The 70,744-nt window shown below is 50.5% G+C and overlaps 1 protein-coding gene across 1 annotated transcript; it reads left to right on the forward strand.

The window, feature by feature from the left end:
* Nucleotides 1-16,807: 16,807 nt before the first annotated feature.
* On the forward strand, nucleotides 16,808-24,227 carry PAX1 (paired box 1). Its single transcript, XM_037404998.1, has 5 exons — nucleotides 16,808-17,026; nucleotides 18,820-19,449; nucleotides 20,479-20,621; nucleotides 20,895-21,114; nucleotides 23,591-24,227. The coding sequence occupies exons 1-5, from the start codon at nucleotides 17,023-17,025 to the stop codon at nucleotides 23,680-23,682; spliced, it is 1,089 nt and encodes a 362-aa protein (XP_037260895.1). The 5' UTR covers nucleotides 16,808-17,022; the 3' UTR covers nucleotides 23,683-24,227.
* The last annotated feature ends 46,517 nt before the right edge of the window (nucleotides 24,228-70,744 follow it).

The raw sequence follows: 70,744 nt of genomic DNA on the forward strand, positions 1-70,744 counted from the left end.
ACCCTGGTCTCAAGGGCTCATGCTTTAGTATCTGACACCATCCCTTCCTCCAAAACGATAGCCTTGGTGGCGGTAAAATTCTCCCTTGCAGGGGACATTGATGGGACCAAAGATGTTGCGTGCAGAGCAGATCAAAGCCGCTTGTTTTGATTTGGTTTGTGTCTTGTAAATCAGCAGAGCTGCTTTTTTTCCGGTGCAGATGCTGGTTGCAGTTCATTTTGACTGTGCACATGAACCCTTCTTATTTCAGTTCCTCTTTGCAAGTGAACTGAATCAAATTACCTGGGCAAATATTTGATACGTAGTACTTCTGTGTGTGTTGTCAAGTACACAGGTATATAATAAGGTATGTATCCCGGGGCTTGAACCTCTGATTTCCTATGGATTTTAACACTTTCTTGGAACCGCCACAGAAAGATCACAGCAGGGACTATGTGATGGACAAGAGGCAAGCTGCCGGTCGCTTCTCGGGGTTGCCAGGTTAAACCACAGCATGGGACATCTGATCTTCTTGCAAGCAGATTAATGAAACGGTGTTTTGAGGGATGGAGCAGGTCACCAGCCAGGGATAGCAATTGCGCCTGCACATGCCTTGGGTGAGCTCTGCTTATTCTCCACCCGAAAGAAGTTTTTTCCTGGTCCGAGATACCAGACCAGAGCATCCCTGATACCCAGCGCCCGGCCGGCACCGCCTGGGGCGCGGCACTAGAGGGAGCCGGGTCGGGTGCCCACCGCTTCCCCCGCCTCGGCTCTCCGGGCTCCTTCCCCCCTCAGCAGCTTCCCGGGGGCGTCTGACAACCGGCTGGTGCTCCCTGACCTGTTCCGGGGGAATGTGCTCAGAGGTGACCCGGCTTGCAGAGCTGGTAACCTTCCCAAGGACCCTCCCCCAAACAAAAAAAAGGTGCCCAAGCTCTTTTCCATATGAGAAATTATTTTTTGAGAAAAGTTACTTTTTCCTGTATATTTTAAAAATGTAAAGCTTTGCTGAAAATGCACATGCTGGGGGTAGTGCTGACAATCTGTAAATGTTTCTAGTTTTTACCAATGAAACCCTGCTGAACTTTATCTCCATTTTCAAATTTCAGACCTTGAAGTTTCTAAAAACGATGGCTGATAAGATAAAGGTACCTCCTTCATCTCTGCTTTTCCATTTCCCCTTAAATCCAATAACATTGCCAAAAAGAAAAAACCTTTAATGTAAACTATATATATAGCAACTTTTTGAGTGAGTGAGGGTTTAAAGAAATGAATGTTTTTTCTGCCCATGTGGACTTTTCCGTCGGCATTGCTCCCATCCCTCAAGGGCTCACGTGGTGCTCAGCCACTGTGATCGGTGCGTGCTCTGCCTCTGAGATTACTGTGCCAAAATTCAGGTGGGATGAAAGCAGCACCTGTGGCTCCTTGGAGATGGTTCCTGGGCAATCTTGATGGGAAAACTGGGGTCTGCCAGTTCATAAAATTCTTTCTTGGCTCTGGGCACCAATTTATGGCTAGTTCACTCTGAGCTTGCCATTAGGAGGTCTGCAAGGTTTCCCCTGGACTAAATAGGCTGGGGTCCAGCAGAGACACACACTTTGCTGGACAAAAGCCTTTCCCTGTGGGTGTGTGGCCGCGATGTGCACTGGCTGTGCAAGACTTCAGACGTGCAGCATGTAACTGCTGTCAGCCATGGCTTTCCCAAGCTTCTGTCGGGGTTGTGGCTCCCTTAAAACTACCCAGGTCTGTCCAAGGAATGAAGGCGCTGCAGTGTACTGGTATTTTTGTGCCAGAATACTCTCAAGTAGCACATTAGAGCTTGTTTTTTAGTGTACTGCCATGTTCGGTGTACTGAAGGCTGCTCTTCCCTGGATAAGCTTTCTGCTGCCTCCTTCACATAAACACTCTTGAACTTGCTGCTGGCTTTTGCTTTTTGAAATGAAGGCTATGGGGGCTGTCAGTGGGTTGAGCATGGAGGATCCTGCAAAGCACCTCCGGGGCAGCAGGATTTTCAAAGCCATGGGCTTGTTCTGTGCTCTGCTCTATCGAAGCAAAAGGGTGCTTTAAAGGCATTTCATGTTAGAAATACCCTCACGGAGCAGCCCAACACCACCCGCTGCTTCTGAGAGCCTTGGCCACCCTGCACCTAGGCTGGGTGAATCTGAGCATGTATGCAGTGACAAATGCCTGTCCACAAAGCAAACCGCATGCCAGCCCCCAGTATGGGGCTGGGGGCAGGAGGCTGGATTTCCAGACAGACTTCTCTTACAACAGCATTTCTGGTGCAACCGGTTCCTCTTGATATGGAGATGGTATCAAGTTTGAAGTTCAGGCTATATTGACAGAAATTTTGTCAACAAAAAGGTGTTGAAGGACAACGTATTTGTGGAAGAAGTCACAAAGAGGTGAAAGATATCCACTTCAGGAGTCCCTTTCCTACCAAACAGGTATTTGCTTGCTGTTATTTTCCAGGAGAAACTGGAGGTGTGGATGTGGTGGCTCTCGTCTCATCGTACTGCTGCTGCCTGCACCAGCCCAGCTTTGCAAACATCCACCCCAGGAGTGATGATGGTGATGGAGCAGCTGGTGAAGAACAGAAGCCAAAGCCCTCATGCAACTGATCCACCTTGGAAACCGTTCCAGGAAAAAGGGCATTGTGGCTTCACCAAACTGTATTTCAGGACTCAAGCATCCTAAATAAGAGACAGTGGTGTTTGTGCTGTGTAAGGTGGCAGCAGCTGACCATGGAGAAATGAAATGGGCTGGCAGAAAGGGAGTTTTTCCTGTCAGGAGACTTCTGTTCTTTCTGGCTGGTTGTTTGTTTGGTTCGGTTTTTTTGGTCTCCCCCCCTTTGAAATTATCCTGAGACACTCACTCATGATTCAGGGCTTCTGGTTCTCTGCCCGTTTCCTCTCTTTTGCTGGCCAGCTTGCTGGCAACGCTCTTTGGCATGGAGCTGCCTCCTCGGTGGGGCTGCAGAAAGCACCCACCTCAGGATGCTGTCTGAGCCAGGTCTGATGAAAATCGCTGCAGACAGTGTGATAAGAAGCAGTTCTGGGGCCTTTTTCTGTGTGCTTGTGGCTGCTCAGGGGAGTCCCTTCCTTGGGACAGGGGCACAGCTTGGGGTGTCCCCTGGTCCCTGCATCTTGTTGGTAGAAAAATAATATTTTTGAGGCTGCTGTTGATGTTTGTCAGCAAATGGCAAAGGGCGGGGGGGGAGGGGGCACTGAGCAATGTGGGTCAAAAAGATGATGGATGTCCTGTTCTCTTTCCTTTGGAAAGCTAAAAGTGTGGCTCAGGTTCCCAGGGGAGGTGGGGAGGTGATTTCAACCACTGGGTTTTCTGAGGAAAATTAATCTCTTCAAGGTTTATTAGAGGCTGCATTAAAGACGGCATCACCAGTCTTCATCAGGAAAGCAGATTCACTGCAAGGAGGTGCAAAGGACCAGGTCTGTGCCTCCTGTGTTTGCTCATTGCTCTGCTAAAGAACTTGGGAGACTGAAATTAATTTTAAGAGATATTTTTCAGATAGCTGTAATAGAAAGAAAAATGGGGCATGGTGTCTCCTCTTGAGATGATGATCAAAACAGGAGTGTGAGAAACTGAATCCAGGCTGTTCCTGCTTTCATCCCCGCACTGGAGTCAGATAACCTGGCACAAATGCTGTTTTCAGGCTTTTTTTGGTCTCTCCCACCCTTGGGTGGGGTGAGTGGAGGGGCTGTCTGGAACAGTTTTCTCCTTCTTACAGATGACCAGGACACAGGTGTGAATACAAAGCCACCTTTGTGTAAGTAAGAGCAACACTTAACTTTCTTTTTTCCTCTGGCATCACGCATTTTTACCCTATTTTCTGCAAAGCCTCTTACTGGTCTGGGGGGGACCCACAGAGGAGGGAAGGGCACGGGGAGGGCAGCACATGAGCATCCCCTCTTCCTGCGGTTCCTTGTCAAGGCAGGCTGAGTCCCACCATCACCTCCCAGTGATGGTTTCACACCTCCTGGCAGGCTCTGGGCTCCCCTTCATCCAACCACAGCATGTACTGCTTAACCCAGTGTGTTAGTGCTGCATGCTGGTTTGTCTCCTGCGGCAGGGAGGCCAGGCCCTTGTCTCATCTAATCAGGGTCGGGTGAGGAAACAGTAAAAAAAAAAAAATCAACACAGCTTTGGCAGTTGGGAGTAGCTCAGGGTCTGGTCCATGATGTTTGAATTTTCACAAGGATGCACGTCAACTGGATGCAATCCCAACATGCTAAATGCAACTCTCCTCTAATTGCATTGTTTCCGCTGATCTCTGATGAAATTATTTATATGTATAACAAGCATGTTTGGCTGAAATAGTCTTTAAACTTTATATGAATTTTCCATATGCTTGTTTGCTAAAAAGAGACCAAACACTAGCAGGTTTGAGTTATTTTTTTTCCCCTAATTAGTTTTGTTTTCTTCCACTCCCTCACATGTATTTTTACTCTCTCCCTCTTCTCTGGTAGTGCCAACAGCAGAACAGGAAGGGTGGCTGGAAAGAGGCCAAATTTCGCTTCAGATCATTTCTCTTCAACACACACTGGTCTCTGAAAAACCAGATTCTGTTTGTCATTTGCTTTGCTCTCCCAGCATTGTGTCATGGCGATGGTATTGCTGATGGATTTCAAGCTTGCCTCATAGAGCGGTGCACAAGGTTTTCATAAGCACATTAATCTTAAAAGAAAAACTGTCAGAAGCAAACAATACCCCTATGAATGATGTTGTAAAGACACATACTAACTCTAAACATCCATTACCGAAGAATATTAACTTATAGAGGAACTCCATTTCCCTCTTACTTCTTTTTAATAGGTACCTGATACCCAAAGTACTTCCACATTGGAAAATTTGCTCAAAGACGTGAAATTGCCCAAGATAAAGCCCATGAGTGGAACCTTTTTCCAGTGAAGCCCCAGCAGAGCTTGTGCTAGGCCCGAGAGGGGGGTCTGCTGAAGCTGGGGGCTGGCAGCTCTCCTCTGGGGTCTGCTCCCATTTTGGGGTCATCCTGTACCCCCAAACCCATCACCTGGCAGCGGTACAGCCCTTGGCATGGCCAGGTCTGCTTCAGGGGAGAGAGAGTGGTTGTGGCTCCCAAGCCCCATCCCAATGCCCTCCTGCCTGGGAGCTGGTTTTAATGCTGCTGTGTTAGTGGCTTTAGGTACCCCCACCCTGACGTGCACACGTACTTTTTGTTCATAAGCAAGCAGCCTGTGTGGCAGGAATAAAACATCTGAGATCGCTTTAAATGTCACTTGGAGCCAGGCCAGCAGCATAGGCAAGGAAAAGCTGGTAGCTTGTTTTAATTTAATGGTGTTGAAGTGTTCTACTGCAATTAAGCATCTGAAAATTAAACAGAAACAGTCATTAAGTCTGGTGATACAAACCCACTAGACCAGAGAATATAAATTATTTCAAATGGTAAATGCCAAAGCAGTGTTTATGATAGGGAAGTTTCCCCTTATTAGCCATTATCTGTTGTTTTAAATCAGAGGAACTTAATCCTGGGGAGATTAATCGCTGCAGATGTTGAATCTTAGAGCCCGGTGGAGGTCACTCATTCAGCTGCGGGTTGCTAAAATCCAGAGTGAGGGCTTGGGAGAGGGAAAATAAATACATGGCAGAAGTGGAAGAGGTGATGTCCGTCTCTCCAGAGGATTTCCTGCTCTGTGTTCTCTCAGTCCTGCTGTCCCACCTTGTAGCCACCCCAGGGAATCATCCCCTCTCCCTACCTGAGCTGGAGACTAAGTTTTTAACCTGCCAGTGTTATTTGTAAGCAATAATGCACCCGTTCCCTGCAACCCGGTTGGCAGCAGCTTGTACCTAGGGGAGGGATGCCTGTAGCGCTTGCATTTGCTCACGCAGAAATAAATCATGTGCGTGGAGGGGGGAGCAATAACCTGGTCCAGGTTTCCCTGGGGTGGGGCTGAGGCACCTGCTAGGGCTTCCTAGCCCACTCGTCTGCTTTGGAGGAAGGATTGTTGTGGGGGAAGTGATGCTTTTATGCCAGCAAGGAGCGAAGCTGGGACACCCGGGTGTTTGCTGGGGGAGGACAGAGGTGCTTTATCCCTGAAGCAGTGGGAAGGCATGAGCCCACACCCAGCTGTGGCTCAGCAGGGCTTTTTCCCCCACCCCCCCACCCCCCATCATTTTGCAGGGGAAAGTGCACCTATGTGGACAAATAGCCTTTTTCTGATGAAAAAGACACAAACAAACCCCGAAAGCAAGAGAGCAGGGCTGTGGTGGGAGTGCTGAAAATCACCCACTGAGCTCCCCCCGGGGGGGGGCAGTGATGGTGGAGAGGAGAGGGCAGCATCCCCACAAGCCGAGGCCGTGTGCCCAGGGGCTTGCTGCTGGTGTGCAAATCGGCAGCGCTACCCCAGACAGTGCTGGGACCGGAGCCCTGCCTTCGTCTGCGAGAAAGCCGTTCCCTCACGCCGGCCGGATAACGCAGACCGACAACCTGGACCCGTAAAACTTCAAATGTGTGCTATTTCTGTAGCACTTCTTTTACGAGCCTCAGCTTCGCTCTGCTCTGAGCGTGAGCCAAGCTCTGATTCAGGTAAGCACATAAATGCTTGTTTAAATTCCTCATCTTTCAGCAAAAGCATACGCTTACATCTAATGGACTTTAGTGAGACTTAAGCCTGGCTTTAAAGTTAAGCATGTGTTTTAAGTGCATTCCTGGATTGGGGCTCTGAGATCCATTGACGTGAACAGAAAGATTCCCCATTGGCTTTAGTGGGATTTTTCTTGCCTGAAATGGAGCCCAGATCTCATGAAATAAATACCCATGTCTTTGTAGATGTGGAACCACATGGAGACTTATGAATACTTGTTCCCAGAAAAGGATCCAGCTTATTCATATGCCTACATCATGTGTATTAAATTCTCCTGACATCTACCACAATTCTAGCATATAAATGGAAAACAGAATAGATACTGTGCCCTGAAAGCACTCAGCTATTGATGCCTTTGAATTAATAGCAGGAAGCATTGTTTGTGTGCAGCCTTTACAAATTGTACTTCCATTTTCCTCTTACATTGTTTCATTCACATTTTATCCAAATTACTAGCCCAGCTGTCCACGAGGATCTTGCTTCCCCAGTCCTGGGCTGAGGGAGAGTCCCACTCTGCGATGACAGTGCTGTATTTCCCCAGGGTGCAGAGGAGAGGGCAGGATTTGGCACTTGGTGGACGTCGTGGGGGCTGGGGCTGGCTTTGCCCCTCCGAGACAGTGGCTGTCGGTCCTGATGGCGATGGGGGCGGTGAGACTGGGGCACTGCCAACCCCCACTAAATCCTTTCTGGAGAAGGAGGAACAGACAGAGGTGGAGGGAAATAAAGTTTGTACCAGAAGACAGGACTGTACGTACTGCACAAATAAACGTGACATTGAGAGCAGAGCTGCTCAGGTTAGATTCACAACAGCAAACGGCTATACTGCTGTTGCTTCTGGCATTGCATATGTCCGATCACACACGATAACTCAAATAATCTGTACGCTTTCCCTACCAGAGCAGCGTTTGATTTAGAGGGGGAATTCCAGAAAGGAGCCACTGGTTGTTTGCAGTCCGTGGTCCCCATCCTGACAATGGTAGCCAGCGGTGCAGATGTTCTTGTTCCAGCCCTCGCCACTGCTCCAGGAAAACTACCAGGAAGCAGCAGCAGCAGCCGCATACCGTACAACATGTTTCATTTGTTATCTAACGTCTTTGGGAGCTGATACAATGGGAGCGGGTTCAACCGAAAGAAGGAGCTGCCAGATCTGCTCAGGCTCCCTGGTAGGTGCCTGCCTTCCTGCACGATGACATTACTGGGAGTCCCAACCAGCTCCTGGTCAGGTTTGCTTCCACCTCCCAGCTCCCCACTGCCCACCAATGCTCATAGGATTAGACAAATCTACGTAGTTTAAACCCATTGGTGTGTTATGCAAAAAAAAAAAATCAGCAAGTCTCTCTGTCCCAGAGCTTGCTGTAGAACAAGAAAGTGTCTTTTTATGCCTGTTTTGGGGGCAGGGGGCTATGCATCTTTTATCTTGCCGCAACCAGTCTCACACAGCTTCTGCTTTCAAATGGCATCTGTATTAACTATACCCCAACATGCCCCATGAAACCAGGTCTGGCCTGGGTTCTGCCTGGCAGGGACGAACACGGAGGCTGAGCTGAAGATGGGCCGGGAGGAGACAGAATGTCTCAGGGCACGATTGAAAGTGAGGTCCTGAGTTGAAGAAGTGGCTGTGAAAACACTGTCACGCTATTCAGCAGCTCTTCTCCCACTCCATATGCCCTCACAGCTGCAGACTGTGCCATGAATGTATTTTTTACAAGAGCTTACTGCAGAGTGTTGTGCCTGTTTTCAAGGAAAAATATGAAATGAAATATGCTAGGAGGTTTTTTCCCTCTTTGAAAGCAAATTATCAGAGCACCTCCCATCAAACCCAAACCAGAGAGATCAAATGAAATATTTTGTCTTTTCCCTGAAATGAAAAGAAAACTTTTCCAGCCATAAAGGACTGGTCATTTTCTCTTATCTCCTCTGTCAAGACAACACAGTCAGAAAACCATCTTTTGCATCTCAAAACATTTCTATTCAACATCTACACCCCTGGAAAAAAAAACCCAACAAAAAACCCCCCAAAATATTTATTTATTTCTAAAGTGTTTTGTCCTTTGAGCAAAATGGGTCTTATTTTCATCATCTCTTGCCAGCCCTGTAGATTCGGGGAGACAAGGGGAACTGAGCAATCTCTTCCATTGCAAAAGAATTCACATCCAAGCATGACCCCATTTGGTACCAATGCTGAGCAGCACCCATCGCTGTCTGTGGGTGCCTTTATTAAGAGAGCAGGGCGTAAAGCTGATAGCAACCCAGGGCAAACACTAGCTTCAGCAGGAGGGGTGGGAAAGTGTCTGACACAGGATCGTCTTCTAATACTGGGCTCCAGCTGTTGCCAGTGGCGTTTGAAGTAGTTCCCCCACAGCAGCATTTCCACCTGCATCACAGGCCTCCCCTCTTTTCTATGGCAGGGGAAAAGCACCGCGGCTGCACCCCCAGCCCCACCTTTGCCTGGGCAGGACCTGTGATGTGCAGCGTGTCCCTCGGAGCAAAGGGGATGGTCCTTCCTCCTGCCAGAGGGTCTGGGTTTCCCTCCCACCACCTGCAGCTCACCCCTCTGGCTGTGCCATGGTTTTGGTGTTGGAGCTGCACCAAGGGGCCCCATGGAGAGCTCCTGGCTGAGATGAAGCCTTGAGGAAAATCCTGCTGCCCTGGAGAGCTTTGTGCCCAGGTCGTGGTGCATCGCTGTGGCCAGGCAGCCAGGAGGGAGAATGTGGAAAATCAGCTCCAGGAGCTGGCAATATTTAATTAGGGAAGTGTGAAGCAAATACTACAGGGCTGTGAATGCATCAGCCCTGCAGCTCTGTGGGGTGAACTGCAGGGTTTAGTTGCTCTGCCCACAAGAGGAGGAGGAGGAAGAAGAAAGGTTATGCCTTCATGCAAGGCAGGCTGCTGCTCACAACACCCATTCTTCATCCTTGCTCGGTTTCCAGGACAATGAAGGTAAGGTGCATTTTTCTTCCCCCGCATCTTTAATCTTAAGGGCCTTGTGCGAGGAGCATGCTGCCAGTACATGCAGGCAGGAATGAGAGGCAAAGGGAGCATCAGCGGAGCGGTCCCCAGAGAGGTGCTTTGGGGCCGAAGGAGCCAGCTAGAACAGACAAAGCGGCTCTTTACAGCCCTACGTGCTGTAAATCCCATTTTATATCTCCCATGCCACATACAGGGAGAAATAAATAGAGTTTTGCGATGATTATTCAGAGTCTTTATGATGGCTATAATGTTCTCTGCTGCTCACCTCACTCTTGCCTTGCTACTTCAGTGCATTTTCATATTGATACAAGTTTCTGCTGTGAAATGATCCCTGAAAAGAGTTTACCTGCCACTAAATGGCTCTGAACTCTGTGAAACGCTTTGGTGCAATGCTGTGAAGCACAGCTCTTGGCTGGCTGGAACAACACACTGGGCACGTACCTCTTACAGTGCCCTTGTGAAGATCTATGAAGTGTGGCACTAGCTTGTAAAGAGCTGCAGAAGATACATTATAATCATAGCCCAGCACCATAAAATTTAACCTGTTGCATCCTTCACCACCCTTAAGGCCAAGGCAGACCCTGAGCAAAATGCATGAGGCAAACTGATGGGGAAGGTCCCTTCTTTCACCACAGCTGCCAGCCATGGCCTGGCAGGCACGTCTTCGCAGTGGGTGAGACACCAGGCAGGGGCCAGGTTTGCCCCTTGAGGCTGTCCCAGATGGCATTGGCATCAGCTGCCCCTCAGCTGGCAACAGACCCTTGCACTAGGGGGAGAGCCTGGCCTCAGGTGAGGCCTCGTCTTCAGGCTCATGGAGCCCGTGGCTGTCTGAAAGGCAGGGCAGGTTATTCCTTTCTCCCAGATCACTTGGCTTAGGTCACCCCGATATATGTCCCCTCCTTTATCCCCCATCGTCCTTCTCCAGGACTCCCTAGGGATGAGAAGATCCCACACGCAATGGATGCAGGACCATCTCTGAGAGCCGGGGAGTGATGTGCCAGATGGATCCATGCCATCAAGTCCATGCCTGGCTGGCTTAAGCGTAAAGACATTCGAACCTCATCTGAAATATTTTCCAGGAGGAGGAGATTCCCCATTCTTCCCTTGGGGCCGCATGCACGCCGTTCAGCTTGCAGCCGTTCTCTGTATGCGCGATGCCAAATGCAACAAGCTGACCCGATGCTATTTCAGCCTATGCAATGTGTTTTTCCACCAGCACAACTTAACATCCGTTTCTCTGCCAAATGTGCGGCCTTCCCACTTCATTATGGTCATGAGAAAACCATTTCAATAAGAAAACAAAGGAATAGGTTTAGCAGCCCTTCATCCCTTCTGTCGGCAAGCACGTGCGGCATTTGTTTGCGAAGTTGGGCATAAGCTAATAAGCTGATCTTGCAAAGATTTACACTCAGGCAAAGACTTCCATATGGGCTTAACATTAAGCAAGACCTTAATCTAAAGGAAAATATTTGGAGGCTGGGGTTTGGTTTGAGGTTTTTTTTGTTGTTGTTTCTCTTTCAGCACACTGTAGGACCAATGAAATACCAATGTGAACAGAGACAGTTGCTGACTGCAGTGGTCTCAAGGGCAGCTGGCCAGGCAGGAGGCAAGGACGTCATCTGAGAAGGCACCGTCTGTCTCTCAGCACCTACGGCTCCCACCAAAGTCACAAGGACTGTTGGTGCTCTGCAGCGCGTGGAGCTGGGGCTGGGATGAGCACCTGCAGGTGAGGGATGGCTGTTGGTTCTCGCCCTGGGAAGAGTGCAGGGGGCTGCGCGGGCTATGCCTTCAGCACCATAAAGATAGGATGGAAGGAACAGACCTGAATGCAGAAGCTGGGAGGTGCCTTTTTTGCAATGGGCTTGGAAAACTGAGGAAACTGAAAAGCTCAGTGACACCTTTGCTCTTGGTTCCCCCGTGAAGGCTGTAATAACACCAAAGGACGTGGCTGTCTGCCCCTTGGCCTGCAGCCAGCGTGGCTGTGGTGCAAGACCTTGTTTCCTTACGCATGGCAGCAGCACAAGCGCTGCCATGTACCCCAGGGACCCGAACGCACTGCCTGCCAATGGTGTAGCACCTGCAAGAGCCCCTGCGATGATGCTGCACGCCGGACCACGGCTTCCACAGCGATTTGAATCTCAGCCCGAACAAAGCCAGGAAAAGAGATGCTTGGCTGCTGGTCTCGGGGTTTTTTTGCCCCTGTGGGCAGCCGTGTGAGGTGCTGCGTGAGCGTGGGGAGAGCAGTGCTGTTCTGTGCAGAAGTAGGGTTTCATACCTGCTTTTTAAAGGATGCTTGCTTGCTTCCATCCTCCCCAAACTCCTCCGATGCAATGCTGCGATGCAGTGGCATTTCCCCAAGGCTCCTCTCCTCGGAGACCCCCATGGCTGCAGCCCCCGTGCCTGCAGTGAGGAGCTGGGGCACTGCAGCCCCGTCCATCCCCACGCAGCCGAACTGAATTTCAATACCAACCCTGCCGTTTAATGCAGCCGTTCCTGCGAGCCGGCCACCCTCGCATACGCCTGACAGATGTCTTTTAGCAGTACCAAGCCCTTGCAAGGAAAAGGCTTTGGCTCGCCCCCTCCTTCGAGGCACGGCCAGCCGGAGCAGGCAGCCCCCATCCTGCTACAGGCAGTCCGCACAGCCCCCTCCAGCAGGACCTCCGCCTGCCGTTAGCTGTCAGACCTGTTTAATGTTGTTCTCAAATTGCTTTGTATTTTTAAAATTTCAGTACCTGATAAGCTAAGGTGATGGCCTGCAGCCGTGCACCTCTGTAGCTGATGGGAGGCAGGCGGATTCCGACGGTAGCTAAAACACCCTTCCACTGCCTATGTGCTTCTCAGGGCGTTACAAGAGATTTCAAATCCACAGGCAGTGACTTACAAGTGATCTGAAATGGTTTGCGGGCAGAAAAGGAGAAGAAAATAACGATACTGCCAGTAAAAAGAAAGGGTGTATCTGTCCGCTGCTCTGTATTTAAGCAATGGCAATCATTTCAGATCTGCACTGTCCTCAGGCCAGCGGTGTTTTACACAAGAACTAGATGGTGTTTATCAAGGATCCAGGATCCCACTATCATTTTCACATTAAGAATCTGTGATCAAAAATGTAGGGAAAAAAAATCCAAATCTAAAAATCGGCGGTGAGCGGGGTGGAATTGTTTTTGGGTTTTTGGGGGTTTTTTTCTCTCCATGTGGAATTGAGGAGCCTTCTGGCTTGCAGTGGAGTATATTTTATACAACTAAATTGCTTTTGACAAATGAAACCAAGTTATTGTTAATTACTCAACCTGTGGCCTCTACCAGACTGAAATGTATGATTAAACGAAATGGCTCAGACAGCACATTAAGCTTTGAAGAATTATTTTCTTTTTAAGCTCGCAAAGTCTTTTCTTTAGAAAACAGAAAGCATTTTTTGTCATGACAGCAGGATTGCTCAACTCCCCATATTTAGCCAGCGTCTAAACTCTCAAGCAAAAAAAAAAATGTCAGAAATAATTTCGTGATCCTACTGACACAAAAAGCACACGCGCGGGCACCCAGATGACACTGCAGTGCCCTTCGCCAGGGAGCACTGCCAGGCGTCGCACCGTGCCTCCTGTGAGCGGGCACCCGGGCTGAACTCGCTGCAACGGGGTTTGCCAGCTGCGACTGATCGTGGCGGAAAACGAGCTCCGTAACCACGACCGAGCTAAATACCCCTGCGAGGAGCCACAGCGTTTCTGATTCATTAACGAATATGGCATAAATAATGCAGAAACACACGGGAACCCCTACTTTTAATTAGATTAATTGTCAGCTGCTGCAGTAGAGCACTACTCCCGATATCTCTGTTTAAAAGGGAGCTACCTGTTAATACACATTTTTATTCAGCAAAACTAACAATGCAAAATGGTGCGTCTGGCACATGAAGCCCAGTGTAAAAACGCACACGAATGCCCAAGAGCTTCTGCAAATATAGTTAAAATAAGGGTGTTGGGTTTCGGTTTTTTTCCCTTTTCTCAGCTTTCTGTCACAGCTCCGGCAAGAAAAGAAAATGAGGGGGAAAAAAATGTATTTCGCTGTTTCGGAGGCGCGGCGGCAGCGCATCTTCCCGCGCAGGGCGGCGGTCTCCGCTCCGGGGGGGTCCCCGGGGCGGCCGGGGCTCCCCCACCCGCAGCTTTAGCCCCAGCCTGCTGTTTTCCACGCCGGACCATGGGCTGGCGGCGGCCAAGCCCAAGCGGGGCCGGGCGGCAGCGGCGGTAGGGCCGGGAGGGGAGCGGAGAAAGGGCCTGGAAGGGGGCGATGAGCCGGAGCAAACGAACACCGTCCTGGGGGAGGGCGGGGGGGCTCGGCAGCGGGTCTGGGGGTGCCGGGCAGACCCCGGCCGCCCGTGGGAGCTGAGCAGGGCGGAGGGTTCGCAGCGCCGCGTTAACGAGTCCCTGGCGCGGCGGGTGAGTCGGACGGTGCCGTCGGCGGGTGGTGGTGGTGGTGGGCTTCCCGATGGGGGGCTCCCGGCCCTGGGGCTCCTGCCCCGTCCCTCCCGGGGGCTCTGCCGGGGGAGAGGAGGAACCCCCTGCCCGCAGCCCTACCTGCGCCAGCCCGCCGGCTGCCCCCCGCCCTGCCCGCTCCCCGCAGCCTCTGCCCTGCCGCCCCTCGTCTCTTCCTTTCTGCCTTTTCCCTGTTTTTTTCTTTTGGCTTTTTTCTTTATTTTCTTTTTTCCTTTTTTTTTCCTTTTTTTCCCTTTTGTCCTTTTCCTTTTGTCTTTTTTTACCTTTTGTCTGTTTTACCTTTTTTCTTTTTCTTTATTTTTACTTTTTTTTTCCTTTACCTGTTCTTTTCCTTCTAGTTTCCTTTTTATTCTTATTTTCCTCCTCCTTTTCTTTCTTTGTTTTTTTTTATTACTCTTTTCCTTCTTCGTTTTCTCCTTTTCGCTCTTCATTATCTTCTCCTTTTCTTCTTCCTTCCCTTCCCCTTTACCCCCACGCACAGCCGCCTGCAGCCGGGCGGCCCCTCCCGCGACCACATCCCCCGGCCTTTCTCGGGCGCCACTCCCTGTCCTTTCTGGCCCGAGGCCTGCGGAGCCAGAGGCCCCCGGGGCAGCCCCCGGCCCGGCCAGGCCCGCGGGGGGAGCAGGGAAGAGCCCGTGGGGCCGTGGCTGGGAGACGGGGGGCTGCGCAGCGCAGCAGGTGCCCGGTGGAGGGGCTGTCCGCGGAGTGCCTCTCCTGCTCGGTGGGTGGGTGGTTTTTTTTCTTTGAACCCCACGGGGAAGCCTTCCCCGCACCCCGTCCCACGGAGCAGGGCTGCGAGCTGGCTGCGGGCGCGCGTGTGCGCATCACGGTGAGAGCCCCCTCGGGAGGCGAAGGAGCGTGCACAGACGCCGGCCCGCTCGTGCACCGCGGGCGCGTTAACGACCGCGGGCACGTTAATTAATGCCGGCGGCCGCCCGGCCTGGGGCTGTGCCCCGCGGCTTCCCCCGAGCGGTGCCTGCCCGGCGGCCCCGGCCCCTGCCGTTCCCCCCACAGCCGGCGGATTTCTCCGCGCTTCCCAACAGAGGGAGACAGGAGATCGGCGCGGCCGAGGAGGGGCGGGTGGGCTCGGCCGAGGCCGGGCCGGGGGCTCCCCGGCAGCCGCGCCGACCCCCGGGCTGCTGCTGCGGCCGCGCTGCCCGCCGGCCCCGTCGGGCCGCGCCCGGGGGATGCTCCCGCGCCGGGGCCCCTCCGAGAGGCAAGGGGAGGGCCGGGAGTTGGGGGGGCTTCGGCCCGGCTCGGGGCAGCTCTCCCCGGCCCCGGGCGGGCGGCGGCAGCGGGCGAGCCCGGCCGCGGGCTAGGCGCGATCCCCGGGGGAAAAGGCTTTTCCGTGGGTGGGAGGGGACCCCCACTGCCCCTCAGAAATCGTCCCGTTGGATTACCGGGGCAGGGCGAAGGACACCTGGTTTGCTCGGCCGCCTTTCGATTGCCTCCTCCCCGCAGGCTGCCGGCGGCCGCCCCCGCCCCGGCGGCCGAGAACGGCCAATTCACCGCCGCGGGGGCTGTAGCCGGGGAGGGGGGCCGCGGGGGGGGGGCAGACACGGGGCCCCCACCCCTTTGCCGTTCTCCGTTGCTTTTTAATCGATCCGCTCTCTTTTCCCGACGACCAATTTCCAACGCTCAGGCGGCACCGTCTGCCCCGACCCCGCGCGAGGGTTTAATGCCACATTTCAAGTGGGGGGGAGGGGGCGGCTGGGTGGGCACCGCGTGAGGGTTTCTCCCCGTGCCCCCCCCACGGGTGCCATGCCCCCCGCCCCAGATGCCGTTTGTCTCTGCTGCCCGCCGCTGCTCGCGCTGCCGCGGGGGAGGCCGGAGCCCGGGGCGGAGGGGATGCCTGCCCACTGATGCCCGCCGCCGCCGCCCGCCGCGCCCCCCGCCACCCCCAGCCCAAAACCGGAGGAGAGGCGCGTTTTCGATGCGGCCGCAAAGATATGCTCGCGCCTGGTTGCAAGGCGGTTCTCCCCCCCCACCCCCCCGCAATTGCATGAGGGGAAACACTCACGATCGTCCCATCGACCTTTCGGGGAGGCGGGGGAGTGTCGTCCACAGAGATCCCCCAAACACTCTCCCCATCCACGTTTTACCAGGCTGCTTTCAGGCGTTATTACTCGGGTAGGAAAGCGGGGATGTGGATGCCGGGTGGGCGGCAGCAGCTTTCCAGGGGAAGCCGGGCGGGGAAGGTGTCCGGCCCCCGGTCCGCAGCAGCCCCCCGCTGCCGAGCGAGGTCCCCCGCCTCCGGACCGCACCGGTAGCCGGTAACCTCCCCCCCACCCCCGAAGCACCGTTCCCCTCCCGCCACGGAGCCCCTTGGCGATGTCCCCGCCCGTGGGTTCCGTTCCCGCGGCGGCCGTCGGAGCTAGAGGCGGGGCAGGTGCTGCCCTCGGGTGGGAACGCGTCCCGCGTGGGAACGAGCGTGGGGAAGGCGCCGGGGAGGACCTTGCCGCCTCACGGGGGGGGGGTGTGGGGTGCGTGGGGACGCCCACGGCGGACCCCAGCCCTAAAACGGGTGGTGGGCTGAGCGGGGGGGCGTCCCGCGGGGGGCGCTGGTCCCGCGGGGGCGGACGGAGGGTGCCGGCCCCCCCGTGCCCCCGCTCGGCGGCGGGGAGCGGCGGCCGCGGCCATTTAGGAGCGGCGCGGGAGCCAATGGGCGGCCCGCGGCGGGGCCTGCACCGTGACGGCCGGGATTGACGTGCTTCCCACGTCAAATTGATCCGAGTAGCGGCGGGGGCTCCCCGCGAGTGGGGAACCGGCCCGGCGCCGCCAGGACACCCCCGCGCCCCGCCGCCGGCTGCCGCCCCGCCGGCCCGCCCTCCGCCGCTCCCCGGGTGCTCTATGCCGGGCCGGCGGCGGCCGGGGCCGGGGCCGGGGCTGCGGTGCGGCAGGCAGGCGGTGCTCCCCCCCCGGGCGGCGCGGCGCTCCCCCGGCGCCGGGCGATGGGTAAGCGCGGGCGGCCGCGGGGAGGGCTCCGGGACGGTGTCCCTTCGCGGGGATGGATGGTGGGGTGGGGGGAACCCGGGAGCGGAGAGGATGGGGGCCCCGGGCCGGCCCCCCGCCCGCCGGCCCCAGCCCCGTAGCTGCGGCTCGGCCGAGGGGCCTGGCTGCAGCGGGGCTCTCCGGGTCGTCGTGGCGGCGGGCGGGGGTCCGGCACGACGTGCCCGGCTGGGAAGGCTCTCGGCTCCCCCTTCCTCGCCGCTGCCTTCCGGCCCTCTCACACCGCTCGCTTCTTTCGGTTCTTTTGCCCGTTCTCGTTGTTTCTTTTTTCTGTCTTTCCCCCCCTCCTTTTCTCCATCCCCTCCCTCCTTTTCTCTATCTTTTTTATTTCTTCTTTTGTTTTCCTGTCTTTATTTCTCCTTTTTCTCTATTTCTTTCTTCTTTGTTGTCTTTTCCTTTCTCCCTTCCTTTCTTTCTCCCTTTCTGTCTCGTTCTCGGTTTTCTTTCCTCTTCTTATCTTTCCCTCCTTTTCCTTTCCCTTTCCCCCCCCTTTTCCCTTTTCCCCCCCTTTCCCCTTTTTTTCCCCCTTTCCCCTTTTTTCCCCCCTTTCCCCTTTTTTCCCCCCTTTCCCCTTTTTTCCCCCCTTTTCCCTTTTTCCCCCTTTTCCCCCCTTTTCCCTTTCCCCCCTTTTCCCTTTCCCCCCTTTTCCCTTTCCCCCCTTTTTCCCTTTCCCCCCTTTTTCCCTTTCCCCCCTTTTTTCCCTTTCCCCCCCTTTTCCCTTTCCCCCCCTTTTTCCCTTTCCCCCCCTTTTTCCCTTTCCCCCCCTTTTTCCCTTTCCCCCCTTTTTCCCTTTCCCCCCCTTTTTCCCTTTTCCCCCCCTTTTCCCTTTCCCCCCCTTTTCCCTTTCCCCCCCTTTTCCCTTTTCCCTTTTCCCCCCTTTTCCCTCATTCCCCCCCCTTTTCCCTCATTCCCCCCCCTTTTCCCTCATTCCCCCCCCCTTTTCCCTCATTCCCCCCCCCTTTTCCCTCATTCCCCCCCCTTTTCCCTCATTCCCTCCCCTTTCCCTTATTCCCCCCCTTTCCCTTATTCCCCCCCTTCCCCCCCTTTTCCCTTCCCCCCCTTTTCCCTTCCCCCCCCTTTTCCCTTTACCCCCCTTTTCCCTTTCCCCCCCCTTTTCCCTTTCCCCCCCCTTTTTCCCTTCCCCCCCCCCTTTTTCCCTTTCCCCCCCCCTTTTTCCCTTTCCCCCCCCTTTTTCCCTTTCCCCCCCCTTTTTCCCTTCTTCCCCCCCCTTTTCCCTTTTTCCCCCCTTTTTTCCCTTTCCCCCCCCTTTTCCCTTTCCCCCCCTTTTCCCTTTTCCCCCCCTTTTCCCTTCCCCCCCCTTTTCCCTGTCCTTCTCCTTCCCGGCTCTTTTCCTCGTCCTTCCTTCCTTCTTTCCTTCCTTCCTTCCTTCCTTCCTTGCTTGCTTGCTTGCTTGCTTGCTTGCTTCCTTCCTTCCTTCCTTCCTTCTTTCCTTCCCCGCTCTTTTCCTCTTCTTTCCTCTACCTTTTCCTTTTCCTTTCCTCCCCCACTCCTTTCCTCCCCCCCTTTTCCTTCCCCCCCCCATCCCCGTCGCAGCCCCGTCCCCGTCCCACTCTAGACGTGCGCCGGCGGGGCCCGGCCTTGCGCGGCGGCGCGCCCCGGTGCCGGTGCTGGTCCCCGTCTCGGTCCCCCTCCCTCCCTCCGCGCCGGCGTCGCGGGCCGCCCGCCGGTGAGGGGCCCGCCGGTAACGGGCCCGTCGGGGCCGGGGCCGCCCGCCGCAGAGCACACGTACGGGGAGGTGAACCAGCTGGGCGGCGTCTTCGTGAACGGGCGGCCGCTGCCCAACGCCATCCGGCTGCGCATCGTGGAGCTGGCGCAGCTCGGCATCCGGCCCTGCGACATCAGCCGCCAGCTCCGCGTCTCGCACGGCTGCGTCAGCAAGATCCTGGCCCGGTACAACGAGACCGGCTCCATCCTGCCCGGGGCCATCGGCGGCAGCAAGCCGCGGGTCACCACCCCCAACGTGGTCAAGCACATCCGAGACTACAAGCAGGGCGACCCCGGCATCTTCGCCTGGGAGATCCGCGACCGGCTGCTGGCCGACGGCGTCTGCGACAAGTACAACGTCCCCTCGGTCAGCTCCATCAGCAGGATCCTGCGGAATAAGATCGGCAGCCTCTCCCAGCCCGGCCCCTACGACGGCGGCAAGCAGCCGCCGCCCCAGCCCGCCCTGCCCTACAACCACATCTACCAGTACCCCTACCCCAGCCCCATGGCCTCGCCGGCTGCCAAGATGGGGGGGCACCCCGGGGCGCCCGTGGGGGCGGCCCACGTCAGCCTGCCGCGCTCGTGGCCCTCGGCCCACTCCGTCACCAACATCCTGGGCATCCGCACCTTCGTGGAGCAGACGGGTGAGCGGGTCTTTCGCGACACCACCCCCCCCACCCCCCACCCCCCCCGTTTCTTTCTGGGGGTTTTGTTGGCTTTTTTTGATCGCCGCACGCCGCTCCGGCAGGACGGGGCGGCAGGGCCAGATGCGTCGAGGCTCAGACATCTTGAACTTTTTATGAAAAATGTGGAAAATATTTTCGTAGGGATGATAGATTGCCGACCGCAAATTCGGAGCCCTGAATTTCCCTTTGCGAAGGGGAAAAAAGTAATAGTATATAGAAATACGGAAAGGAGGTAAAAAGGGGGAGAAAACAAACCAGGGGAGAGGAAAAAGAGGGAGAAAGAAGGCGGAAAGCCCCCTCGGAAAACAGGCCCTGCGCTGCCCGGGATTCCGCCGAGAAATTGCCCCGGTTTTCCTAAAAGCCGGGAGGAGGATGGGGGAGCGGCGGGGCCGGCGCGGCCGGCGCTGGGCAGCCGCGGGAGGGAGGGGAGCGCCAGCAGCCCCGAGCGCCGGCCCGGGGCGGGGGGGGCGGACACGGGACGTGGCCGGGTGTGTGTGTGGGGGTGCGAGTCCTTTTATCCTTGCAAAAGCCCGAGTAAATCAACCGCATGCGTTTCCCTCCGTGAAATCGTTCATCTTTAAAATTCCGATGTCACTTTTATAAATCACAATCGTCAGAAAAGAAATTGGGCCTCCTAAATTATTGGGAGCATGGAAGTGATGGGGAGGCGCGGAGAACTGGGCGGAGGGACGGGATCTGGGGGGTACGGCAGCCTCTCCCCCCGGGGTGGTACCAAAGCAGGTACCGATCTCGGCCGTCGGGACCGAGCCTTCCCCGGGCCACCCCGGCCCTGCTGGCGGGGGAGCGGGCTGTGCCCGCGGGATGCTGGGGGGACTGGGAGGCCAGGCGGGGCTGTGTGCCCCCCATCGGCTTCATACCAACGGGCACTTAAGCACCCGGGTCTTCCCCCCGTTTCGCCCCAACCCCTGCTCCGGAGGGACGAACGCCGGGGGAGGGGTGCGACGGCTAACGCGCTGTCCTCCCCAGGGGCTCTGGCTGGCACGGAGGGGTCTGCCTACCCCCCCAAAATGGAAGACTGGCCCAGCGTGAACAGGACGGCCTTCCCCCCGGCCCAGGCAGTCAACGGCATCGACAAGGCTGCCGTGGAAGGAGACATCAAGTACCCGCAGGTAACGGCTATGGGGGGCAGAAGGGGGCAAGGCGGGGTGGGAGCAGGAAGGGGCAAGGTGGGGGGGCGATTTCCCGTCATTCCCACTCCCCCTCCGCCCGAGCTCAGCACCGCCGCGGCCCGCCGGCCACCCCCTCCCCGAGGGGGCACCCCCGACAGCCAGCCCCGGGCGGGTTGTTCCGAGCCCCCGCTGTAATTCCGCGGTGCGCCCCCCCCCCCCCCCCCCCCCCCCCGCCCTCGTGTACCCTACCTCTCTCTTTGTGCCTGTCCCCAGCCCGCCCCGGGGCTCTCCTCGGTGGGCGGCTTCCTCCCAGCCTGCGCCTACCCCCCCTCCAACCAGCACGGCGTCTACGGGGGGCCGGCCGGCGGCTACATCCCCCCAGGCCACCCCTGGCAGCCGCAGGGGACCCCCTTGGCCCACCACGGGCCCGGCGTGGCGGTGCACGGCGGCGACCTGGCCACGGCGATGGCGTTCAAGCAGCCCGGGAGGGAAGGTGAGCGGGGGGGGACGGGGACAACGGGGGGCACCCCCGGCGCGGCGCAGGTGCGGGAGGGGAACGGGGCGAGGGGGGGTGAGGGACGCGGGGCGGCCCCCCGACCTGCGAGCAGGGGTCACCTCGCGGAATATTTTAAATATCCGTAATGTTCCCCCCGCCTCCGCCGTGAGGGCTGTCGGGCGGTTCAGCTGGGCTGGCGGCCGCGGCCCCCGGCGTTTGCCTTGGAGCTGCGCACGCCTTGGGCGGCCCCGCTCCTCTCCGTGCCCCTCCGGCGGCTGGGAGCCCCCCGGCGCCCCCCGGCGCAGCATTCGATGTGTCCCCGGGCAGCCCCTTCCCGTCCGGGCTCCGGCCGCGCAGCGCCGGTGTGGACGGGGGTCCCCCGCTTCCTCTCCGTGCCCACTGGTGCGCGCTGGGCAGCGCCGGGGGGTGGGATTCGGGCGCATCCTGTGCTTGTCACCCCCGGCCGGGGGTCGTCGTCCCGGCGGGGTCGGGCAGGACCCGCTGCTCCCCCCGGACCCCCGCCTGGTTGCAGCCGGTGCAATGCGGCACCGGGCAACCCCGCCGCAGCCTGGCCCGGGCTCTACCGGCGCAGCCGCCCCGCCTCGGGCGGTGCGTGGGGGGGTGTCCCCCGAGGCTCCCCTGGATGGGGGTCCGACCCGGAGGCAGATAGCAGGGACGTTTCTCTCACCTCCTGCTAATTATTTCGCTTCATTGACGGAAGCTTTATTTCCTCCATTGGCGGTTTCGTTTTAAAAATCCCAGCCCCTCTGTTCTGCGTATGAAATCCCTGTTGGTGTCTTTCTCCTTTTTCGTGGTATTAACCTTTCTATTCTTTTTCACATTTGCAATTCATTTCCCACTTACTATTCCACTTGTTTATTGCTGGTTTTCTGTGTTTTTAATTTGTTGTTGGTAGTGTGTGTTTGGGTTTTTTGGTTTGGGTTTTTGTTTTGTTGGCTTTTTTTTTCTTTTTTATATATATATATATATATATACACAACCCTTTACCACTTCTAACTACAGCTAACTGCTGCATGTTATACCATCAGCTCTCAGCTAACAGGGACGAGTTATCAATGGTGAAAATAGATAATTGTAAATCAGTTATTTGGGGAAAAAATAGAGAAACAAATTGCGAGAAAGTGAGGGAGAGGATGACAAGGAAAGAGAGAAAAGGAAAGTGAGAAAGAAAGAAAGAAGGAAGGAAAGAAATGAATGAAGGAGGAGGAGAGATTACCTGCGTGCATTTAGTCTATTTTTTGAGGTATTTTAAGTGACTTGGAGGCTGAGTTTTCTGACTTGCTAATTTTCAAGCTGCCTCTGCCGAAAGGCCCACAGACTTTCTTTAAACATTTGTGTTTTTTGGTTTTGTGTTTTGTTGCAGTCTTTTTGTTGCTCTTTTTTTTTTTTCTTTTTTCTTCCCCTTTAAAAGCTTTTTTTCTTTTTAATTTTTTTCGGATTGGTTTTCTGGTTGTGCTCCGTATCTGGGGCAAACCAAATCCCGGATTATTAGGCACAGCGTGGCCCCTGGCCCCGAGCGGGGATGGTGGACGAAGGGCTGCGTGGGTGCAGGGAGCGTGGGTAGCCCTGCTCCGCTCCGGGGGTGGCTGGCCAGGCTCCCACTTTCCACACCTGCTCCCGCACCGGGAGGGCAGAGGGGGAGATGGGCAGTGCGAGAGGAAGGGGGCAGAGAGAGAGAAGACAAGAAAGAAGGAGAGAAGGAAAGAAAGAAAGAGAGAAAGAAAGAAAGAGAGAAAGAAAGAAAGAAAGAGAAGCTAAAGGTAAACTCAGCCAGGCGATTTCCCCCTCTGGTTCAGACCTTTTCTGATTTCACAGCCGTTATTTCCCCAGAAAAACCTCCCTGCTTGCTCGGTGCCCTCAGCAGCCCTGGGATATTTTGCGTCCCCTCCCCGAGGGCTGGTGAGGAGGGACAGATGGCACCTTGGGCCCTGCACCGCGATGCCTCCCGGGGCTGTGCTGTGCCTGGGGTGAGCTGGGGCTGGGGGGAAGCCCAGGAGGAGCTGAGCCGCAGCAGGCATGGTGTGCAGATCCTTCTCCTGGTGGCACAGTCCCCTCCCAGGGCACCCTGGCCACAGACTTTAAGAAAGTGCATCGGATGTGTTCTCTGTGTGGCTAGGATGGGTCTGGGTCACCTCCCCCAGCAGATCCGGACCCCCAGTGATGGCAGAGGGCGTCTGTCACCATCTGTAGTGCTTGGAGGATGCATCCATCCCCCCTTTCCTCTCCAACTCCCTTGGAGAGGTCTGATACATGGAGCCTGGCAGCCCCTTTTGGAAGGGGTGGCTTTCCTGGGGGCAGGCAGGTGGGGGGCCCAGAGCTGCTCCTGGGGGGCTGTCGGAGGGGGTCCATGTGCATGTAAGCATAGGACATGCCCAGCTGCAGCGATGTGCTCGGAGTCCATCAAGCCATGCTGCTGTCGTTTTTATTTTTTCCCCTTCTACCCTTCTTGCAGTCGTGGACAGAAAACCTGCCAGCCCTGTGGGGAAATCTCCAGACCCTCTAAATACCATCCATGGACTCTCTATCCCAGCCTCCTCTTCCTAGAGCTGTGGAGCAGCAGTCTAGAGACAGCAACGCTTGGAATAAGCACCGGCAAACTGTACCTGAAGCCTGAAGTGCCACCAAACTGTACCCAAAGTGCCACCACCTCTGCCAGTTGCCTGTGGGGATGAGGAGACAGCCTGGGCAGTGAGAGGTGGCATCTTCCCACGGCAAATCCCGTGCAGGGGAGCACGGCCAGGACGGGACATTCACTCGTGCTGCCCAGAGGGATGCTTTACCTCCATCGGATCAGAAAGGGATGACAGAAGAGACTCAGTTTTTCTTCTTTATTTTGTCTTTTTTTTCCCCCTCCCACTGTTTTCAGTTTTTCTTTCTCTTTCCCGTGTCCCTGGAGACTGTTGGATGCAGGGCAGTGAATGCGTCCATCCCCAGACATTGCTCAGAGCATCCCCGGCTCTGTCCCAGCCCAAGGGAGCACGTTTCCTCCAGGGAGCAGCTCCGGCTATGCGATGGAGCCCTCTCCGTCCCAGCCTTCCGGTGCCTCTGCCCCGGAGTAGAAATGGACAAACGTGCCACATTTTATGATATATTTTTATAATAACAAACCTTAATAAAAAATGACTACCGTGGGCACATGCCACTGACCTCCTTCGCCTGGGGTCTGGCTGAGCACCATCACTTCTCCCGGTGCCCCCCAGCCTCAGACAGCATCTGCAGGTTGCCAGTGAGTGGCAGAGACCCGGCGGGATCTCCGAGCCCTTGGCTGGGAGGAATCGCTCCATGTCAGCTCTGGATTCATGCACCCGCCCAGCCGAGGGCCCTGCGTTGCTGTGAGTGTATTGCAGCCCTGCTCCCCGTGCCTAACTGCACGTGCAGGTTTGGGGTTCTGCACTGGCGGAGCGGTGGCCCTGCTGGGTGGATGACTCCTGATGCTGTGGGGCTAGAGGCCAGCTCTGGGCACAAGCAGGGAGATGGGTGGCTGTCCCCCAGCCCTGGGGCTGGTACCCACCTGCCTTACCTGGCCACAGGTGAGCGGGGGGACTGGCAGCAGGGCTGCCCCTCATAGCCCACCCACCAGGGTTCATTATCCCCCTCCTGTCCAGCCAGCTGGGGCACATTGAGGATGGGCTCCACTGGGCTTTTGCATTCCCTGGCTCACCAGCCACTGCCATTGGCTTCGGTCCCTTCATTGTCTGGAGCAGGGGAAGGTCCTACAGCAGGGCAGGGAGAAAATATCCTGGCAGGAGAATACACGCCTGGCTTTTTGCAGAGTGTGTCTTTGTGGGAGGGAGGGAAGGAGCGAGGTGGATGCCACCTTTGACATCCCACCTCAAGGAAATGATTTTACCTTCAACCTCAGGGTGGCAAAATTCAGTTTTGCCTCTGCTGCTTCAAGCCACCAGCTGGAGCTGGTCTTTGCAACTGTCTACAGAGCACAGTAGGGAAAGGAGAGAATTTTAAGTAGGCAGGAGTACTGCTGCCCCAGAGCAAGATCTGCCACTAAACTGTCACTGGCTACCTTTTAAAGGATGTGAGGATGGACAGGTCACCTGAGAGGGATGACTAACAGCTGTGGCTAGTCCCCTGCCAGGTTTATCCATTTAAAGCTACAATCAAGTATACGGCAGAGGAGCTTTGCAAAAGGTGACTGACAGCAACACCCTTAAAGCTAGAACACAGCATGGATGGCCTTTCTGTCTACCCTGGGGCTGCAGCAGCTGGGGAAATACAACCCCTCCCAGGAAAGAGGGGAACGTAGGCACAGCCCAAGCCCTGCCTCTCTTGTGACTCTGCTGAGCTGGGAGGTGAGAGGAGCCCTTCACATCCTCAACGCAGAAACCTCACTGCTCGAAAGCCTGAAGAAACTAGTCTATCCTTTGTATAGGACTGCCAAAAAGCCCTCCTGCTGGGGAGCTGGGAGATGCTGGTTATTGGTGCTGAGGTCCTGCGCTGCAGAGGGGGCTGGGTAAGTGGCAATGCCCACCACTGTGGTGGCAGCCCATCGTAAAAAGGCAGAAATAGCCTGAAAATGCTGTGCTGTGTCCCGTAGCCAGCTGTCTGGTGCTGCCAGCCACATCTAGCTCTGCACCACCTTCTAGTTCCTAAAGCCTAGGCCCTTGGGATGCTTCAAGGCTGGAGGCACCCTAATTCCGCGCCCCCCCCCCCCTCCTGCCCCCCAGCACCCTGTGCTCACACCAGTACTTGCTGTCAGCTGGGCTCACAGCACCCTGCTGTGTGGGCAGCCAGCAGTGGCTCCTCATCTCCCCCATCCCATGCAGCATGGGGCAGTGCTCCTGCCCTGTGGAGACGGGACCAGGGGCTCTGATGGATGTCTGGGATGAGTGAGACAACAGTGCTAGGGCTGGACAGAGACATAGCGCAGAGCCTGATCCTTTTAATCAGTGTCCTGCTGGGGTGGTGTGCGAGTGCCTGAGTCATTCCCTTCCAAGACTGTTGCAAACCTGCCAAAACCCCAAACAACAACTCGATGTTTAGCATCTGCCACAGCCCCAAGGCAAAGACATCCCTTCGCGGGGTGCAGGCAGCTGGAGGAGCGCTGCATGTGGGCAAGGCGCCGTGTCCCGAGCCCAGGGACCTGGCCGCAGCTGAGACCATTTGGGCTCTGGTCATGGGGTGATGCATCATGTGGTGGGGTGCATAGTGTGGTGGGGTGCACTGTGTGATGGGACACATCATGTGATGGGATGCGCTGTGTGATGGGATGCATTGTGTGATGGGAGGCATCGTGTGCCTGGTCCTCCAGAGGCTTTTGTGGGAAGCTTGTGCCAGTGGTGCTGCTGGGACATCCTGGGACACCCCCCCCCGCCACAGCAGAGGCTGGGTTCGGTGGGGCCATGAGCCCCTTCATCCCCGCAGCCAGACAGCTGGGGCTGTGCAGCTGTGATCCCCACACAGCCAGCTGGGAGCCAGCTCTGCAGTCCTGCAGCCCCATCCCTGCCTGCGATGTCAGCACACCTCGGGTGGAATTTGCCACCAGAGGGAGACCCTATTGTTCCACAAAGACATAACAGCAGCCCGCTGCAGCCCGCCTTTCCCAGCTGGGAACAGACAGGTCCGAAGAGCATATTCCCAGCCACAGCAGAAACCTGCTCTTCTGCAGGTTATTTAGGGCTGAGGTGTCCCTAAGAGCTGCCGGGCCAGCCCATGGGATGCTGCTCAAAGGCAGGCAGGCGCGAGAAGGGTGAACCACACTGAGTAACAGTAGAGTGGCTTTTGTGCAGTCAAGCTTCTGGTTTCTGCTCTTTTCTGGACTGTTTGACTGTCGGCAGCCTTTATTAAAAATGCAATTTTAACAATTACGATTGGAGAAGGGACTTTCTTATTTAAAAAGAAAACTTTTCTGAGGGTTGTTTCAGCCACTGGGTTTAACTTGGGTCTTTGAAAGCTGGTAGCTGCCTGCCTTTCCCCCCATGCTTTGCTGTGAGAGAGGAGCTTTCACAAGGAAGCTATGGGTCAGTGCCCCGTCCTGACTGATGCTACCACAGAGCCATTGCTGGATGGGCTCTGTTTGGAAGCAGCTGCCTGTGTGCATGCACAGACACATGTGCCGGCAGCTGCTCACCTGGAAGCCTGTGCCCCTGTTTTCCTGCTCGGCAGCATTGCTGGTGCAAGCAGAGACACTGAAGAGCAAAATCCAGCAGCCTGTCCCGAGCAGATCTGCTGTCGCCTGTTGAGGCAGGCTGAGGCCACCACGTCTTGGTGTCCCCAGCGAGGAGGGTTAAGCAGAAACTTTGCTGGATGGGCAAATGTTCTTGGTACCTGTGTCCCACTGGGAGCAAGCCCCACACTCCCTCCTCGTGCTGCCGCAGGAATGGGAGCCTTGGGCACAGGCTGCTCTTGTTGGCTGTATAAACAGCGGCACCCAGCTCAGCCCAGCTGAGGCGGGACCACTGGACTTGGTCTAAGCTGAGGTCTCTGAGTGACCGATGCATTTATGAGAGCAAAAATAGGGGTCCTGGTGCTGGTCGCAGGGCTTTAGGGCCAATGGTCAGGCAGCAAGAGGAGCTACTAAGACATTACCAGGCACTCCCAGTTAGAAATTTAGATGTTTCCAGTTGGAAATGGGCATGGCTCTCTCCATGTGGAAGTCCAGGATGTTTGAAGTTCAGACCTTGGTCTGTACACCCGAACTGAGGAGGGGAAAGCCATCCCTGCCCAGTGCTCAGGCTTTCCTTCTGGTGTGCAGAGGGAAATCCGGCTGATCCAAATGCAAAGGGGAACTTAGAAAGGCTGGGGTGAGGGACAGGGAATTTACAGGGCAGCTGAGGGTCAGAGGGACTGGAAGCTGCTGGGAGGTGGATAATTCACACCTTGACGCCTCCCCAAGGCTAACACAGAATTTTCTTGCCTCTTGCAAGGACTAAGATCTGCTGAAGGTGAGAGGCTGGTGTGTTGCCTTGCTGGCTCCATAAAACCAGAAGGGAATATGACAGCGATTTTGAATGGCAAAGGCGGGCTGTGGCCACTTGCCCGCAGCAGCTCTGCCTGGACACCAGCCTCTGCGCACACGCAGGTCAGTTCTCCAGTGAAAGAGCAACCTCCCAAGTGCCTAATGCATGGTAGACGTGCTGGACTGGTTGCATACAGACCATACACACAGCTTGCCACTGGCTAGCTGCTGCCTGGCTCCCCGAGCCAGCAAAGAAGGGCCATCGCTCAAACTAGGGCAAACTAGCAGAGTCTGGCCATGAGACGGCCGACAGCAAGGCATCGTTCTGCCTTTTGAGAGAGCCCTGCCTTGAGGCCAGCGGCCACCTGGAGAATTCCCAGGGTGACTGGGTGAGCTCAGCATCTGCCCCTCGCACCCCAGCTAATTCATTCCCTAATCACAGGAAAATGCTGGGACCAAAGACCCCAAACAAATTCCTGAAGTAAGGCCAGTCTCTTAAGCAGGGTGACATGAAGTGCTGCTCTGCCTCTCCGCCACCCGGACCCACAGCAAATGCCTCTCTGCGCAGGCAGGCTGATGTAATCCAGAGAAAACTGGACTTGATCAGAGCAGAACTTTTTGAATTTATTGGAACAAAGCGAAAGGGTGGAAACAGTCTGCTCTGACACTCCTTCAGTGATGGCTCTGTCAAAATCGATACCACTCCTTGGAACATGTCAATTTTGACGAAATGGCATTTTCTGGCAGATAAAAAAGAGGTTGAAACTGCTTCCATCAGCTCTACCTGCCCCATATATCTTTAGCACCATTTCTTTTGAGAGTGCGGAGCAGGACGGAGAACGTTACAGACCTCATTCAAAGACCTGCACTTTGTTACTGGAGGCTCACTGGTGGGCCACATATTTATTTTCTTTGTAGCATGTTAAGAATCATAAAGATTTAAAAACATCACTCTGGTTAGAAACAAGCCGTGCTGCAGAAGAGGGCCTTGCTGGTGTTTGGCATAAGTACAGACTATGGCTGCTCTTGCAAGGGCTGCCTCCCTGTCACCCGGTGCTCTGAGCCGCTTGCTGGGGTTCGTTTGTCGGTGTGTGGGGCAGCTCACAACAGGAGCTGGCTGGGGGAGAGGTGGTGCCCTCGGAGATCAAGGGATGCTGATGTCAGCCCGGGGAAGAATACAGCCCCTTCGTCGCACGTAACGCTGGGCGTCCCGGGTCTGGGCTGGTGAGCCTGGCCACCAGCAGCAGTGACAGGCAGATTGCTGCTTGTTGTTGAGAGCCAGGAATCGATGTCCTCAAAGATCCGGCTGCCTCCCTGCTCTGGCTCCAACCGTGGCAGTGGCAGGTGCTTAGGGTAAGTGCGTAAAGTGTATTTATACACATATACATACACATTGATATTTACATATGTGTCTAGATACGTATATATCTGTATACATATACTTAATCGTAGAACCGTTGGGGTTGGAAAGGACCTTTAAGATCCCCAGTTCCAACCATTAGCCCAGCACTGCCAAGGCCACCACTAAAGTGGTGCATCACATCTACATGTTTTTTAAACGCTTCCACGGTTGGTGATTCCACCACCTCCCTGGGCAGCCTGTTCCAGTGCTTATATATGTGTGTGTGTATATATATTTATATACCTACAGATACACATATATACATACATATGCGTACATATATGTGTGTGTGCATATATGCAGATGCACACAGATCCAGTCCTTGCCTGTGCTAGCTTGTGACAATCCCTGCATTTGAGTCCATGCACTTAGGGTCTTCCTATTGCACCAGCAGGAAAAATTGGAAAACTAACCAAAGAAGAGAAACTTTAGAGTGGTGATGTGTATTTGCTAGAACTGTTATTTTCTAGGCTGTAACCTTTTCACCTTAGGAGGGGTTCTGTTAGGCACCTTCCCTGCAGCAGCCTGTTTTTTTGTCTGGCTGTTAATCACTCACCCCAGCTGGCCATGCACACCTGGCTGAGCAGCTTCGTTGGAGATCGCGCTGGCTGAAGACAGGGGTCAGTGTTCAGTAAATGCTAGTTAGATTTGAAAACAGCCTACAGGTACAAAATCGGCTTGGTTCTAATGCTTTGGGTTCTTTGTAACTAAATCCTTGTCCTCCTAGAGGAGCATTTGCAGGCAAGCACACAAGAATACGTGCCCAGCTCTCACTAGTTCTCACCAGAAGCTGCAAACCAAACCATCATTTGTGAATTCATAAACCTTCCCACAACTGCTTAAGTCACTTTTGAAAATGGGAATTTGATTCCCAAATCACTCAGGCACTTGATAACACTTCCTCTTAATAAATAGCCTTTTGGGCACTCAGCTTGCTTGGTTTAGGTGAGGGACTGGACTGGACCCACGTCTCGGCAGTAGGACAGGGCTGTCCTTCGGAGCTTTGCACAGCAGCACCTTATCACCTCTGCTCCTTGGAGTAGCCAAAATCCAGCCTACTCACCTCTCCTGAGTGAGAGAAGAGGCCTCTGTGTGAGAGCCCAGTTGCTTGGGGTGCCAATGGGGATACTGGCATTAGCTTGAGCAAAATCAGTTTTCCCAAGAAATAGATACCGTGGTGCTGCACATCAGCCCACAAGAGCCTGGTGCCTGCTTACTGAGCTCTGCCCTTCCCTGCGGACAGCCTAGGGCAGAAGTCCTTGGAGCCTGCAGCCCTGCTGGTACAGCCCCTATATGGAGAGATGCAGCGCGTTGCCGGACCAGATGTGTTACCCAGAGAGTCCCAAAGGTGACTGCGATAATCTCCACAGTTGTAATTCTGCTTGTGTAAGCCCCGACTAACATCGGCACCTAGTACAGCTGCAATATTTATGTTGCTTTCTTGGTATCCAAGACGTCTGCTCCAACAGTGAGAGGCTGGAGAACAGGCTTTTATTTCCTGGAGGTGCTGAGAGATGTTTATAATCTGAAGCTTTAGAGGGAAAGCAGCTACTAGCATCAAGAGTGGGTCTGTGGTGTGTGGAGGTCAGCAGTCACCTGGGCTTGGACCGAGCTGGCTGCAAATCTACCACGTGCATTAGCCTTTAACTGAATGCTGCGGTTATGGGAGCCGAAAGCTTTTAGAAGTTTCTCTTTCCTTTGCTGCAGGTTCTCTGGGGCTCTGTACAGACCATGCACATGTGCAAGCTCTGTCCACTGCAGACAGCTAAAGAAAACCCCATTTCCTCCCTGGATTTCAGGGTGAAGATGTGAATTGCCTTTTTTTTTATTTTCTCTCTCTCTCTCTTTTTTTACTTTTTTTTTTTTTTTTTTTTTTCCATGACTCCCTCAGCGTATAAGCCTCAGACCTTGCTGCAGCTGTGAGGTGCTCACAGAGGTGACCCAGGGCTGCCTTGCCCTGCCAGCTCTCCCACCAGCACTGGAAACAACTGCAGTGTCTTTCCTGAGTGCAACTTTCCTGAGGATGGAAAGAGCTGCATGGGAACAGCTTCGGGGCTGAGGCAGGATTCCTGCAGGGAGTGAAGTACAACGATTGCGCTCAATGAGAAGGTATTTTCCAGAAAAGTGTTAGATTACAAGTTTGCATTTCATTCCATCTCCTCGAACCCCTCTCCCCAAATAGATCGATGCAGGAACTAAAGGAGAGCAGCAGTGTTAGAGCTTTGACAAAGGCTCCCCTCAATAATTTGTAGAAATCTGGCGACGATAAATTGAAGGAAAAAAATTCCTGAACACAAAGTATAGCGTTACTCAGCCACTGAGGAGCACTGTGGTTTTCGGTCTCCTTTCAGAAGCATCATGTACCGATGGATTTTGGAGTAAGTTGGGGAAGGGGAGATCAGTGGCTTGCACAGGGATGACAAGCCGCCTGTTGCTTAACTTGGTACTACAGATACAAATGTAATATCTCCCTTGGGGAAAGAATACCCCCTCCCTCCTGCCCCCCATCCTGCAGCATAAATGTGAAAGTACTTTTTATCTCAACGCTATATTAACCTGGCAAAGATGACAAAAGCTTTCACTGAAGCTCTCCCCGAGATAGCACTGTTTTGGCATCAGGTTCTCAGAAAGTGATGTCATCCTGAATTTATATGCCAGAGTTTCCCCTTTCTTCTTCAGATTTGTGGCAATGTCAAAGTTCTTCTCTAAAGCAGATCTGGTTTTAATATTTCAATATTTACGTTTTTCATTTCGGGGCTGGCTGAAACGTCTTTTGGTCTCAACCTTGCAGATGCTTACATGCATGTAAAGCCCTAAACTCTTGAGGAGTTTCTTAAAGAACTGAGGGATTAATAGAGTTTCTAAATCTATGTAGGCCTACTTTTTTGTTTTTAAATGTCAAGATTACAGAAATCCATGTAGCTCCACTGGGTCAGTGAGGATGCATCTCTTCTCATGAGCACACAATCTAACGTCAGGTACTTTAACTCTAGGGTAAAGAACGTTTCTGACAAAGGTCTAAGAGATTTCCCTTCACAGCTGGTAGAAGCCAGGTCTTGGGGAAACAGCAAGGAAGTGTTACTTACCAAGTAAAAGTTCATGTAGTCTTGAGGGGAAGATAAAGGTAAGGCTCTGCAGCTGCTGTAAGCTACAAGGCAGGTCTGCTACGAGCCCAAGGGTGGCTTTGTCGGGTCCCCCTGAGCAGCTCTTGCAGGCAAGTGCCCCAGAAGGTTGAAGGAGCACCCCATACCTCAGATTGCTATGCAATGCCTGTAAGAGCTGTGCCACTTCCCTGCCCGCGCTTCCCCCGTCGTGCCAAGGCAGGGCTACATGGCTACGTGCTATTGCCAAGCGCAGCATGCTGCGGCCGAGCCCTGCCTGCCTGGTCCTCAGCCATGCTAATTTGGGCTGCTCTCAGCAGTCCCGTCGGGCAGCTGGTTTTCCTGACAGATGTAGAAACAGAGACCTCTTCGAGACCTGTGGCACGTGGAGCTACCATGGCCAGAAGGCTTTTGCACAAGGAAGAGGAGGTGGGACAGAGTGGTGGGCAGGGTTGGATTTGTCAGCCTTGGGAAGTGGCCTTAAAATAGCTCCTGCTTGTTTCTTAGAAGCTGTAATTGCCTCTGCTCTGACCCAGGCCTGTTTCTGTGCCCCTTCCCACAGAGAAGACCTCCCTTTGCCAAAAAGAAGGTCTGGCCAGCTGATCCCAGCTGTGGTGGCCTTGGCTGGACCTGCCAAACCTCATGCATTTACATAAAGCCCCGGGGCTGCTCCTGGGATGTGCAAGACCTGAGGGCCACTTTGCAGTAGACTTTTTCTGATCCCACTTGACCCCCAAAAGAAGGCAGGAGGCTTGTGGAGATATGCAGGGTTTGGATCCACTGCTCCCTGTGCAGCAAGCAGCAACCCCAGTGCCTTACGTTTCTTGGGCTGCAGTTGCCCACTCGCCCATGGAAGAAAATAACCGGGCTCACAACAACCAGCGAGAGTAAACCAGGGTGGGATCTGGGCAACTTTGGACAACCTTGGTCACAGTTGTGTTATGCCATGAACCCTCATCCCTTTTTTTGCAGAAACACTCTGAAGGCAGCAGGGTATTTGTCTTTTTTCTTCTTTGGGTTGCCAAAGAAGTCATATTTTAAAGTTAGAAATACTTGTCAGCATCCTAGCACGGCCCCCAGAGCCGATGACGCAAATATGACAAGAAGCGAGGTCAGATTACAAATGAGGCCACTTCAAAACCTCTCCCGGAAGACTGGAGGTTTGAAGAAAGGAATGAAAGTGCTGAGAAAAAAACAACAAAAAACACCCAACAAACTGCTTCATAATCTGCTTGAAAGTGAGACTAAAATTCCCTCTGTCAGCAACTTGATCCTCTCCTGGCTTTTGGTGGGAGAGCGGCACATATCCTGCCTGTGTGCATCCTCACACCCACACATCCACGGTCACCAGTGGAGTCAACCAGTGACCTCCAGAGCCATGGAGCACAAAGTCAGGTCTCTCAAAGCTAAGCTTCACACCCGGAGTCTTTAGCAAATGCTCTCGTGGCTGTGTGGGCTTGCAAAGGCCTGTAGGGTTTTGCAACATGTACACGAGGTCTTCCCAGCCTGGGTCCTGCGTGGGTCTTACAGGGTGGCCTAGAGGTGCCCAGCGAGTCTGAACACGATGGTAAGGAACCCCAACGGTAGCACCTGCGTGTCCACTAAAGGATGGTCTTAACAGCGGTTTGCTGAATTTCACCTGCTGTTTTCCTGCTGGGCTGTTCACAAGGTCCTTCTGCGGTGCTTTGCCCAGACATTTGGTTTTGCACCACCAGCAACTTCCCCACCTCACTAACGACCCTTCTCTGCTCCTAGCGTGACTGTGCCACTGCAAGGAAGGCACGAGCCACCTTCACTGGGCCACCTGGCTCTACTGAGGGCTACCCACAGCGACTAGCCAAGCTGGAGGTTACCTGCAGAATCAGTGCAGTAGGTGGCCATGTCAGGGTCGCACACGGGTGTGCGTGCGGATCCCCAGTCACCAGAGGTGGGCAGCAGGACAGCAGCCTGACGGGATGTGGGCTGACCCAGTGTAGACCCTGCCGTGCCAGCTCGGGCAATGCTATCAGGCCAGCCAGGGACAGAAGAGGACAGGGAGAAGCAAACACGATGTAATGGGAACAGCCTGGGAGGGCAAAGCGCTCTTCCAAGCCTCAATTGAAAACCACGTTCAGGAGGGGACCGTGTGGGAAAAAGCCTTGCATGACGATGCCATTAGTCACCGTGTGCCTGCAGACCTTTGGTTCCTGCTGCTGAAGGTCCTCGGAGGGGATGTGCAAGGCTTTTCACCTGATGGCTTCACCCAGAGGCTGCACAACTGCCTTGAGCTCCTAGGATTCATGTTTTCACTGTGAAAGCATGCCTAGGTGCAATAATCGATACATAACGAGCCAACGGGCTGTGGCTTGGCTGCACTGCCCGGCGGGGGAAGGGGGCACCGCTCGCCTTCCCGCAGCACCGAGGTGTGCCTCCATCCCCAGGGGGACCCGCCGCTGCAAGTGAAGTAGCCCGCTCGGCCCTCCCTTCTCTGCAGCAATAACAGAAAAAGGTCCCAGAGCCAAAATTGTCACATTTCATCTGACTCAGAGATTGAATTTCATCTCATCTCCGAAGCAATAACAAAACATCATCTTTATGAAAAGTTGTCAAGAATCTAATTGTTTTGCAAACACTATGGATACCTCTTCCATTTCAAGGAACAAGTGGGGTTGCTTTTGGTTTCGGAAGAATTGAGTAAGCATGAAGATTTCCAAACTTGCTCAGATACAAAACACTATTGTTATATAGTACAGTGAAACAGCTGTGGTTTATAAGTACCATTAATGTGAAACTTTAACTTAAAAAAACCCCCAACCCTAAAAAAAGTTAAAGGAACAGAAAACATTTCATCCATACTAATGTGAGGTTTCAAACATATAGGCTTTTAAGTGAATTGGCCATAACCACAACAATATTTTGGGTCTGACCAGAGCATATATTGTATGCAGATGTTAATTTGGCATTTGCATGCATACGCAAAGTAAAAAAAAATCTTTTCTACATGTTTTTTTTTTCTTGAGTGCATTGCGATCTGGAGTCACTTTAGCTTTACAAACTGATTATAAACACTAATTACCTGAAAACATGCTGTTTGGCTTAATATGTGGCTTGTAGACTTAGGTTCTGCTTTATAAAAATGCAAAATTTAGCCAGCATGTTCACCCCGTCGCTCGCTCTATAGATACATACGTTTATAAAAGCAGAATGTGCTGATTTGTACAAAACCCAAATTCCCCTGTTAACCCTTTCACTCCTGTTTGCCGGCATCATGGCTCAGGTGAGTCTATAATATTTTTGCAGAGGGTGGGTTGAGGGGGGGTTATGTGACACGGTGTGCTTTCTCTGGCTGTGGAGGTGCCCCCTGCATCCAGCCAGAGCTCAGCTGGGCTGGGCAAAGGGGCCAGGCGGAGCCATGCCCCACACGTCCTGCCCATCCCAGGTGGATGGGATGTGAGTGGCAGCGCCCTGCCCGCCCCTGCTCCGAAGGCTGCTCCGCTGAGCACGTGGAGGTCTCGATAAACGCAGCCATACATAGAGCTGGTGGGTTTGGAAAGGAGGGACCCAACCCAGGTAAAACAGTTTCCCACCTGATTTTCCAGTGATGGTTTCAGGGGTGTTTCTAAGGTTGGTTATTCTGAACTGCCAGATTTACACAGGGGAGCAAACCCTGCACGGGGAAAGGCAGAACCCGCAGGTGGCACCTGGCTGCCCCAGTCTGTTGGCCCTCAGGAGGCTGGGGAGGGGTGTCCAGCACCGAGCATCTGCAGCTCTGGGGGTCTGCTCCACCCGCACTGGCATCTCCTTGGCCCAGAACAAGGACGGCCGGGGCCAGACGTTCCCCAAAGCACTGTCACCTGCTCTTTTTCAGTCTCTCTGCTCCACACGCTGAGGTGGGCCGGGGCTCATGATGGCCTCTGACAGCTCTCTGCTGTCCCACTGCTTCCAACCATCCCGAGGATGCGAAGGCGGTGGATGGGATAAAACACTTATTGTTCTGTGCTCTGAAAGAAATAACATTTGTGGAGCATGCTGCTGCTCAGGATGGCGGTCTCCGACCTTGGGCAATGTGGAATGAATTAGATGGTGGTAACCGGTTTCAGGGTAAAATGAAGAAAAATTAAAAGAAGCAAAGTTAGGGTAAAAAATTGCCTTATTCTTCTAACCAAACCTTATCTTTGCACTGGCTTTCATACCTAGTTAAAGGAAGCCTTACATTCAGCTGGACGTTTCAGGATTTACTTCTGTTGTCTCTTTCCCAGAGGTGAGTCCTCATCCCAGCTTAAGCTTTCGCCCTCCAGCTGATAGCCGGTGTGTGAGCGAGCCTGTCTGCGGTGTCTCTTAGTTTAAGACAGATATTCCCACATGAAAAAAAAAAAAATATGTAAAATTGCATGGTACGAACGTGAAAAACTTTATCAGCTTTGGATGACAGCTCGGGGAGCTGTGACCCCATGTAGCGGGAGGTTTGCTTGGCTGCTGCCCGGGACCTACAAGTTGCTGTGGAGCAAGGAGCTGGCCATGCCAGGGCTGGTGATGCTGAGCTCCCCTGGCTGGAGGCTGATGGATGAAGTTTTTACGGCTGTGCATCCTCCGCTGCTGCTGTATTAATAGAGTTATGCTACGCAGTTAGGGCTGCGGTCTCAAAGGCGAGGGGAAAACACAGATCTCAGCAAGAGAGCCCTGCTGCGCTGCTCCTGACACCTACCATCAGGGCTGAGCCTCTATACAGTCACCGCAGCCCTAATCCAGCCCTCTGCAGAGTCAGCCCAAGGGTTCCCAGGTGAGCTCAGCGGCTGTGGAACAAGTGCTGCTTAGCCCTCCATTTAATCTTCTCCCCGCTGATTTTCCATGGTTGCATTCAGGGAGGGGGGGGGGGGCTCAGGCTCCTCACGCTTGCAGCGAGGGTGAGCTGGGGCTCTCTCTTGCTGCAGAGCATGCCTGGGGAGGGTCTGGGGGTCTGGGGGTGCCGTGGGTGCCTGTCAGGCTTGCTTGCCATCACCCTGAAAGCATGAAAGGCATTTTTGGTTGTTTCGAGTTTTCATCTTCCGAGTATTTTTCTTGTTAGTTCATGCTCGGCTTTCATTCATCTACGGGGAATAGCGCCGCAGTAATGTGATACTTCGCAAATATCACCATTTAAACAGAACCAATCCATTGTGAATGAAGACTTCTGCGAAGAATGGGAAAATAGAGCTAAAGGGCTGCTAAGTAAACTCTTTTATGTGTGACATTATGCAGGCAATGGTTTTGGAGTGTAAAAGATATTTTTCATTATATCAGTGTTATTAATTCCATCAGCTCAAACCGGATTGGTACATGAAATGGCTGTGCGTTTCCCAGGTTAATAAATCTGCATAGGTTTATTGTTCAGAATAAAACCTATTTTCCTCAGCAAATAACCATGATCATTTGGGGTTACAACCATTCCTCAGGAAATGCTTTATAACTAACATTTTTATTGGTATCATAGGAAATTCATATGCCAAATAACATGGGACTATAACTTTTATCTGACTTTAAAACAAAATCTGTTATCTTTTATGGCCAGTTTCATATAGTCCCACTATCAGTTTCCATAAAATTCAACAAGCATTCCTTATTCAGCCTGGAAAATCAATAACAGAGTTGGTTGAAAAGTGAAAATGTCTTTTTTTGCAAACATTTTTGAAATTTCTGAGTTGTTTCCATTTGAAAGCCTTTGCAACCGGCTGGTTCCTGGCAGAGAAAAACCCCTCTAATGCTCTTGATAATGTTTTCTGTTATACTTCTTTAAAACTGAAAGGACATACACTTCTGAGGACGAGGGGAAAGGTTTTCACAACATCATCAACTTTAATGGGCGATTCTGTTTTTGTGAAAGGTTTATTTTCCATGTTAAAACCTTGAATTAAACCCATTTTTGCCAGCGGTCATGTTCCAGACCAAATCCATAAAACCTCACTTAATTATCACATCGGTTCATTAAATTGATCCCTATTGATTGGATGCTGATGGGTCGATAGTAGTACTGACCGTAAAAAGGAGCTGTAATCACCAAGCAGAGGGGGGTCTGTGGTGGGCTTCAGCCTTTCCTCCCTTCTGGCACAGGTTTCTTGTGTGACTTTATTGCTTTTTGGAGGTATTTTTTGCAAAGCAATAATTCCCTTCTGTCTGCTGATGCCGTAGGTTCCAGCCGGAGGAGCGGTACTGCAAAACAGCAAAATTTACCACCCGGCTTAAAATTCAGAGGTGAGTCTTATTTTCTCCCTATGTTTTCCCTTAACCCCCTGGTCTTCGGGACAGAGACAGCCTAATATCACATTTTCATACAGCACCAACCACTGCAGGGATCTTGGTCTCATTTGGAGTCATTTATGCATCTGCATTAGACAGTCACTCATTAAACCACAACTTAAAGTTGTAACAGACGTGGAGAGAGCCCATGAGCTCATGAAGCCCATGGAAGTTCCTGCTGCTGACCTCTGCGAAGCCAGGATTTTACCCAGAAGTCTGGTTTTTTAAAGTCTTTGGGAGTTGGTCAGGATCAGATACAATGGACGATTAAAAGAAAATTACAAAATGTTAATTTTAACTCGGCAGTGCCGTTGCAGGGCCTATTGCAATGATATTGCCATGCCTTTGCACAGCCAGTGTCTGGGCCAGCGCCCGCCGGAGTGAATGGGGATGTCCCCTTGGGATGCGGGTGAGGGATTTAAGCTTCGTGTTTGTTTTTTCAGGCAGCGATTCAGTAAGTGCTTTACAAAACAAGGCTCTGGGAGAGACACCCACAAACCTCCCATCATCAATGAAAAGTCATCTCTGTGTCTGAATGGGAGAGCAGCTCCTCTCAAACCACCGGAGATGCCAGTGATGCTGCGGGGAGAGGCTGTCTCTACAAGGTGGGGCATGCTTAGCAGAGGGAAAAAAACCCACAAAAAACCTGCCTATTGATGGAAATCAGGTTTATTTGTAGGAAAGATTAATACTTAATACAGTTTATCCTCAAAAGGTCACTATAACCTCACGAACATCCTGCAAATCTTCTGACTCATCGCTGAACTGCATCTACTGTAAATGATGTTTTAAATATTTCACAGAAAGTATTAGGCCTCTTATATAGAGAGGTGAACTGTTGTTTTTTTCCATTGTAAAAAAAAAGCCCCATTTCTTCAGCCAGGAATATGATTTACAGAGTGAAAAAGTTAAGCCCATGATATATGTGAAATAGGTAATTGATAAATCATAAAACAGGTTGAGGAGAAGATGGAAAAATACTTAAGCTGGATGAATTCTACCAAATTAAACCGGGCTATTAAATTGTCGAGCATCCTGCTTAATAAAACTGATACACTGTTTTGTGCTGGACATTTGCAATGGTAGAATAGCTTCCTAGAGCAGAATGCATTTCATCTGCTGGAAAATCTGACGTGAGGCGAAATTAAAGTTTTGATCTAAGGTCTGCAGCCACTCGTGAAGATAGGTAGTGAGACGCTGAATCCTCTGCCTGCAGATAAATGAAGTAACCAAGGTTCTGCGCCTGCTACCAAGTGTCTCGGCTGGGCACGGAGCCCTGGGCTATAGGTGATGCTGCCCTTTAGGATAAGGGGCCATATAGAGTAGTCACAGCCTGTAGTTTTCACTGCACCAGCTGCACTCAGGCTCTCCCCGACACATGTGAAAATGACACAGCATTAAGGCAGCAAAGGAGCAGCTGTTATTTCTGGGGAAATCACACAACAGAACCTCATCTGTGGGAAGAAAGGTAGCTGTCTTCCTGAAAGGCTGCAGAAGGGCTGCTGTACCACGGCTGCTCAAGCTGGGAGTCGCTGCTCTGCTGAAGCGAGGGGAAGAACACGTGGGTCCCCAGGGTGGGGTGCCGCTGGGATGGGACCCCCAGCAGTGGGCCACCCACCCAATGTGGATGCTGCGGCGCCTGCAGGGCAGCTCTGTGCAAGGTGGGCTGGGGTCACATACCGGTGCAAGAGCCCCGCTGGCTTCATCCGCTGCCCGGCTGAACCCTCAGAAAGGTGCCCACAAAACCAGTGGCAGTGCGAGGCCCAAAGCCCATCACTGCTGCTGCTGCTGAGCTCACGGGGACTGAGCCCCCGTCCCACCCACCCACGACTGGACCTTCTCCACCCTAGAGCAGTGGCAATCAAGGAATATTGGGCAGATGCGGCATATGAGCAGAGGATGCGGTGCCAGTGATCATGTTTTGCATAAGGAGCAAAGAACTCTGCAGCTAACCAGTCAAGGGGTCCCAGCTCACCTCTTACCATCGGCTGGAAAGTTTCCCGGCATGTGCGAGGCCGCCTGCATTCGTGTGCCCAGCTGCCTGTGGGAGACATCCACCCCTAAATGTTGGCAAAGGGAACAAGCAAAACTTCTCCAGCAGGACAGACCGTATGTGTCAGAGTGTAAGACATGGCACCCATGACCCGCCAGCCCTTCTTCTAATTTCCAACAGGCATGTAAAGAGCACTGAAGGTAAGTAAAGCTTTTCTGCCTGTTCTGAGTTGATGACCAGAGAGAAGCCTGTCACAGAGACGCTCGGCACCTGGAAGGAGCCAGATATCCTGACAATTTGTTAAAAGACTCTTTAAACCAACACCTGGCAGCTTCATGGGAAATGCTAATAACTGTTGGTACAGACGTGGCAGCTCGTTATCTCCTTGGGGTTAAATTACCCCATTCATTCATGCTTGGGAGGACAATGAGCATGGCAGGCAGACTTAGAGTAATCCCTGACCCAGCCCTACCTGCGGTGACACCGGGGTGAAAGAGGACTTTTAGGAGGGTATCAGTTTCCACAGTAAACTTTCCCAGCAGCAGGGAGCTGCGGAATTGCACTTCTGCCTCGGTGGGGAGCGAAGCAGCCTCGTGCACCGCTTCGGCAGGTGGCTGACAGGGCTGCCGAGCCCCCGCAGCGCCTGGGCTAAGCCGGCGCACCGCCGGTGTGTCAGCGTGCCAAGGGTAACCTGCCATCAGCGCAGAACTCTTGTGGACTGTTTTGCTGGTCCTTCGTTACAAATCCCACCCAGGGCCATAGACCCAAAGCTCGCTGCATTGCACCAGGAGGCTGGAGAGGAGATGTGTGGTCCTGTGGGACCAGGTGGGTTGGTGACCAGGCATGTCAGCATGGCTGCACTTTTCTTCTGGATTTGTGCAGGAAAAGGGCCTGGCCTGACCCCGGGGTGGGGGTGTTTCTTGCAGGCTTTCAGCCTGATCTGCCCTGGTAATGCCCGGAGAAAGGGTTAGTTGGACCAGGCATGAGAGATGTGGGAAATGCAAGCTCAGACCCGTGGGGGATGGCTGCTGGCAGCAGCATCGTGTTTGCTTTCCTCAAAGCAGGCATGACTTTTACTCTTTTTTATCTTGGCTATTGTCTCTCCCTATTGTCCAAACACATTTCTTACCAGCTGGTAATTTATTAAGTGTATGCTGTAACACCCAGCTGTATCCCATGCCACTGTAAACGGACTTAAATAAACTCTGCTTGCTCAGGATGGAGCAACCGGCCAACTCGTACTAAGTGCAGGCACAAAAGAGGAGAGAACAGTGAAGAGAGTACCACAGAAATGCATTTAAGTAGCAAACACCAACAAAATCAGCACCGACCTCAGCTAGTCCCTGGACAAAGAGCTGGCCATCTAACACGAGCCGAGTTTAACACTGGTGCACGGGAGGAACATGAAGGGATTGGAAGCGACTTGCAGGTGATGTACTGGCCAACGTCCTCACCCTAAAGAAGAGCCGTCTCCCACGCGGTTACTACCAGATGCGCTTTTATCACTCCTGAACGGCTGTCGGTTGGGAAAGGAAGAGCCGTAAGTGCCCGGTGCCACTGGAAGCGTGCGGCCAGCGCGGGCACCTGGGCAGCAGAGCGCAGGGTTCCGGAGGCTTTCCTTGCAGCAGGAGAAAAGAACTATGCCTGGGCATAGGGGTTGTTTCTTGACACTGAAAGTAGTTTCATTTAAAAATGGAGCTTTAGAAGAAAAGAGACACTCTTCACACTTTCAGGTCAAAGTCAGCTATTGATTTCAGCTAGAAAAAAGCACAGATTTTTCTTTTTCTTTTTTTTTTTTTTTTTTTTAAATGTCAAAACATTTCACTTCAGACTTGCTAAAACATTTGACATTTCCCAAGCAAAACCTTTAAGCCTTTTGTTTCCAAACAGCATTTGTTTATTTCTAAACTGAACTAAATTAAAAAACAAAAGTCAGAACAAAAGAGTTAAATCATTCAGCAAAGCAAAACAAAAGTACTTCAGATTGGAATCAAAGATGATGTTTCAGGTGGACCCAACATTACATGTTTTGGGTTTTATATTTTTCCCCTCAAAAGCTGAGATTCAACATATGCTGTTTTGTTGTGTTTTGGTTTTTGGTTTTTTTGGTTGAGGTTTTCTTTTGGTCTGGTTTGGCCAGGGAGCAAAAAAATCCATTATTGGCCTGGTTTGATGAGGAGCTTTCCCACAGACTCCCTGGTGGGACAGATGCCTGCTGCTCCTTCCTTGGGATGGGCATGCTGAAGGGAGAGAGGCTCCCTTGGTGGATGGGACAGGACAGCTGCCCTCATGCAGGGCAGAGAGCAAGGAGGCTTGTGGCCACCGGTCCCAGCTGCTGGGCACATGCGCCAGCATCTCCAGATCTGACTGGTTTATAAAGCTTCAAGCGAGGCTCGCGTCCCTGTGCCATCCGACTGTGGCTACTTTAATTCAATAATTAACGTGAGTCCAAGTTAACTTCATGTCAGCTTGCAGCCCGTGACACGGCAGACACGCGTGAGCATCCATCAGCGGCATTACACCATCATTAGCAGAGGTTTGGGTAAATACGCTGCCCAAGTATTTGATTACTGGCTGGCTTTCATGCTTTGCTTTTGGTTGTTATAATGTCAAACTTCAAATAGTTGCTTTATTTTTTCTGCCTGGGCAAGCAGTTTGTTTAATGCCATAAAACAAAAAAGGCCACACTGATGACATATTTTGATTTTTTTTTTCCTGCCACTGATTTTTTTCCCTTTAGCTATGCTTGACAAATGAACAGAAATATAGGGATGAAAGAGAAGAACAGAGTGAGGGAGAGAGAGAATAGAAAACAATAATAGTTTTAAGTATAACAAATTGAATAAATATCATAAGGAAATAATCAAAACTAATGTCCCTTGTTGCAGATGCTGAAATGTTTTGTAAATCGCATTTGAAGGGAAAGGTATCTTTGCTTTATTTTCCTTCTTTTTGATGCTGTGACTTCCTCAGCTGGAGTTATCATTTGCAGAGATGGATTTTGGGGTGGAAAATCCTGTAGGTTCAGAAAGCCGGGACGTGGTTCCTGGTGCTGAAGTTCTACTTCAGGACATCACTGCATGTCCGACCCTGCTTTCCCAGGCACAGCTGTGCCAGGCTCTGAGCTTCCTCGGGTCTCTCCCTACAAGCCCCTGGAGCGAGGGGATGCTGCGCCATCCCTATTGCACGGGAATGCTGCTGATGGGTGTTTGACTCAAGAAAAAGGCAAGATGTAGGGGTTCTCACTGAAAGGCCCCCTTTGTTCAGGGGGTTTCTCACCCATGTGCCCTGACCTGCCAGGAATCGCTGGGTCCTGGAGGGGTGGGCCTGAGCCGCACTGGAGGCATCGCTAGCAGTGCTGTGGGCTGCGAGGAGCTGCGTGGGCACCCTTCTCCTACGGGGAGCCCCCCGTCCCTGCTGCTGCGGGCACATCCCTGCCTTCCGCAGATGGTCCCCCCAGCAAACCTGCTGCAAGCCTGCTAGAGAGCGACCAGGAGTGCTAATTGGATTGTATCAAAACTGCATATTTCATAAACATTACATCATTTCCTTGCTGCTTTCAGCAGACTGATTCAACAAATGTTTTCTATTTTACTCCAGGATTCAAACATGAGATGGGCTCAGAACTTGGCAGTAATTTACTTGCAGCTTAAATTTATGACATATACAAACATTTATATTCATTTAAAATGAAAGGCAGAGCTGCACAAACATTTTTCATCCATTTTTTTACTATATGTGCTGGTTTTACCTTCTGTAGAAATTATTATATGTCTAGTTATATAGCCAAGGGAAAAAGAGAAAAAAAAAAAAGTTCTTATACTTCAGGGGAAAATGTGTACAATTAATATCAGTTTACACATCTGTAATAACATAAAATATATACACCCGAGGTTATATGTCATGACATAAATCATAACAGGGTCATAAAGAGTTATTTAAGAACCTTGTAACAGATTTTATTAAATAACATTATCAAATATTAAAGCTTTGTGTGAATAAGTGCTGCAGAAGGGCTGCACGAGCTTCCTTTGCCTGGTATATAGCTGTAAACAAATTTTCCCAATAAAGGCTAGAAAGATGGACCAGATTCTTGGCTACTTTCAATGAAGAGCGATCGCGTGGCTCTAGCAGGGCTACCCCGGTTTATCCAAGCTGCGGATTGGTTTTCTGTGCAAAACCCCTGTGGTCTGAAAGAGGTGACGGTAAAGGGACGGTTTGCCCTAAGGAGTGGTAAAAGCTCTGGGATTAAAACGGAGGAGGAAAGCCCCTCTGCTCACGGGCACTTTGGTAAGCCCTGCCACCTTCCAAGGGATGCTGCCTTCCCAGCACGGTCCTCCCAGCCCCTCGAACCAGGGGCAGATGCCAGGGCTGCTCTCCTCTAAACCCGCCTCAGCTCCTAAGGCACCAGACCTTAAAATCAGGGTATTACTTTCACAGTAAAAATTATTGGAAGTGCTCTCAGAGATCCCTGCATTTGCCTAAAGGTTTATTTGCCTCTTTCCTGCCTTTCAGGTCTGTGCGCTCAGTATATAATACTTGAGAAAATTGGCTTTCTGAAGTAGAGGGGTAGGAAATACAGCACCAATAAAGTTTTACATCCTTTCTCTAATATATATTTTCTAAAAAATAATTTCTCTGCACAATGTATTTTTCTTTGCAAATGTGGAGTACCTGAGACTGCGGTAGGGTATAAAGATTTTATTGGCATCCATTTGGGATGGTGCAAGAAAGCCCTCTCTCCCCCCTTGTAAAAGTTTTAATAAAATAAAATTATAGAGCATTTAGGAGAAAATTAATATCTAATTTTGCTGAAATACCAGAATACCGCCAAGCCTGCTCAGCCTCTCAATAAACAAAGGAACAAGCCAAGGAGTAAATGAATTTAGCTAGGCCAGCCTCCCGGCAGGGACTGAAACACTAGACCCGGCCCTGCTGGGAAAAGCTGTGGCAGGGATGGAGACCAGGGCCTGCTGGCACTGCGAAGCCCACCTGCCCCTCTCCCCCTTCCCAGGCACTGTGTCCATGGGACCGTCTCTGTGCCAGCTAACTGGGGGCTAGCACACACCCAGATGCTGTGGTCCGTGGCCATCCACCCAGCTGTGGGCATCTCCTGCTGCCTGCTCCTTCCTCTCGCAGTCCTGGAGGAAGAGCAGCATCTCCCAAGGGTGACTCATGCTACGGGGAGCTCGGAGGACCTGCCCTGTAGAGGCACCTTTCTTTCCCATGCTAGATCAGACCTATTAATTCACTTTGAGATGCCTGCCAAAGCCAGGTGAGATCAGTGTGATCACGGGAATGAACAGCTGGAATTCTAGCCATAGCCAGGAGAAGGCAGGCAGCTGAGGGGACGTACTGTGTGGCCCAAATCTACACAGGGCATGAAAAGTTTATTGCTGTTTTATAAGACTCTGTTGAGACCTTCTTTAATAGAGAATTCAGGAATTTGGTCATCCATGTGTGAGGAAGCTCAGCTGGAGCTAGAGCCAGAGCAGAGAAGAGCTCCAAGAGACCCCAGCGAAAGGAAGGCCTGTCTTTTAGCCAAGAGAAGTGAAAGCCGAGAGCTGATAGGGCTCCTGTCAACAGCCACGTCTTGGGGCTGGAGAAGATCCAGCAAGGCCAGCGCCAGCTCCAGGCAGGTGGATCTCTGCTGGCCCACAGCTGGAGGAAGGTTCCCAACCGTCCATGGAGATGGTCCTGAACAAGTTTCCCATACAAGCTGCGGCCATGAAAAGCCCACGTGCGGAGGTTAAGGAGGTTACAATGCCACGTGGCAGCCTCCAATGCAAAGATGCTACCACCGTCCGTGGGAGTGGGAATGCTGTCCCTGAGCGCTGCCCTTTGGTCCTCCACCCTTCCACTCCAAACCCCTTTAGCAAGGCCAGGGGAAAAGTTAGTCCTGGCTGCGTATCCCTCCTGTTTCCAATAAAAATATGTTTTGGTTTGGTAAATATCAGCAATATAGCCATTCGTTATATATATACTGAAAATAACTTGCTTGTGTTATTATATCAAAGTCATTAGGCATCGCATTCAATACGCATACAATATTAATTCCATATAAACCAGGGGGTTAGTAAAAGTGGTCTGACTTAAACAAAATAAAATGGGCTGACTTCGAAGATATTGGTTGCAGATAATACAAGATTTTTTTGATTAAAACGTATAAGAATTTGAATAAGAATGCATTGTTTGGAATACGTTTCCATTGGTCTCCAAAAGAATTCCTACTTGCAGATATATGTGGTTTGAGTTAACAGGCGAAGGATTAAAAAAATACGTTGGTTTGGGCTAATTCTTGTAATTATATATTTTTGGTAAATGTAAATTGATTTGGTATAATAGGTCTGATTGGAAAATTACCTGTTTGAGATGGGAAAATAAAAGAGACTGTTGGACAAGAGTTTGAAAAAATGTTGGGTTTCAGTAGGATGCTTTGCTCTGAATGAAAGTCTGTTTCAATAAAAACGTTGATTTGAAAATTGTGGTTTTTAGTAGGATGGTATTTGATCCATTAAAACTGTATTGGTTTCATTCTTTATGTTTGCCTTTCGTTGAAATATATCAGTATGAAGCATGAAAGAAGCATGTGTCAGGCATTACTCAGAATAAATAAGGGGGGTGGGAAGAATAGCAAAGCAGCAGCAGCTATAATTGTGAGCGCAAGCCTAAATAACCCAAAGCGAGTCCGTGTCACGTGGCCCTCCCTCTGGAAAAAGGCAGAGCTGGGCGCAGAAGGCAAAGCCCCGGCGTGACGGGCAGAGGGAACCCAGCCTCTCCCCTGGAGAGCCGGGAGAGCGTGGCCACTGGTGTCACTGGGAGGAGGATCAGGCCCCAGGAATGCAAAAATGGAAAATATCTGCTTTATTAGATCAGCCCGTCCAAGGGATTGTTCCGAGGAGGACGGGCGGAATTGCTTTGTCTGGCCCAAATTTGCATTATACCAGTGACAGGGATCCTACCGCTTCCCTCGGAGGACTTTTCCACATTCTAATTGATCTGATTGTTAGGAAATTGTTCATAAAATTAAGAATCTTGGAAGTAAATGAGGGAACCCAGGCAGAACTGCTCCACGCAAAGAGCAATAGCCATATGGAACGAGTTAGGCTGGGGAAGGCAACCGAGCAGTATAAATGAGTTCAAGAGACACTCAGATTTATTTCTGGAGAAGGAAAGGGACTGGGAGTATGATGAAGAAAAGCAGGGAGGTGGGTTTAGCAGGCATTTAAAAAAGGAAGGCATGCTTGAAAGGAGGACATTTGCAGAGAGAGCCCTCGGAGAATATTTTTCCTAGGACTTCTCATTCTTATTGACGTTTGGCACATGAGAAGATCCCACTCCCTGTCACACAGGAGGTGGAAGAGGTTCCATTTTTTCTTGAAGAAGGTTTCATTTCAGGGAAAATCCAGCTGAAGCAGTGGGTTATGCACTTGAGGCATTGCTTGTGTCATGCTTCTCTCTGAACCTTAACATGTGCTTTGCTGGGGGCGCACAGTTAAATCCCTGGAATTTTAAATTAAAAAAAAGACCTACACTCTGAGCCTTTATGCTTGAGGTGTGTGACACCTCTGGCCATTCCTGGTGGCCAGGAAAGCCAGCTTGGTAGACCACTCCAAAGCCAACTCCTGCAGAAGTCCTCCACATCTGCTCAGCAATCCCAACCTGCTGTCCTAGCCCTGATCAAAGACCATGCTTGTGGAAGAACTAATGCTTATAGCTTGGGGTTTGGATGCTTGGGGACCCCAGATTTGATGCAGGGGCTCCCTGGGGAGGCAAGCCAAGAGGACAGGGCTTACGGCACACAGCCGGCGGATGCTGGGGTTCGTGGCAGCTGCAGTTGTTGCAGCATGTGGGCTCTGGTGACCAGCCCGCTCCCTTTGAGGGAGCAGGGAAGGAAGAAGAACATGGTCCGTGTTGCTCTTTCTGCAGGATATTGTTGCAGCAAAGCCTGTCCACACAGGCAGAGAGCACAGGTACTTGCTGCAACAGGGTGGGAGTTATGCAATTCCAATAACAAGAGGAAGAATGAAAACATTGCACTTAACGCTGTTAAAATTTCAGCCAAATTAAAAACCCAGTAAATAATAACAGCTCTAGCTGCAACCTTCTCCAAGCCTAATGACGTGGGTAGGCTATGTACAGTGGGGGGCTAACTTAGGGTTATAAACTCCGGTTATAAATAGGCATGCCTGGTGGAAGTAGAGGCATGTCTGTAAGGAGTTACCAAACAAATCACTGCCATTTTCACCTTCGCTGGCAGGCCTGGATGAAAGGTGTCACCAAAACAGAGTGGCAGCTCCGTGCTGACAAAGGCTTCCTTTCTCTGCTGTCCATCACCAAAGAATAGCATTTCTGTCACTTGACCCTGCCAGTCACATTAAAAAATGAAAACCTGCCCAGGGGACACATCAAAAATGACCCCCCCCTTTCTTGTCTAGAAAATAAATTAGTGTTTGCAAAGAGCCGCTTCAGATGGACAAGGCTGGGGCAGAGCTGGCAGGAGCCGCTGGCCTCGCTGGAGCTCTGCCCTTGTGCGCGGGGCTGCACTTGGGCTGTCAGCCGTGATTAATTCTGCCACTAATGCAAGGCCACAAATGCACTTTGTCAAACGCTGGGGAAAAGCCCAGGCGGGCCAAGCACAGCTTTCCTGTGCTCCAGCCACTGCTGAAGAAACGCTTTTGCGATAGCGAGGTCTGAAATTCCGCGTCAGCTCTCTGTGAGCAGGCGGAGAGCCTGGCCAGGAGGAACAAAGGTCTAAAGAAAATTAACTCCTTGGCGGGGGTGACAGCCAAGTAAAGTAAGTAAAATAACAAGTTTTGCTATTTTACAGTATGCTTTGCTTCCATGAGGACAGGTGGGCACTCTGCAGAATCTGACATTTTATGGAGTCTTTATATTATGTGGCATCATGGAGCATCCTAAGAAGGAGCTGCAGGAGGACAGTGACGGCTCTGCGCTCCCTGCCGCGGTGAAATGCTGAGAGGCAGCAGCCCCTGCTGAGGGGTGGTTTGGCTTCCAGAAATCAGGGGCTTCATCGCTCAGCATCCCCAGCTCTACCCTTCATTATTCCCATTAGGGCTTAATAGCCCTTAAGGACTAGCTGCACGTGTAGCTGGAACTGCCACTGCTTCCTTACGTACTCCTCTCCACTGCTCTTGGCAAGCTGCTACCTATTTCCAGTAGGAACTGTTCTCACTGTAATTTAAGACGGTTTCTCCTTTTTCTGTCCAGCATGGAAAACATATTCCTGCCCCTGCCAGGCAGCCCTGTCCCCAGAGGCAGGATGGGTGCCATCGGGCTTCTCAGCTGGGCATCAGCACCTCCTACCTGCTACTGCCCAGCTGCCAGAGAAGCTGCAATAAGGAGTGCTGGACCTCGCTCCATATGGACTATTCCATATGTTGGGGATACCGCTAAGCCCATACGCCATCACACCCAAACCAGCCGGTGCCCCTTCTCGCTGCTGCGGCGCTGCCGGTCCCTTGCAGCTGTCACCAGCCACACTCACTGAAAAGTCATTTCTGCAGACCAGAGGAACAGGGGTTTGCCTTGCATGTTAATTAAGGTACCGCAAGAGGAGGGTAAGGCTGACAGAAACCCGCACCTCCGTGCCCCGGGCAGATCAGGAAGGTGCCTGCCTGCTTTGCCTGCAGTGTTCACTGTGACGCTGGGAAATCAGTGCCTAGATAATCCCTGTGTTTGGAGCGATGAGGTTAAAGGCAAGCTCCAAGACAAAACCTGGCATGCTTTCTGCAGCGATTCCCATGGAGAGGAGCTTGTCCCATCCTGAGCCACGTGAACTCACTTAAGGATGGGCACAGGATGAGTTTCACGCTCTCATCAGTTTTTGCCATGAGGCTGGGAAGGATGGATACTCAGGACTGTGGTTTGTAATGGGGAGAAAGGAAAAATCAGCCAAAAATAGCATGCTGAACACTCTTCCAGGATCCCGTGGTTTGAGACTATTCCAGGGTGCTTTACCTTCCTACATAAAACCAAGGATGCTCTTCAACATGAACTTATCATCTAAAACATCTAATCTTTGTTCAGACCATCACCAAACCTTAAAGTCTTACAAAGACCGGTGTTTCATTTCTTCTGATAAAGGGAGCTGAGACCAGACCCCCCTTGCTCTGCCGCTGGCACCACCTGGAGACGAAGCCTTTTGCTTTACTGGGGGGTGCTGAGGAAAGGTACGCATTTCATGGGGCAGGATCGTGTCTTAAAAAAGCATCCACAGTCCCTCTTAAAAAAAGCTGGACGGGTTCCACAATACCACACACCCTGTAATTGCTCTTATTTGACTCCAAAACCAAAATGAAACCTGGCACATGCTCCCAACCGTGCTTGCTTACATGTGAATATTCCTTATTTGTGCATTTTAAAAGTGCGTTGCTGCTCTTCTCTGATTTTAGGTCCAGATAAAAGTGTGAACAACAGCTTCGCTCACTGCCTTGTGAGAAGCCCCTTACTGCCATCAGTGTGACTTTGGGGTCTGCATTTAAAAAAGTGTAAGCAGGATCATTTCAGCCTCTCTGAGAAGGCTGCAAAACTTACTAAATAATATGCTGATGTTGCAGATTGGTTTAATAGTGTTGAGCTCTAGTTAAACATTTTAATGTGCATGTTGTAAATAAATAATGGAGGACACTGCTTCTTTAACATAGCAATAATTATTTTAAATTAAACCCTCGTTACAAAGAAATTAACTTTCACCTTGCTGACTCCATCACTTATTCTGGAAGAGCTGGATCACACTTCAGTGGGAGAATTCTCCACAGTTGGAAAGTGAGGGCTGTACTCGTTTGCGATGGGCATGAATTATTGAAATTTCCATCAAAAAGGAAAAGCTGAAATTGCAGGCTTTTTGCAAAATGCTGCCATCAAATCCTTGCAAGTTTGTTCCGTGTTTGAATTTCCCGAGTTTTGTGTGGTGAAAAATCTCCCCCGGTACATTCCAGCCAGATTTTTCAGATGTTGCTCCATTGGTCACCTGTTGTTCCAACTTAATTAAGTGAAAATGTCTTGCTTGAAAATACCGTGTTTCCTCGCCTCATTTGTAAGGCTCAGCGCTCGGGGCGCAGAGGGGCTGGGGCAGGGACCGGGCTGAGGGGATGCAGGGCTGCCATGCCTTGCACACCTCTGCACCACCCACGCAGCCCAGGGGGAAAGCATTTCACAATGATTTTATCATTCCAGTGTTATTGACAGCAATATGTTGAATCTCATACTTGTAGAACCAATCTCAGGCTTTTTCAGAGTTTGATTAGTTTTTTATGTTCGATGTTGCTACCTCCAGTTATTTTTGTTGGCTGCTTTCAGGGTGGGAATAGATAAAACTGTCCGACCCCTACCAAGAATTTACCACCTTTCCTTGGGGTTTCCCGTTTCTGCATGGTGCTGACTCTTTTTATGAGCTTACTGTAACTACAAGAGGACTAAAATAACGAAAACCACAGGATCACCACATCCAAGGTTCATGGGAAAGTAAACACCCCTCGAGCCATCCTTAGGTGCAGCATATACATCTGGAAACGTGGGCATGGAGAAGAGAGTGATGCTTACCTGGGCGGAGGGGAGCCCGCCTGGTGGTCCCATCCCGGCTGCCGTCAACCCTTGGCAGCGTGACAGCCTCTGCTGTGGGGGAAGGAGGGCAGGCTGTTCAGAGCAGAAATCAAAAGGCATTTCACACTCCTAATAAAACAAAGCTGATACTTCCCATGCCTATAAAGACTCGATCGAACAAATCAAAACATTCTGTATTGAATGTTTTATTAAGTCTATTTCCCGGTGCACCCCTGTGCCTATCTTACCCCCCCTGAATAAAAAAGAAAAGGAAATCATTTTTTTTAAGGATGGAGATGAAATCAGGCTTGGTTCTTTTTGCTTTACAACTGCCTCAGAAAAACACAGGTATTCACCCACCCCAGAACCCTGAAAACCAAGGTGCAGGGTGAGTCTCTGAACAGACAATGAGCAGCACAGCTGCGTAGCTGCTGACGTCCTCCTCCTGGGGCTCTTGGGCAACACTGCCCTGACCTTCAGATTTACTAAGGGGAGCAAGGTGAGAGATATCAGATATATCTGGGACGTGTTGGCATCATTGCTCCCTGTTTGTTTTTATATCTACCAATATTTTGACCTAAAGGAGGTGGGGGGGAAAAAGTTATTTCCTCTTTAAAGCTCTCTGAGATCTGTTGTGGAACAAGGCACTTTGCTGGAGCGAGGAGAGCAGGGAGCTGCCCAAGAGACTGGAGAGCACTACTTGTGCTTCCAGGAGTACAGCCTGAGGGATAAATTCAGCCATAACATAAAGGGACACGGCGGCTTCCACCGAAAGGAAGCCCATAAGCTCATAATGTGGTTACTTCTGCTGAGATCCTGTTAAGAACTCGGCTCTGTTGAGATGTCTGTTGACTGAACAGGGTTAAAAATTTTGGGGATGTCTGAACTGCAGGAGAAAAGGGTCGGGAATAAAAGCTTGGGGAACCTCAGTGGGCAGGCACTCATCCGCAGCTTCTGCGTCCCCTGGAGTATGTAGGGTTAAAGCACATGTACATGACACAGGTCAATACAGGAGATGACTCCTACCAGCCTCTAAACTCTTTGTCATAGGTCACGATCCTTGCCACTTAATGCTATATTGCTTTCTTGTGGAAGGGGGTGACATTCCCACCATTGATGTTTCATGTTGCTGAGGTGGCATTGTGGGGAAGAGGAGCAGGGTTTATATTTCAGCCCCGCTGAGCTACTAAGCCTTCTCACTGCAAAACTTCAGAGACCATCCTGGGCAGTGAAAAACCACTTCATAGGCAGAAGGCGGCCCTCACGACCCAGCGTGAGCCCTGCTGTCTAAGGGAGGGTGCCCTGGAAGGATCATATCTGCAGGACCTTTCAGTAAAAGTTAAAACCCACTTTGGTGGGGATGGAAATGGGAAAGCACCCACCTGGATGCCTGAGTTTGGCTCTGCAAGGGTTTGGTCTTGCAGAGGTGGTGATGGCCGGCGCCTGGCTGCCGGCACGTGAGCAGACCCACCAAAGTCAAGCATCAAACACCTGCTCGAGGGCTCCAGCAGCTCGAGGGCAGGAGGTGCTGGCACATCTGGTGAGATCCAGCCCCACCGGAGTGCTGGAGGTACATTTCTGGAGCTGGCCACTCATTCCCTCTGCCTCCTTGAAGGAAGCTGGGCAGCAAAGCTGCTACATCAAGCCCCAATCCTTCCCACCCAGCCAGCACTGCAGCTCTGTCCCGGTCCCCTGCCAAGGTGCCAGGAGGTCAGTGCCCACCCTTCACTTCTAAAAATAGGTTTTACCCAGTTTTCACCAGGATAAGCAGATTTACAGTAAACAGGAGTTGATTTATCCTGTCCTCAGGAGAAGGTGTTGCAGGGAAATTGATGGACGGTGCAAGGAAGGGCTGTCCAGTAGGACGGATGGTTTCAATCAAAAGTATATTTAAATAAAGGCTCAAAAAGAAAACCAAGCATTTAAGCACTAAGCCCTTTCAAAAGTGTTGTTAATGTTTGCCTCAGAACGTACTAATGACTGAAGTACAGGAGGAAAAATGGAATGTAATATCATAATTGTGCTGTCCCCTGAAAATTAGGCTGCGTTAGAGCTACCCAGGAAGCGTAACTGAGCATCTGGAACCACACACATGTTTGCGGGATGGCAAAGCCGCCCGCCGCAGGGCCGCCCGTCCAGCCTCCGCCACTGCCGTGCCTGTACCAGCAACAGTTGGCCCGGCTCCTATCTAGGTTTACTGCAACAAGGTCAAATAATTGAGTATTTTAAACAGTTTCAGGGTAATTGTAATGAATACGGCTTCCTCTGAAGGTTGCCTGCTATCTCCTTTGAAGGAAAAAAAAAAAAGTTGATAACCTTAATCTTTAAAGTAGTTTGAATTATTTCCTCCCAAGCCTTTCTCTAAACAGATTAAACTCCTATTTGAAATGGAAGTAGATGTTTACTCTTGTAAATAAGCATTTTCTCTTGTATCTAACAGTAAACAGATTAAAGGATTACGCTAAAGACCTTTCAAAATTTTAGTATTGGGGTCCTGAAATCTTAGCGTTTGATATCCAGCCCTCACCGTATACGGGCAGGGAGAAGGTTATTTTCTCCCATCAAGTACATCCTAAATAAGGAGATTTAAAGTCTTCAGTTTTGAAAGACTTCATTCTTATCTGCCCTGTTGCCACTTCACACAAGCAGGGGAGTATATGGAGCTCAGAGCGTAAATGAGAATCAGACATGAAGACTTTATTTTAAAAAGTCACAGTATGGGAAGAATTTACTTGATTTCTAATAATATATCTAACATACAATAAAGCAGACCAGCATATTTCATCCCCTGTCAAGAAAGTTTTGTCACTTGGTAATTTGTTTTAATATATTAGTTTCTAAATATAAGAGCAGTCAATCGATGCATTATTAATGTGATGTGTACGTGTATAAATATTCTTTTAACTTCCAGGATGGTGGATATTAATGTTGTGGCATTTGAAAGCATGAGGCATTTGAAGTGCTCGGTCCCGAGGCAGGAGCCGTACCGATTGCACCGAGCCCCATTTATAACTCCTCTGGCCGGGGAACGAAAGGGCTTTGATGTAAAGTGTCGCTTAAAGGCTCTCATGAATGGAAAGTCAGGTTTTTTCCCCCAATATTTCTGGCAGCAGAATGCCTCCGTCAAGCGCAAGGGTTGTTTAGTTGTTGGAATAGTGATGTTTAAAGAGGGAAATACTCGTTTCTGAAATGGTCAGCAGTTGCACTGAGGAGGGGGTCCAGACACCACCTGGTTGCTTTACCCCATTATTTAAAGATTTTCATTATTCCTACTAACTTTTGCTTCCTTTTGAGTAAAAGGAGACTGCAAACAGCCCGATTTAGCTCTTGTCTTACGGATTTGCTGCAGAGCAGAATATTTCAAAAGATGTGGGGACATCCTGCTGTGAAGGGAGGGAGATGTCACTGTAACCTGCTGCGGTGCCAGTTGGCTGCTCTTCTATTGGCATAAATCAATATTTTTACTTTAATGCCACTGAGGATGTTAAGATATCATCAGATTTACCAACTGAATGTATGATATTCACTAGTATTACAGATCTGATACCCTACTTTCCATATAAACCACATCGGGACCAACACGATTGTATTGGGTGGAAGTCAAAGACAGGGTGGTGCATCGCAGTGCTGCTGCCCCTCATTGCATTCTGATTTTAGTGACCACCAAAAAACCCAAGAGAAGCCATATGTGTAAAGCAAGGTACATCAGCTACCTCAGACCTCACAAAAATCAAACCGTACAAGATCAACCTGGAAAGCAGAAGGACACAAGGAAAATGCCCTGTCTGGCAGGGCTAAGGCCATTAAAAAAGCATTTTTTCAGTAGGTGAGGAATGAGCCTGATTCTAGCAACTAAGCTAGCCTATTCAGTTGCAAAAGGGCAATAATAGCACAGAACCGGGAGAGGCTGAGAAGAGACATTTCTTTTTGCCTTTTGGCAATAGCCAGAAAATACTGTCAGAGCAGGTGACAGCGATGGAAGGCTTTCCATTGCAGAGTGGGATGCTGAACGGGAGCTGCCCCTCTGAAGCGCTGCACAACCAGTAGGCTAACTGGGGTGCAATGGTTTGAAAGGAGCTGGCTGAAGAGCCACTCCAGCTCATGATGACTTCCACCTAGAGCCAGAGCACTGCTTCGAGCCGAGGGGAGGAAAGGACAAAGTGAACAGGGTGAGCAGCACCATCAGAGACCCTGCCTGGGGTGGGTGTGTTCGTGGGTTTTGCTGGCACAGAGAGCTGGACTGATTTTCTCCCCCATCCAGCAGTATTGGGGTCTTTTTCCCCCAGCAAACTCCCCCCTGGCAGGCTTCCGAGGGATGCTGCTCCCTCCTTGCTCATCTCTGCTCCCTCCTGCCCACAGCGAGCAAAGCCACAGGAATAATCTCATTTTCAGTTGAGTGGGTAAACCAGGAGAACAATAACAAACGAAACCCCAGGCATATCCCAAATTATTTTGGATCAACCAGAAGTGAAAGGAAAAAAAAAAGCAGTGAGTTTCTTTTGCCAATAAAAAAAAAGGGGGGGGGGGGGGGGGGGGGGGAGAAAAGCAATGCCCAAGTTTGGATTGAATTAAATGCCTTATTTCACCCCAAATGAAACAAGCTCATTTTGTCTTGGGGGTTGGTTTTCCCCATTTTGCATGCTAAAAGCAAACAAGTGAGCAAACAAAAACATTCATTTTAACTACATTTTCACTCAAAACATCACTTTGGAATTACAATTAAAGATACCAACATGTATTTCAAAATATATATAAAAAAATAAATTGCAAAAAACCCCACCCCAAGCTGACAATTTGAATCTGCCTTCCTCATTTTAACCCCTTGCCAACAGGCTGTGCTGAATCAAGGCCAAATTAACGAATAGCTGTGGTCACCCGAAACTTTCCATTTTTTCAACAAATGGTCTACTCAGTAAGTTGTGCCCATCTCAGCTTTGCCAGGATCTGCAGTTAATTACCCTAAAACCTTCAGAGTTTCCCTTTATTGCAGAATGTGTGTTTTTTCCTTCGGCTCCAGAGGCTTTTGCTTTTCCAGCCAGTGAAATCAACAACTCAGCATCACCCCTGGGGATGCTTCTACCTGAGGGTGAAGTCAAGCTGCCTCGACCCTTCCCATACTTTATTAATTTTAAAAGATTTAAAATATATATCTCTATATATATTTCTCAGCTAATGCATTACAATATGGTATATTTATAACTCTGTACAAAAGACGGTAAGTAAATACGCAATGGATTTGGTTTGCCATTAAATTTCTCTCCTTTATTAGTTAAAACTTGAAGTTGCTTCATTTTAAGCATGGAACTTTTCCTGGGTGAAATCATGGCAGACGAGAGTATTTGAGAAAGTATTTTCTCATATTAACAGCAAACCTTAATTTAATGTTTTTTTTTTAAAATTATATATATGTATTTATATATATAAAAATACAAAAAGTTTTGCAGCACACACTACCTGACGTGAAAATAATAAGCTTTTAAGTGTAGTTGGAAGCAGTCACTAAAACCATGGGAGACATGATTTTTATTAGAATTTAGATAAAAAGATTTAATGTTTTTTAATCTACGAGACCACTGGAGGTTAAACTCACCATCTGAAGTTAGTTTGTGTTTTTCATATACTTTTTTTCTTTTTTTTCCTAAAACAGATCTGCTCATTTAAAAAAAAAAATAAATAAGTGAAGGTCATCAGAGCCCACTCAATAAAGTATTTGGTTCACCTTCATTTGGCTTTGAGAAGAGGCCTGTGAAGGAACAGGAGCTGCACTATGTTATAAACATCTTCTGGGGGTTTCAGGGTGGTTTTCCCCCTGTGGATGCAGGCTGGACAGGCTCCGACGACCCTTTTTCAGGGTTTTTTTGGTGAGCTGGCAGTATTTTACAAGGCTGTCAGCCACAGCCCGCCTTATTACAGCGGAGATGAAATGATGGTAACTGGAATTCCTTCATCCATAAATTCCACTTGCCATGGATATTTCCACATTCATTAGGAGGAGAATAAGTAGCAGCCAGGCGGTATCCGCAGAAGCGTTTACTGGCTTTTTGATGAACTGAGGCTGAAGGGGTAAAATACTGGTGAGGCCGTATTTTGATGGTTTGATTTCAGATATTCTACCTCTTCAACCAGGAAACCTTTGCTGTGCTATCAAGAGCACACAGTAATTTATTGGCTATATACTGCAGTTGCTTCAGACCTGATTAAAACCCTTGGGCAGGTCAGTGCATCGGGCAGTAACGGGGTAAATCAGCGGGGCTTTGCGAGCTTCGGCAGCGCAGCTCTGATTTACACTGCCTGAAGCTAATGTTTCAGTCCCGTAGGCTAATATATCAGTGCCATAGGATTTAGTACAGAATTTTAGCATCGCACAGATGCTCTTTGGGCCATGGTCTTAGAGAAAATGATGGCGTTTTTTTCTACCTGGTTTAATTTCTGGGTTTGACTCCATGGTTCAGCTCCAAGATTTATTGTTTTTAGCCAGGGCAGGCAAAGGTTTTGAGGTTTGCACATCAGATGGTGCAGGCCCTGCTGAGCTCTGAGGCCACTGGTGGCACTGGGAACCTTGGGGAAGGCCAGTGAGTTTCCTCCACGTAGCATCACACCGCTTTGTGTCCAATAAATGTGTTCCTCCAACAAGGTCTGGTGGAGAAAGCCCGGGGGTGAAGGACCCCCACATCACCAGGCTGGATGCTCTGCAGGTGCCAGGGCAGATCTAGGGGCCATGCACATGTGTGTAGATGAAGTAACTAGAGGAGAGTGATTGATTGGTGGTAAAACACCCAAAGGAAGCACACAGCTTGCAGAGAAAGAGGAGATGACAGCTTATGTTGGGGACATCCCTGCATCCTACAGCTGTGGGTTAGGTCCCAACTACAGCCCACTCGGCAGTGGGAAACTGTTGGGCTAACTTCATCCTGTTTTTCCACCCACAATGACTGCACACATCTGGTCATCTTAACTTCTTCCAAAAGGAGAAAGAGAATTATTGAGCTCCCCGTGAATTATGATTTTTCACTGGAGTCCGGGCTTTGCAAGAACCAGTAAGTACAAAAACACTGGAGAGGGGATTAAAAAATAAAAAGTGACTATTCTCCTGGGTTTTAACCCAATTTCTAACCCAAAGAGTCTCAGATATGTTTGGATGAGTTTCAGAAAAGCATCCCAACTTCTGGACACAGATCCGAACCATGCTTCAAAAAGGTTTTGAGGTTTGCCCGTCAGACTGCATGCAGCTCTTTGCTGCCCTTGTGCTGCTTCCCTGGGTGCGATAGAGGAGGGCTCTGTCCTTAGCGGAATCGCAAATCAAAAAACGGTAAAGCAAACAAACAGACACCTCCCCCGAGGGATATGGAGTGCAGCCGTAAAAGAAACAGGTACTTGGTTCCAAAACCAGATGGCAAATTTGAAGCGTGTCTGAACATGCCAAGATACAGCATGCTACAAAGAGTTCAAACGGAGCATTGCAGATAAAACAAGTACCGATTAAATCGCATACTGTCCATATTTCAATCAAAAGTTTGAAACACATCCATGACTAGGCAACCAGACAGGCTGAAATCAAGTTGAAGGAGCGGAATGCAGAAAATCTGGGTATTTCTTCTAACTCTGGCAGAATCAAGCTACTCATTGTTAACGAGACAGCCGCACCTACACTGCTCGCCTTAAAAACTCAGCTCAGCATGTGCTGCGATGTGTGTATAGAAGCAATGCGCTTCCTTCACAATTATTTGCCTTTTGCATTGTGAAGATGCTGATTCACGGAGGCTTGGGAGGCTACAGAAAAAGAAGCTGCAGTGTTCATGGGGAATAGCCATACTAAAACCCCTCTGCTCCTTTACAGCTAGCTCTGAGATGAGACATTTGAGCTAAATTAGCTGCTTCTGGAGAGGTACGGGCCTTTCCAGTAACAGGGGCTGGCAGCAGTACCGGTCAGCAGGCATGCACAGAAGAGGCAAGCGCTTCCCGCTGGACCAAGTGTGTTTGGTTTGAGGGAGGACTCTGGGTAAGGAGCACTGCGAACACTTGCAGCTGGTACCTCTGCTACAAGGGGCAAACGGGGCGTAAATTCCTTGCATAGAGTGACATTTCGTATATTTGGGGAGTGCTTGCTGGAGATGGGGTGTCCCTACAAGGGCAAAGTTAGGTTGGCTGATTTCACAGGGGCTGTGGTGGTTTTCCCAAAGCTAATCTATGGCTAACTGAGCTGCTGCCCCCAAGGTCCCCCACCATAGCTCCTTCTGGTCACTCCATGCAGATCTTGTTGGTGAAGGCGTAACCCGCAGAGGTCTTATGGCAGCCTGGAGCTGTCGAGCTAATCCACTTCCAAATCTCTGCAAACAGTGGTTGTGGTGCTGAACTGGAGCAGCATCTGTCCTCCCCGGCCAGTGATGGGGGCCATGGCACTGGCAACCTCTTCCCATGGCGGTTCCCACCACAGATGGGCATGCAGACGCTGCCTCTTCAGTGGATTTATCACCAGACAGCACACCTTTCCGTTTCTCAGCCTCTGCGGTCTTGTCTGATGCATGGTTTGAGCTTTTAGCAAACATAACTACTCCATAATTAAATATTAGATACATTGACATGGGTATAAACTATTTCTGTGTGGTATTTAACCTTTTGGACTCAGCAGACCAAATCCCCAGCTCGAAAGCTGCACTGTAAGTGAAATAAGAATCTACACAGCTAGGTCTTTGTTTCCCCCTTTTTTTTTCCTCTCTCCTTAAATAACATAAAAAGCAATAAAGGAGCATCTGAGAGCACCTCTAATTGCATTTTAAAAAGCTACAGGCTAAGTCTCCAGCAGGTATCACGGTGTGTTTTAAGCAGGGTCTCAAAAGGTCACAGCAGGGTGGCCTAGTGCACGTTTAGAAGGAGGAACCCCTCCGAGGGTGAGGAGGAAGCACAAAAGGTGCCTGGGAAGTGATGGTGCATGCATTGACCCGGCTCTGAACAGGAGCTGAGGCGGCGGGTAGGGAAAGGGCAGGAAGAGTACCTCATCACCCCCAGGATCTTGGATGTGAGTGAGACAGCAGAGTGATGGGGCTGGGAAAGGGATGCAGGCAGAGAAGCTGGTATCATCAGAGACCAGATACATTGCTGGAATGTATGATGGGGATAGCCTGGGTGGGAGGATTAATCCCCTGGCTGAGCAAGAAGGGCTGGCATCCACGCAGGCAGGGATTGCAAGGTTTAGCCACAGATGAGGAGACCCAGGCAGAAGCGGGTGCTGCCCGCAGCAGCGGCAGCTCTGGCAGATGCGGTGGTTGACACATCAACTTTGTTCCGTCAGAGGAGCAGAGAAGGACGATGACTGAGACATCTGCCGAGGTAGGGAAAGCCCCTGGGCTGTGACTCTCCCACCTCGCTGCTGGTGATGCTGCAGGCTACACGCTGCTGCTGCTCGGCTCTGCTGCACTGGGCAAGGGGCCGTGCTGCTTGCGCGGGCTGTTCCTACACCATATTGTACTCCTGAGATAGAATCTAAACAGTCACACATGTACATGTATGCACGCTACATCACACGCGTGTAATTGGTGTGCAATAGTTTATATTATGGATTGATACAGTGTTAGCATGGTTGCATTTGTTTCCTTCTGGAAACTAAACTAAAATTGATTTTAAGAGCTGGGATAAGGTACAAATTTTAAAGACTGCATAGACCATATATGACACATGGGTGTAAATTTAAAAATATTTACAGAATTGGTAGTTGACAATTTCTCTTCAAGTTAATGGAAAAGTTAAAGAAAAGCTAAACCCCTCACATTCAAAAAAGCTAATTATTAAAAAAGAGAACTGTTCCAAATAACTAGCATACAGCAAAACTAAGTTACCATTCGGATCGTACCAGAATTGGCGAGACTGTGACAAAAAGGCCGGGAAGTTGTGTGGATCTTTTTTTTGTTTGTTTGTTTTTTTAAACAATTCCCTGTATAGCAAGCAGCTCTGAGTTTGCGCGGCTGCAGCACCCTGGCACAGGCGGGGAGCCTCGAGGTCCTACAATGTGCTTCCACTTAGCACTGCCCAGAACATGATGGATGAAACTGGACTCCACACGCTGCTCGGAGAACCGCTTGGCTGTGTCCTGCCCCATCTCTCTCCCTGACACAGACATGTGGGATAGCGAAGGGGACACAGAATCAGTGCTATTAATAGCACAGGATTAATTAACACCTCTCTTCTCCCATCCCAGGATGGGTCAAGGCAGAGAAGGTAAGGGGAACTGTACCTTTAAATGGCACATTGTTTTTCAGGTACGTCTTCTGTTAAATGCAAGTAGTTATACGCTAATTAAATTCTTTTCCCGCATAGCATTCAGTGTGAAAGAGGCAAGACAAATGAACCATTTGCAATAAACTCTTCAACTGTCAACAACAGGTTACTACTACTCACTCTAGCTTGCAAAAGGCGCCCATCGGTTTTGATATTCCCTTAGCTATTCTGCTAGTGCATGTGTAACCAAGACACCGTTCAGCTGACAGCAGCATGAAGTCTTCAAGGATCATTTAAATTAAAAAAGAAAAAAAAAGGAAAGAAATTCAACTGACAAAATCCCAAACCCAAGCAAAACACCAGCAAAATCTAAACCGTCTCCGAAAGAACTGGATCCCACAAAACCTTTACTAGACACGCACTGCCAAGTCTAAACACGGTCAAAATGGTGAGTCAGGACCCAAACATCCGCGGAATCAGCTGCAGAGTGAAGGCACTTGAAAAGCTCCTCTTTCCACTCTCCAATGCCTTTCAAGCCTCACCAACCCACAGAGATGATATTGTCAAGTTTTTCTCGGCAGTCACACAGGCTAGCAACACGATGTTTTTAAAAATGAAAACCAAGTGTCTCACAAGGCCCCACGCTTCCAGGAAATTGAGCTTTCATGAACATACCATGACCTGGTAGGCCCTTTCGCTCCTGTTGTTATTGCCTTAAAAACAGAGAAAGGCCATCCTGACTCAAGCGAAATAAACATTGTCAACCTGTCCTTCGGGGGTTGCAACGTTTCCCCGTCTCACCTCCGTGACTGCACCCCACCAGCCGTCACGATAACCCCCCACCGACGGCAATACGGCATAAAACCAGCAGAGCTGGCAGGTGGAGCTGATTGTATCGATGACATCCAAGTGAGCAAATGAATTCCTGAGCCAAGCAAATTGCGCTGAGCTCGCTTGTAGAGTACACGTCATCATAGCATGGTTTGGGTTGGAAGGGACCATAAAGGTCATCTAGTTCCAGCTCCTCTGCTATCGGCAGGGATGCCTAGCACTAGACAAGGTTGCTTTGGTGCCCTTGTTTTAAGTATATATTTGAGTTCCCAGATCTGCAACCCTGTTTCAGGAATTATTACTGCACTGGACATGCATAAACTCATAATCACATCCATAAAGCCTCCATCCTAATTCCCAGGCCAAAACATTGGATACATTTGGGGATATTTTGACCTGCACTCATAAATTGCGTCCAAGCACGTGATTAGCACAGACCATGGTGCTCACCTGGCTCTGCAGGCATCCCAGCCTTGCTTCCTCCTGTGAAACAGAGGAAGGAGATCGGTGATGCTGCTGGTGACATGCCATCCTGGTCACACCTCAGCTCTGCAAACACAGTCCAGCCCCAGGGACCAACTGTGGAGCTATGCTTCAGGGGAGCAGAACTGGTAGAACTAAGCTCACACAAAATTTTCCAAGACCTTAATCAGCCAACATCAGACAAGATCTCCTGTGTTCTGGCTCATGCCTGGTATCAAGGGCAAGAGGATGCTCCAGCCAAAATGACCAGAGGAGAAAAAGGAATGCTCCATATGGACCCAGTCTTCTTGTCCTCCCGGTGCGATGACCAGACCCTGGGCTTCACAGCACAATCAGGGCAGCCAGAATGGGGAAAATCTAAAAAATCCCTTAAGACACTCTTTTTCCCTCCAGCCAAAGCGGCTTTTCAAAAACCAATGTTCTGGTTTGTTTTTATAAGAGGAGGGAAGTCCTTTTCCTTCCTCTTAAAAACATACAAAATCATCTTCCCTTTCTTTTTCCTATTCTTTAGCTGGAAATAAAGGAAAAAGAAAAGGCAGAGGGAAATCCTATGAACCAAAAAATCCAAGCAAAACATATGGTATATAACGAAATATAAAACCCCATAAAAGTGAAGCTAAGAAAATATTTCTGCTTCAGCTGCTTTAAAAAAATCAAGGGATAATTCCAAACGTGTTGAAAAATGTTTTGCTTATTTTAATTTCTCAATGAAATTATTTTCCACGTGCATCCAGTTATCCATGTCTGAAACCGGCAAGCGCATGCAGTATTATCTTGTCTGCAGATAGGCAGATACCTTCCTTTTGCTCAGGGAGGTGCCCTTTTCATTTGGTTTTGCTCCTTGTGACACATTTTGAAAGGCAGTCAGACCTCAGCTTCAGATCCCGCTCGAGCGGTGCCGTCCAGGGGAGCCATTCAAGGGCTGGAGTTAAAACCAGAGAGGGGTTCAGGGAGCATGAGCTGCTTCACTTACCAAAAGGAAGATCAAGACGCAATTTGATTGTGGTGCATAAACACCTTTGGGAAATAAAAAAACCACCACGTGCTTAAAGGCGTTTTGGTTTTGTTTTTGTCATGAAGAAAAAGGGACAAAATGAAGTAACGGCTGAAGGCTAAAGCCAGGCAAACCCAGACGTGAAACAAACCTATGGGGACTGACCAGCTGAATGACTGGCTGGAGTGGCGGACATTACAGCTTTTGAAGTTGTGATACCAAGTCTGATCAAAGAAGGTCTTCCAAAGTGTCATCCAAATGCAAGTTATTGGGTTTTTTCTTTCCTTGCTTGCCCCTCATCTATTTTTTCTTCAGGAGTAACTGAGTGGTAAATTCAATGAGTTAGGTTATACTGGAGAAAAGCCTAGAAAATTTAATGATCCCCTCTGGCCTGAAAAAAAATATCTATGAATCGATTTAAAATGTGATTCCCCATTTGATTTAAATAAATCCCATTTACAGTACAGTTCAAGACTATGCTGGCCTTTGGTAACTCATCATGCTGCCAACTCCCAAACTCACCTGCCCCAACATGTCTTTGCTATTTGGCAAAATGTTTTTCTTCACTGTGCTTGCCTATATATTTGTTTCCAAAAAAGCTTGACAAAGCTTTCTCATTGTATTTAAAAAAGAAAAATGTTCTCCCTACATCTGGAAATACTAAAAAAGTGCTTTCTTACAGTATTTTTTTTTACTACGTATGGACAAGGTCCTGACCCTTATTATTGGAGCTCGAATCCAGATGGGAGGCTGTACGGTTCTAATCATTGGAGGGGATTCCCTTTTGAAGCCATGTACATCTTTGGAGACGCTTGGGCTTTCAAGAAGTTATCATTTGTGGGAGGTCTGTTGGGAAGGTTTTAAATAGTTTGGGAACTTCCTTCTTTCCAAAGGAGACTGAGCGCACATACGTGTGTGCCTGGAGTGTAAGGATTCCCCAAGTGACATACCTGCATGCCCACATTTCAACCCATTTTTTTTCTTTTAGAGCAAATAATTCCTCTTATTTTATATATACTCTTCTCCCCAACAGATATTTTCTTCCACTAGCTATTCAGCAACCCAGCACCACATTAAATAAATACCAGTCATGAAAGCAGCGGTAATATAAAACCAGAAGCAGCAATTGGGGGGAATATAGCTGAAGTTTGTCAAGATGATTTTGATGGAGTGTTTTCCATTAGCAACTGCCATTTTGTTAAAAAATGAAACTTGCTAGATGGGCCTGCCTTTGAAAAGTTTGTTATAAAGCACCAACACAAAGAGGACGTATCGGAGCAGGCCGCCTTGATGGTCTCTTTGGAAACAGTTTTGAAATGTCTAAATAAAAATAAAGCCAACATCAAAAAGATTCGCTTCTTGCCCAGACAATGCTCCGGCTGATCCAAGATAATTTTTCTAGTGTTGTTTTGGGCGGGGGGAGCCCAACAAAAAATCTGCTGTTTTCTGATTGAGCATGAAAAAACCATGTGAAAGGCAAAAATCTCTTCTGGAGCGGAAACCCAAGTTCCGGCTGCTCCAGAGTGCAGCGGTGCTGTTAGGACACAGTTGCAGTTGGAAATACTTTTGCCATGTGCATCGCACATGGATCCGCTTTGCAGCTGATTATAGCCCATGCAGCGTTTAAGGCTCCGACAGTAAAAGGAATGAAAAAGGAAACTTTCAAATCCACATAATTATACTTAAAATACAGCACTGTCCACTTTTCACATGGACTGAAGACAAAAGAGTCTAAAATTTTAAGAGCTCACAAATAAAATACGGTATAGCTTGGAGAACTATTAGAGTTACACCGACTATTTTAATTGTCCGTGCCAAAAATAAAACTGCCGAGACTCCTCTGCGCTGGCCGTACTCCAGCTTGGCCAAAACTCCTGCCGCTGGCTGGGCTTGCAGGCTGCATCGCTACCCAGCAGCTGGCCCTGAAGGACCCAACCAAGCGCCTTTTTCTTTTTAAGGCCATTACTCCAGTTTTTGAAGATCATTTGCAGAAATTTGGGAGGGGAAGCATCTGGCAGAGTAGCAGGTCTGCTGAAGAAACAAAAGCATGAGCTGACAGAGCCTAGGTGAAATATATCTTGCTATTGCTTAAAAACAAAGCAAACCAGCCAACCAAACAAAAAACCCCCACAGAACACGGGCGATCACATTTGCATCCATCACTATCACTAGGACTGGTGCCACAAGACATGTGGCTCTTCTCAAGACTGGAGCGCTCCGAGATGCAGTACTGCATCCAGCTTGGAGTCTACAGCTCAGGAAAGGTGGAGACTAACTGCAGAGGAACCAGAGGAGAACAGTCCAAGCCCATAACCCCCTGACCTGCTCGGTGGAGGAAATGAACCCAGCTTCTCTCAGAGCAGCCCGAGTGTGACCATGACAATAAGCCTTCAGAGACGTGAATGGTGGGTGCAGACAGGAAGGCAACCATCCATTTTTAGGTCCACAGTTGATAGGACATCAATCGTGGATAAGACTGCAGGCTAAGGATGGAGAAGCAATGAAAGATGGGGGCTGGGGATGGTGGTGAGCCTCTGTTGTTTCCTGAGGAAGGGACAGGACTGGGAAAGCAGCAGGCTGTTGGGAACAGCCAGCTGGGATCCAGCCTGCCGGGGGAAGGGGCTATGATCCAAAAGACCCCACCGGTGCTCTCCTTAGGGCCCTACTTCTCTGAAATAACCCCCAGATCATTGCTCCAGGATGTGGCTGATTTAACCTGCAGTCCTAAATCCAGGAATTGCTCACCCTGCGTGAGCATCCCAACCACCCCGGTGCGCAGGGGTGCTCTGATGACTCCCCCACAGCCTGGTTTTTAGCGTAACTAAATTTCCAAGAGGCCCATAACCCCAAGACCAGGTCAGAGGTTGGTACCACAGCCAAGTGCACAAGAAACTACAATTCAGTCCTTTGCCCCAAGAAATATGTAATCAGCCAGCAGCAACAAACAAACGTCCCCAGTTCGTTAAGGAGAACTGTACAGCCCTGCCTGAATAAAGACAAAATAATACACTGAGATGCTCCAGCGACTTTATGGGCAGCAGGAGGATTTACGTTACGCCAAAGTCACAGTGCAGAAAGATGGCATAGATTCACCTTACCAGGCCCTTTTCTCAGGCTGAATCAGGGAATATTTCATGTTTCAATGGCTCAGAGCAAAACAAAAACAAACAAACAAAGGGGTGTGTGCGCAAGAGATTTCAAAAATTTCAATACCCACATACGCCCCGTCCACCAATTTCCTAAATTAAAACCAGCTGAACCTAATTTTTTTTCCCTTTCCAATTTGGTGGAAAAACGTTCTTACCCGGCCAAGACCATATGTGCCAATTTTCAGCTCAGAAGGAATTTTTGGATGCTGGAGAAAGAGGACAGGAGTTGAAGATTTATAGTAGAAGTGCCATCTCAGAAGTATCTGAGCGGGGCTGGCAGGGTGCTGCAACTGAAGCATGCCTCTTCCTGCGGCCACAATTGAAACCGGCTTTGGAGGTCTGCCACATGTCCCAGAACCAGAAAGATGGGGGTCTCAGTTTTCGGGACAGCCCCGTTTGGGGAGTTACATCGGCTGGTGCAGAGCTGGAGGGCATGTGTGCCATCCCATGGTCTTTGGCACACCCTCCTAGACCCCCTGGAACAGTGTTAACATCGTGGTCCAGCTCTTGGCTGGTGCAAGCACCTAGATGAATTCACCCTAGGGCTTTTGTCTTTTTTTGAGCTGTGATACATATGGCCACTTGTTGCTAATTCTTTACATTGGTTATGGAGGTCATTTCCTCATTTGCTGTTTTCCTTGAAATTTGAACTACATAGCTGACTCCCCATTTTGGGATGGGTTTATCAGTTGTTTCCCTGAAGGGTCCTGGATAATCTCCAGCAGTGGATAATGCTATTCAAGATGCCAACGGAAACACTTGACATGTTCCCTGTTTCTGACCCTGATTAATGGGTCACTGCCTGTCCTATGATCTTCAGCAGCAAGAAGGAGCATCGCCTGCTAGGCTGGACACTGACCTCCTCCGGCCAGGGGCTCTGCTGTTGTCCATCTACCCAAAACTTTTGAGATGTGGGTGTCTAGCGTTGGACATCAATGCTTTGGAGGTAAAGCATTGTAAACCTGCTGAATCTGCACAGGGAAGAGTAAATACTGTGTTTTCATACTTCATAAAAAATCCTAACACTTCATTTTGCATTTGTATTTGTAGCAGTTTTGTCCTTACCCTTCGATACAGCTCAGTCTTCATATTGACAAAGCGAGGCTAGTTCTGCTCGCTTTGCAAAGGTCCTGTGCTTTGGGGAGGAGACTGACCTGTTGACAGAGCTGGTGAAGAGCACCAGGAATAATGAGAAGCCTAGAAAACACGACCCCCAAGGAAGGAAGGAGCAAATGGTATCTTTCGGTTTGGAGACAGCCACAGTGAGACAGGGTAACAGTTAAGTACTAAAGGCTACTGCAAAAAGAGAAGGAAGGAGTTTCTGCAGGTTACTGGACAAGAAAAAGTAGTCATGCTTTTAAGCTGCAGCAAGGAAGATATGGACTCAATACTTGGTCACTGCCTGTAATGGTTAGGGAAACTCAGCAAGAGCTTGCCTAGTGCGATCTCCATCACTTGTGGCAGGAGAAGACCCTGGGTGCAGCTGCCAGGAAGGGGCTCAGTGTAGTCGAGCCAGCTCTGTGGTGGGGCTGGATGAGAAGACCTCTCCACACCCTTTCCAGTCCTATTTATCAGGGATTCCACACCGTGCATCCCCCCGGCGCGGGAAGCTAACCTTCTGGAATGTTTGGATAACTGCACACCGAAAAAACCACATTTCTCTGCCTTGGCAGCCATTCACAGATCTAAACACAAACAGCTGGATCCCATTTCTCTGCTTCAGAAGATGAGAGCGGCAAGGTAGAAAGATTGATTGACATTAAAGTTTAGATTAAATGAGTCATTTAAATTGATAAGGAATCAACCTGAGTTGAATTAAGTCACTTAAAGCTGATTTAAGTGTGCCCCAGGAATATTCAGCTACCCTGATTTAAGAACTTGCCTTCAGACCAGCGAGCATCATAGCGTCTGGATGAGAAATTAGATTCATCAAAGCATGGCTGAGACCTTCAAGCCACAGAATCTTGGATTTACAAGGCTGCGAGGAGGGGTCTGCATGCAGACAGGCAAATTTGTAACCACCCACCCCAAACCAGGTAGTTTCAATGATCTTTAAGGTTGTAAGGGACCGTTAGAGCATTACAGCAGGACCTTCTGTCTAATGCCGCTGAGAGAGTATGTATACACTAGCATATAGACTAGAAAAACACGAGAGAAAAAAAATCCCATTTACTCATTCCGTTTCCATGCTCTCCCCTAAGCTTTCTCACCGGGGGGATGTTGCTCCTGTGGGTCTTTCTCTCCTACCAAAGCCAACCCGCTGGCCTAGATGGGCTGTCCCGGCTGGGCAGGAGGAAGCAACAGGGAGCGGCTCACGCTCCAGACCAAGCCCTTGGCTCTGCTTCATTTCCCTGCAGCATCAAACCACCCAAACACCACTGGCTGCAGGTGGAGAGAGAGGACTTCGCATTATAATTCTGCAAACCCTAGGAAAAATAGTCTTTTTTTTTTATACAATGGATCACCAAACCACCAGGATTTTCTCCAAACCGGGAGTAAACGAGGCATGTGAGGAAGGTGCACTACCCGGGTCGGAACTGGGACCGCGATGTTTTGGTGACACCCAGAGGCAAGGCACTGGGATACCTTTGGCCCTGTCGCATGTCCTAGTGAGCTGTTGCTCCATCACTTTGCTCCGAAGGGAATTGACCCAGGGCTGGAATATTAGGAGAGGGGAAGAGAATGCATCTTTTGTAAGGGGTTTAGATTTT

This window comes from Falco rusticolus, chromosome 12 (genome assembly GCF_015220075.1).
Source record: "Falco rusticolus isolate bFalRus1 chromosome 12, bFalRus1.pri, whole genome shotgun sequence".
NCBI lineage: Eukaryota > Metazoa > Chordata > Aves > Falconiformes > Falconidae > Falco > Falco rusticolus.

Bases quoted from the DNA above. Each gene is read 5' to 3' on its own strand.
- PAX1 (XM_037404998.1), top strand. The intron at 19,450-20,478 runs GTGAGCGGGTCT...TGTCCTCCCCAG, and splicing joins CACCTTCGTGGAGCAGACGG to GGGCTCTGGCTGGCACGGAG. The intron at 20,622-20,894 runs GTAACGGCTATG...GCCTGTCCCCAG, and splicing joins GAGACATCAAGTACCCGCAG to CCCGCCCCGGGGCTCTCCTC.